The sequence below is a fragment of the Saimiri boliviensis genome, chromosome 12 (assembly GCF_048565385.1).
Source record: "Saimiri boliviensis isolate mSaiBol1 chromosome 12, mSaiBol1.pri, whole genome shotgun sequence".
In the NCBI taxonomy this organism is placed as follows: Eukaryota; Metazoa; Chordata; class Mammalia; order Primates; family Cebidae; genus Saimiri; species Saimiri boliviensis.
Genome location: NC_133460.1, coordinates 92,367,192 through 92,439,280, shown reverse-complemented (window position 1 = coordinate 92,439,280; position 72,089 = coordinate 92,367,192). Strand labels below are relative to the sequence as shown.

General features: G+C 34.8%; 1 non-coding gene across 1 annotated transcript; it reads right to left on the bottom strand.

Annotated features, from left to right (window-relative positions):
- Positions 1-25,916: 25,916 nt before the first annotated feature.
- Positions 25,917-26,080, bottom strand: LOC120362595 (U1 spliceosomal RNA). Its single transcript, XR_005578449.1, has one exon. It is a non-coding gene; the product is annotated as a U1 spliceosomal RNA (small nuclear RNA).
- Between the last annotated feature and the right edge of the window lie 46,009 nt (positions 26,081-72,089).

Sequence of the window (72,089 nt, the reverse complement as noted above, 5' to 3'; positions counted from 1 at the left end):
AACTGCTTAGAGAGGTGGTAGCGGCAGGACTCCAGCCTGTGCTGAGACCACAGGGTTTGATGTGGCAACATATGCAGAGGAATCAGTCCCCAAAGATGCACGACATTCTTCTAGAAGAAAACCAAATCCCCCAAGGCTCACCATGCTCCTCTAGAAGACTTAAGCCTTATGGTAACTGTCAGATCTGGACAGAGCAGGGTGGTCTTGCCTGTGAGAGAGGGCCAGTCCTATGTGAGCCCACCCTCCTCTGACCTCCCTGGAGGACCCAGCCTGGCTGTGCCTGCTTGTAGTGAAGCACTGAATGCCCAACTGAGGTACTTCCTGGGGGTCCTCCTCATAGATCCTTCACTGTCAGACCATGCCTGATCATTGGAGATCACCAGTAGGCTGGTCCCTGCCAATGTGTGCCAACCCACCTGCATCCTCCTCCCATCACAGCCTCCCTCACATCACCTTGCCAGCATGCACATACCCATTGCCACACTTCCCACTGCTTTGCTGCACATGCATGTGGATGGATCTCATCGCTTCTCCCCCACTGGCACACATGTGTGCATACCCTGCCACACAACTACAGCTGGTGTTAGTGCACATCACCCCCACCTCGGCTGCACAGCCATTGTCAGCATGAACACACACATGAACATGACAACCCCATCCTCCACTGTGCTGCTACTGCCACTGCTGTGGAGACAGGCACAACCTTAACCCCTGCAATGCTGCTACAGCTCCCACTGCAAAAGCACCCATGGAGGCTGGCTTCTCTGCACCCACCAGTACCCAGTCCCTGCTGCTGTTACTGCCCCCAATCTGAGCACATTCAGGAAAACTGCAGCTCTACTTCCAGTGGCACCCCACCCCAGCCAATGAGAATGTATGCCATCATGCTGCTGCTGCTGCTAGCATATGCAAACAGGCACAAATCCCACTGTTACCACCCTGACAAAGCACGTTAGCTGGCCCCACCCATCACAGTGCTTTGCCCAGCAATCAGGAAACAACTCAACTTCTCCAAAGTAGCATGTTTCTAACCTCGATGGCCAGAGACAAAAGCTAGGGGACCAATACCAATCTTACAGATTTATCACGCATTACCTAGGAGTGCTGAGCTGAGCTCTGGCCTCCAAAACTTCCAGAAATGAAGCCAGAAGACTGAACCTACCTTATACACAACCAAAACCCCAAGGACATCAAAAGATAAAATCAAAGAACTCATTCAAAGAATAGCAACTTCAAAAGTTGAAGAAACATCAGTCCACATTGATGAGAAAGAACCAACATAAGAACTCAAAAAACCAGAATGTCTTATTTCCTCAATATGATACCACTAGTTTTCCAAGCAATAGTTTTTAACCAGGCTAAAATGGCTGAAATGTTAGACATGGAATTCAGAATATGGATAGAAACACATCTTAACAAGATTCAAAAGAAAGTCAAAACCCAATCCAAGGATTCTAAGGAATACTATAAGATGATACAGAAGCTGAAAGACAAAAATGACTGTTTTAAAAAACAACCAAACTGATCTGTTACAGATCAGTGTCATATGATTTCATAATACAATCACAAGTATTAATAGAATTTGCCAAGCTGAGACAAGAACCTCAGATATCAAAGACGAGTTTCCCATCGTTATTCAGTCCAATAAAATTTTTAAAAAAGAGGAAAGATGACTAAACAAAACATCTAAGAAATATGAGATTATATAAATTGTTCAAATCTATATCACATTGGGATCCCTGAAAGAGAGGAAGAGAAAGTAAGCAACTTGGAAAACATTTTTCAGAATACTGTTCATGAAAATTTCCCCAACTTTACTGGAGAGACCAACATTCATATTCAGGATATCCAGAAAACCCCTCCAAGATAATATGCAAGATGATCATCCCTAAGACATAAAGTCATCAGATTCTCCAAGGTAGAAATGAAGAAAAAAATTTTATAGACATCTAGAGAGAACAGTCAGTGCACCTACAAAAGGAATCCCATCAGTGTACTGGTGAACCTTTGACCAGAAACTATACAAGCCAGAAGACATTTTGGCCTGAAGACATTTCAGCATTCTTAAAGAAAACCCAGAAGACATTTCAGCATTCTTAAATAAAAGAAATTTCAGGCCGGGTGCGGTGGCGCAAGCCTGTAATCCCAGCACTTTGGAAGGCTGAGGTGGGTGGCTCACGAGGTCGAGAGATCGAGACCATCCTGGTCAACATGGTGAAACCCCGTCTCTACTAAAAATACAAAAAATTAGCTGGGCATGGTGGCGCGTGCCTGTAATCCCAGCTACTCAGGAAGCTGAGGCAGGAGAATTGCTTGAACCCAGGAGGCAGAGGTTGCGGTGAGCCGAGATCGCGCCATTGCACTCCAGCCTGGGTAACAAGAGCGAAACTCCGTCTCAAAAAAAAAAAAAAAAAAAAAAAAAGAAAGAAATTTCAAACAAGAATTTCATATCCAGCCACAGTAAACTTCCTAAGTGAAGGAGAAATAAGATCCTCTTCAGACAAACAAATGCTAAGGAAATTTGTTACCACCTGCCTTATAAGAGGTCCTGAAGGGAGTGCTAATTATGTAATTGGAAGACTATTACCAGCCACCACACATACACACACACACACAATACTTAAGTACATAGACCATTGAAACTATAAAGCAATCACACAATCAGTCTGCATGATAACCAGCGAACAACACTATGACAGGATCAAATCCACACATGTCAATATTAACCATGAAGGTAAATGAGCTAAATTCCCCAATTTAAAGGCACAGAGTGGCAAATTGGATAAAGAAGCAAGACTCAATGGTAGGCAGTCATCAAGAGACTCATCTCACATGCAGTGACACTCATAGGCTCAAATAAAGGGATGGAGGAAAATCTGCCAAGCAAAAGGAAAACAGAAAAAAGTGGAGATTCCTAGTCTAATTTCAGACAAAATAGACTTTAAACAAAGAAAGCTGAAAAAAGATCAAGAAGAGCAATACAGAATGATCAATGGTTCAATTCAACAAGAAGACCTAACTATTCTACATATATATGCACCCAACATACGAGCACTCAGATTTATAAAGCAAGTTCTTTTAGACCTAGGAAGAAATTTAGATAACCACAAAATCATAATGAGGGACTTCAACACTCCACTGAGTGTATTAGACAGATCATCATTGCAGAAAATTGACAAAGATATTCAGGACCTGAACACAACACTTGACCAAATGCATCTGACAGATATCAACAGAACTCTTTACCCAGAAACAGCAGAATATGCATTCTTCTCATATGCACATGGCACATAATCTAAAATTGACCACGCTTTAATCCATAAAATAGTCCTCCACAAATTCAAAAAACAAACAAACAAACAAAAACAGAAAAATCATATGAACCACGCTCTTGGACCAAAACACAATAAAAATAAAAATTGATACTAAAATGTTTGCTCAAAATCATACAATTCCATGGAAATTAAACAATCTGCTAATGAATGAAATTAAGATAGAAATCAAAAATTTCTTTGAAATAAGAACAAAGATACAACATTAAATAATCTCTGGCCTACTTGAGGGTAGAGGGTGAAGATAAAAAAAAAAAAAAATCCTATCAGGGACTGTGCATCTTACCTGAGTGATGAAATAATCTGTACACCAAATCCCTGTGATGTGCAATTTGCCTATATAATAAACCTGCATGTGAACCCCTGAACCTAAAAAGAAAGTTACAAAAGAAGTTTTGGCTTAAAAAAAGGAATGTGATACATTCAATTCTATTTTCTCTACAAACAGAAGTATTTTCCCACAAGTAACACGCATGGACGCGTATAGATCCTTGTGATTCCAACGTAATTTAAGGACTGTTCACACAGACCATAATGTCACTTTTGAAATTTCTCAAGTTTCCTTTTCTTTTTTGTCTCAACTCTATTATTAAGTAATGCCCATCCCACCAGGCCACACTGAGTTGAGATAACAAAAACATTTGTGCAACCTCAGGTACAGCTCTGCTATAGCTCAGAACCATGTGCCAATTTTCTGTCATGCCTACTTTCCTAAAATACGGCTTTGTTTTTACTTATTAATGGGACATAAAAGGTTTGGTTGAACAGTCATTACTGCTGCTAGGAACAGCTTTGCATTTTAAAAATAAGGAAGCCATGAAATCTAGGTGTCTTAACTGCCTGGGTAAAACCTGACAGATAATACAGTAGAGAACAATTTCACATTGTCTCAAGGGCTGAATCAGTCTTTTTTTCCTCTTGCACTCACTTCTTAGATCCTATTATAATGGAATGCATTACAAATGAGTTCCAATTGCATCCAGACTTGAAAAACTATTTCCTAACTGCTTTTAATCTGACAATTTAAAAGTATAACACCCCGATAAGATTTCCTATCTCCTATATGGAAATATAAATTATTAATAAGAAAATAGTAGTTATTTCCAAATTCCTTTTTCACATGGAATTATGAAATCATGCTTCTTCTGAGCATTCAAGAAAAAAGAACATATCACTATAATTGAAAGCACACCCCTACTCCTCTTACTCAGACTAAAAAAAAGTCAATTCAGAAATTATTTGATGGCTTACAATCAAATGTCCAATGATATGCTTAGCAAACATTAAATCAGCTGTAACAAGCTGATATTTTATTTCATTTTCTATATATGTATTTTTAACTTCAATAGTAGCTACTTTTAATGTATTCACCATAAAGAATAAAAGTCTATGGTGATATAATTAAACAATAGTACTGCCTTTAAATTTCACTGTAAGGATTAAAAAGAACAAAACCATATAACAGAGGCTTGGGTTGTGCTGTTCCTGAAAGTATTGAGTCTATCATTAGCACTTGTTCAACATTTACTTCTCTTGCAAATAACCTATGTTTTTTTTTTCTCCTCTTATAAATTCAGTAGAAATTATTTCTATAAAACCAATAAAGGTTTGTTTTAGTGCATGTGTTAGTTACCAACCAGATGAAACTATTGACAGGTTTGGGAAACTCAGTTTTGAAGCCAGTTTTTGCTCTTCGATTCTATGAGTCACTTTTTAAAAAAACATTGAACTAGTGATATGTTAAACTAAGTAATGGATTATCTAAGGTCTCCAAATCGATAGAGCTAGTTTTTCTTTCTTTCCTTTTTTTTTTTTTTTTTTTTAAATCACTAGAACATGGTTTTTCAGATTTTACAGTATCCAGAATACCCCAGTACCAAGTAACACAGAGTACTCTTTCTTTGGCAGGGAACATAGAGTAAACATTTCATAGCACAATGAAGGCAGGGCAAATTGGTAAAGATTTATTAGGTAACAAAGAATGTAAGTAAACCTTGTCAAGGTCTACCCTTGAAAATGTAGCTGAAATATCTTTACCTCTGCTCTTTTTCCCCCCTCTACAGGGTCCTACTGCAGTGTTGAATATTGTTAACGAGTTTTTAAATGAAAAATGCTAAATTAGGAAATTATTCCACCTTTCATTTAAAAATCATCAGGGCCCAGGCTCCTGCCCTGATAATTAAAGCCTAATGTGGAATATTCATGATAGTTATAATTTCTTCATTACCTTTCCCTATAAATCTCTGAGTGGCTATTGATATCTAAGGGTTGGCTTTTACTTAATTATAATGATCTTTCTAGTAACACTGAAAATTTTTTTCCTGAAAGCTTGAGGCCTATAACTATTCATGAATCACTTCCCTCGCACATGAGATGCAGCCCAAAATGAATTATCCTGTTTCCTTTCATCAGGCCTTAATTTTAATAATTACTTGCTGCACAAATAAGAGAAGCAATGAAGTGCTTATTATTGATAAAAGTCACACGTGTCTTTCAGTCAAGTTATTTTTGGCTATTCTCCTTGAAGTTTTCTGCAGATTTTGATTGAGATCAGTAGGATGGGATAGAATATAATAGCAAATGTTACCTGGAGAAGTAATTAACTGCACATTGATAAATTTAAATTGCAGCATCATGTTTTAAACTGTTTACAGTGGTTCTGTGACCCTTTTGTCATTGAATCGTCATGTGTCTAGTCCTATAGGCAGATAGTAATATTCTTTTTTGTTTTTTTGAGACAGAGTTTCACTCTCGTTGCCCAGGCTGCAGTGCAATGGCTGCATTTCTGCTCACTGCAATCTCCGCCTCCTGGGTTCAAGTGATTCTCCAGCCTCAGCGTCCCGAGTAGCTTGGACTACAGGCACCAACCACCAGGCCCAGCTAATTTTTGTGTTTTTCATAGAGACAGAGATTCACTATGTTGGCCAGGCTGGTCTCGAACTCCTGACCTGTGGTGATGAGCCTGTCTCAGCCTCCCAAAGTGCTGGGATTACAGGTGTGAGGTACCGTACCTGACCTAGATAGTAATATTCTTGAAGGATGCTTCTAGGAGGAGCTCAAAAACCATCTCATTCCTAAGAAAATGTTTGGGAGAATTGGAAGATAAAGTGAATTAGAATAGGTAGGCTGATACAAAGAAATGTAGCAAGACATAATAATGCTCAGGAGTATTTAAAGGGTTAGGCAGAAATTAAACTTGAGCCCTCTCTGGAACACTACTCTTAAGCATTGTTGTGGACATCTGGATAAGCATAAAAGGGCATATACACTTATGTGCTTTGTAGCCCTGAGTAAATAATGCATCTTAAAGCTAAGTATGTATGCTTTTTTTTTTTTAACCTCACTGGGTTTACTGGTTACCAGAGGTACCAAAATCTACAGAACTGTTGGTAAGCGTAATAAATGATGTTTACTGGTTAAATTGTCAGATGTTTGATTGTAGCAAAAAGAGAAGATTATCCATTGATTTTATCTATAAGTTATGTTGCTTTTCCTTTAGAAAAAAAAAAAGAGGAAACAGTATATCACATTAGATGATATATAATTATTTTAACAATATTAAAATTAAAGTTCTTTTGGAACCAAGCCTATGGAACATGATAAATGGAAGTGATGTTCTAAAGATTTGATTCTTTATCATTTTTTATATCATAAATATTTTAAGACAGCTGAAATTCATGGTAATGAGGATTAAGCATCTTGCTTGAACATCCTGGAAATGGTGACCTGGGAATGCATATGTCTGTCAGACAGTGAGATAAGAATAAAATTAAGGAGAATGTGATATAGACTTTCAGATTCTCCCAGACTGTAGTATCATCTGAAGTTTCTTCCTAAAGATAGAATTAAATTTCCCAGATGATGCAAAAGCTAATGAGATGAAAGAGTTCTGCTGTCTTTGTAGTTCTTTCTAATTGTCTATGTTAACCCTGTGGCAGGCAATTAGTACAAAGAAATTGGAGAACATGAAATGCCCATTACTAAGAAAGTATATAGGTGTGGTTCTAGGACACACAGGGTGTGAGGAGCACCTCTCGCAAGGGCTTCCCACCCCTCCTGAGCACATCATTGCAGGGTTTTATGGCTGAGGGGCACCAAGACTCATTATCTGAATTTCAATCCTCATAAGCAGCTAGGGAAAGGGGGGATGGGTGTTTTAAATATGAAGCAGGAAGAGAATATGTTTCCATCTCTGCAATCATCGCCTTTAAAGTTGCCACGAACACTGAACCAAAATTCCCCAAGAGAGTAGCAGTTAGTTTCTGGTGGCCATGGGCCTGGCCACAGTTGCTCTCTTTGATACCCACCCTGTGCTTAAGTGGCCAATATGCATAACAATATCATTCCATCTTAATTGTGTGCTAGGGTTTGTTTTAGATTTTAGGATTATAGGAGAAAAACACCACCATTTTGTGTTTAAGACTCTGGAGTCAGGCAAACCTCATAAAACACCTCAGTTACCAACTACAGTTGTGAATGTGAACAGATTAATATTTTTCCATAGCTCATTTTTACCTAAAAATGTGTACAAGAATAGTATCTATTTTAAAATGCAAAGAGTGTTAAATAATTCACATAAATCATTTAGTAAAGTATGATTAATGTTTACATATTGGAAAATGTTAGTATTATTGATTCAGTGAGTGCTCACACACTATGTCAGGCATTATACTAAGTGCTGATTTTACAAATGGATGTATCCTGGCCTCTCTGCTTACCTGCAATAGAAACCAGGGTCAAAAATGCTTCACTGGAGAATAAATTTCTTCCTGTTGTGCAGCTGCTTGCAACTGTTAAGTTTTTTCTCTGGTGATGAGTCTGTGGGTCTAAATTGTCTAATTGGTCAGGTCATTACTGAGAGACTCTCCTGGCTACCTAGAAGCCTTAGGTATGTCTGCCCAGGGATAACCTTATCTGTTAGGTGAATAAAGGATGTTGCCATTTACTCAGCAGTTCTATTGACCAGACTGTGAGGAGATATCTACATTTACTGTGACTCCTTCATTCCCTCTAAGATGTGGCATCTAATTTTAGATATACTTAAAACAAGGTATATAGACATTTAAAATACGGTAATACAAGTAAACTAAAAAAAGAAGAAAAAGCTGGATGAGGAATATTGTGGAGTTTGCAATTATTCAGCCTCCTTGTGACTCAACTGTGAATTAGTATTAAGAGATGGGGTTTTACAATTCTCTTGATTCCTTAGCTACTTACTCTGCCATTAATACACTGTCTGAAGTATATAATTTAATGACACTTAACTTCAGCTTCTTCATCAGTGCAATGGAGTTAATCACTACACTTCGGCTTACTGCTACTGCAAGGTGATGTACCATATCTGGTATCTAGCACAGTGCCTCATGTATAACAGGCTCTCAAATGGTGCCGTTACAATAATCCAAGGTGAATGGATTGGGGACTTGCAAGTGTTTTCTTTCCCTCCACATAAGAGAGGCTAAAATGGCTTACAGCATAATTTTCAGGTACTTGAAGGCCAATTTTGATTAAGTATCCAGCTGTCTTCTTATTTTACAGTGTACATAAAGAATCTCTGTTAGAGGTCACCAGGCCTTGATATCCTTTACAAAAGGGAGGAGTTAAGGTTATGAAGTTTAAAAAATTATAAGCTTCAGATTTTAGTCGAAGCAAAGGTAATATGATTTGAAATGAGCAAATTTTTAGCTTTACCCTTAGATTCAGCAAAATAATACACCTTATACGGAAAGGTCCAAATTTATTTTTTAAAACTTTGTCTGGAATTGAGGTGAAATGGTGAAAAATGTGGGTGTTCTCATCCATTTTCATGTTTCTGATAAAGATATATCCAAGACCGGGCAATTTATAAAAGAAAGAAGTTTTTCAGAGTTACAGTTCCACATGGCTGGGGAGGCCTCATAATCATGACACAAGGCAAGGAGGGAGAAGTCATATCTTACACAGACGGCAGGAGGCAAAGAGAAAGAGAGCCCGTGCAGGGAAATTTCCATTTTCAAGGTCATTGGATCTCATGAGACTTATTCACTATCATAAGAGCAGCATGGGAAAGACCCACACCCCATGATTCAAACATCTCTCACTGGGTCCCTCCCACAACACGTGGGAATTGTGGAAGCTACAAGATGAGATTTGGGTGGGGACACAGAGCCAAACTATATCAGTGGGGAAATCATCTGCTGCCAAAATGGCATGGGTGGAGGTAGGTTCCTAATTTATAGCCCTGGCTTTTAAATGTCAAGCAGTTCTAGAATTATTTCCATGGTGAAACATTAGTTTCTTAATATCCTTTGGATTCTCAATTATAAGCTGCTATTTATATTATATTTATTAAATTACATGAAAGTCATCACTGGTGATGAGAACTGATCAGTAGAATCTGATCCAATGAAAATAATTTGTAATATGAAAGTGTCATGTTCTTACTTAGAATGACCACCTTTCCCTCTAATCAATTTGTATTCATATTTTAAGATTTAGCTCTAATGCTTACCTTCTCATTATTTTCATATTCTCACTGTTACTTTCATTAGTGGTAGAGTCTATTCTTATAAACTGAGACTTTTTGTGTTACTTGTAGTTCTTGCTTTGGATACCATGATTAACCATTTGTCCTCTCAACTGAACTGAAAACTGTTCAACATTAGAGAGTGATGTTGCATGACATTCAAAATGCCTTCAAATAAAGACCAGACATCCTTGAACTGTCTGAAGAACACTCCCTTTTCTATAAAACTGCATCTAAATAAGGGATATAATCTAATCTATAGATCATGGTTATATTGGGCTGAAATATTGATAACTGACCTCAAGATGTTTGATTCATTGGTGCCCCTCACAGTTACCAAGTAAACTAGGCTTATATTTAAAATAGCAAAGATAAAGTCTGCAGAATGAAGCAGCAGGAAGGAAAACATAGAACTGGGTGATAAAGTAATGTGAAAGTACTTGTGCTGGAAGTTGCGGAGCCTAGAAAGCACTGAGAATGGAGACCAATAGCTTCAATCTGAATGAGAATTACATGTCTCCTAACTTGTGTCAGGGACTGCTAACATCTGCTTCTATGAGGTTCCAAGAAAGAGAACATGTTCTGTGGCAGATCAGAGATAATTCTATGCACAGCATGGAATCTTTCCTTTAAGTTCCTGGTCTATCCCCTACACAAGCCATCCCTAAATTTAATATTCATATTAGTCCACTTTCACACTGCTATAAAGATACTACCTGAGATTGGGTAATTTATAACTTAAAGAGTTTTAATTGACTTGTAATTCTGCATGGCTGGGGAAGCCTCGGGAAATTTACAATTATGGCGGAAGGTGAAGGAGAAGCAAGCACCTTCTTACAAGGTGGCAGAAGAGAGAGGGAGCAGGGGAAATTCCCATTTTCAAAGCCATCAGAACTCATGAGAACTTCCTCACTATTATGAGAACAGCATGGTGGAAACTGCCTCCATGATCCAGTCACTTCTCACCAAGTCCCTCCCTTGACATGTGGGGATTACAATTCAAGATGAGATTTGAGTGGAGACACAGAGCCAGTCCAAATCAATATGGAATAGAGGTTTTCAAATGAAAAACAAAACCGAACAAAAAACCAAAAGGAATTATTGTACTGAAATCTGTGAAATCCTTTGGGACTTAAACAGCATTTCTTGAGAACCCCAGTCACTGAGACCCAACAAGAGAACAATCTTTCCCTTTCCATAGCAATGTAACAGCTGAGGCACATACAGAGGACAGGACTGCTCCTGGGGGAAATGGCAACACCTGGTGGGCATGTGATTACCCATCAGGGGACTGTAGGTACTTAGGAATTCCGCTAAGTAGTAACAGCTGATCCAGCAGGAAACTGGCTTCTTGTGAGCACATGCTATTCACTTCTGTGAGGATCCCAGATATGTTTGACTAGGACAAGGAATAGACTTTCTAGAGGACTGGTAATCAGAGTCAATGAAAATGCCTTTTTTGTTAATATTGTGACTCAAATGCACCACCATATGTTAAAGGATAAATAGCCTTCGATGTCAGTGTTGATATTTTAGGCAAATCTCTCCAACTAAAGAAAAAGAATCAGAATTAGGGATACAAAACTCTTCTCTAACGTGGACTTATTTATGACTTTTGAGTGTGAAGTCAGTGAAAATTAGGTTGACTCAAAGTTCATATTGTAGAAATAAATAATTCTTCTATATATACCAGAAATCATTCTGGAAATCAGTCCAGAAAACCTTTGGACAGAATTTTAAACATTGACAATACTCAGGTAACCATTATGAACACATTGAGACTTTTTTTTTTTTTTTTTTGAGACGGTGTTTCACTCTTGTTACCCAGGCTGGAGTGCAATGGCACGATCTCGGCTCACCGCAACCGCCGCCTCTTGGGTTCAAGCAATTCTCCTGCCTCAGCTTCCTGAGTTGCTGGGATTACAGGCACGTGCCACCATGCCCAGCTAATTTTTTGTATCTTTAGTAGAGACGGGGTTTCACCATGTTGACCAGGATGGTCTCGATCTCTTGACCTTGTGATCCACCCGCCTCAGCCTCCCAAAGTGCTGGGATTACAGGCTTGAGCCACTGCGCCTGGCCACATTGAGACTTTTAAACAAATTTAATGTGACAAACATCTTCTGAACATGGAAGGGATGTGAAACTAAGGGAGATCATTGCTCTGTGAAACATACTCTTGTTTCTTAAGTGAGACATTTTGTATCAGGCACAGAAGTTTATTAGAAATTTTACCATAAACCCAGAGATTGACATTTTAAGATTTTAGAAGAAACAAAATTCTAGAATTTTGGGCATTCACTGAAAATGGGAGAATTGTAGTTCTTATTGGTGCCATCGGGAATCCTGCATGGTCCTCCCTCCCTTCTCAAAGGCAATTTGTCATTCCAGAAGTACATGTGACTTGAACTATAGATCAAAAGAACTAAAGGTCTGGGTCCCCTTTAGCCAATTATATTCACATCAACATTTTCACCACCGTTCGTGTCATGAAAATTTCATTAAGTAATTAGCATATGTCAGGCACTATCTTAAATGATATATATTTATTTGATTCTCTTTAAACAGCTCAATGAATAAAACTTTAAATCTCATTTCTCGTTTCTTCTAATGAGAAGACTAGAAATAAGTGAAACGTTCAAATTCACAGAGGTAAGTGGCAGAGCTAGGACCTGAACTCAGGTGGTCTGAATAGAGCACTGCCTTATCCATGAGGTCTTTACTCTGCCCCACAACTGCTCCTGGTTATTTAAAGTCAGGTGCCCTTTATCTCTGCCTGAGAGGAAAGATGGAATTCATCCTTCTTGCTCTATGTTATCTAGATAAGGAATCTTCTGTTGTCTCACAGAGAGATTTGTAACCAAGCTGGTTACGGAGTGAACTTAACAGAGAAAAATAGTAGTCAGCCAAAATGTTTGTCTCCATTTGCAAAATGATCAAACATGTGCCTCAATCTAACTGAAAAACTAGGTTGTATGTTATGTGAGGGAGAGCACTGACTCCTTTCATCCTTGGATTGAATATCAGTGTTCTCTCTCTTTATAATGGTCTTTCCCATCTTTGTTGCTATTCACCAATTTGAAAGATGATCTATCTTCTTCAATAACCATCACCTTCTCCACCCACCCTCCCATTCTTAGCTATCATTGTTTTTAAGAACCTAGCAGCCAGGTTGACTTGATGAACTGAACTCAGAATTCTACCTCAGGAACAATTTCGTTAGGTTTTTTCATCACAGTCTCAAACTCAGATTCACCCATATGCACCATCCTTCTCTGTGTCTCACTCCCTATTTCCATCCTTCCTTCTAAATGGAAGGTGTGTGTTAGGCATTGTGATAGAAACTGAGGTTTTGATAAATAGGAATTGATATTCTTTGCATCTGACAATCTAATTTATAAAGACTGACAAGGAAACCTGTTGTTGTAGAGCAGCAAAGAAATCCTGTAATAGGAGCTCAGAAAGTCTAGAAGTGATGGAATCTTAGTAAACCAGATCTTGGGGTTGGGGACCAACTTATATGTAGTGTTTGCCAATTTTAAAGTTGTGAATAATCCTGTCCTAGAATATTTCAAGGTACCTAAATCATGTAGAATCATGTACCTAAAAGATATGCACATGTGCTCTAATAAGCTGGTATGAGTCACCTCCAACTCACTACTGGCTATAAGCGATGAATCTTTCATGGATGTCAGAGGAAACTGTCACATTGGAGTTGACATCTGATTTCATTTTTGAATTATGAGTGGTTATCTGTCAGACAGATAAGGAGGAATAAAGCATTTCAGTCACAGAACAGCAATGCAAAGGAATGAAGTTATTTGAGAACTGATAGTAGATTAATACAACAGCCAACATAAGACATAGAATCAACAAGAATTGGTATACAATACTGTAGGGCTAGAAAACATATAGATAGCAGTTCCTATACATCTATCTGAAGAGAATGGTTGAATGTACCGCTAAATGAGATAGGAACTGAAAAGAGACTTGGGAGTGAAACAGATCTAATATTCAACCTGTAAGTAGCAATTCTGTTGCAGCAAGTCTCTATTAATATATATGCAGTTGAGAAATTGGGCATTTATTATGTTAGTAACTATGTTTTGTAACTTGTCCATGTTTTGTAAACCATCTTGGTTAATAATAATAGACCGAATTTGGATGACCTGTTAAGTTGGAGATTTCTATTGAACATTAAGGCAAATATATTTTGAATGTATTTGGAAATATTTTAAAACTTAGTTGATATATTTTGACAAATTTGGATGGAATCATGTTTGTAGATTGCTTCAAAAAGTATGGATTTCTGCCTTATTGACATTTACCTTTCCAGTTTCCACTGCATGTGCTTCTCATCTTCAGCCTCATTATTTCACCTGGAATCTTTTCACTTTACTCCCCTCAACCTGGATCCTAGGGTCTTCAATTTCAATTATGTTTCTTTTTTACTTTTTTCATTTTGAAATATCATATCATCTCACATTCTTCCATTCTGAACCTACCAATATTTCTGTCCCACTCTAACACATACTTTTTTTTTTTTTTTTCCATTTTGGTCACCCAAAACTGCTATAAAAATTATTACAGACTAAGTGGCTTCAACAACATTTATTCCTCACAGTTTTGGAGACTGAGAAATCCATGATCAAGGTGCCTAAAGATTTGCTTCTAGTGAGTGCCCACCTCCTGGTTTGCAGGTGGCCTTCTCCTTGCAGATGGGTGTTGCTCACATGACAGAGAATGGGGAGAGCAAATGCAAGCTCTCATGCCTCTTTTTATAGGGGTACTAACCCTATTTATAAGGGCTCTAGCCTCATAAACTAATTGATTCCCAAAGGCATCACTCCCTAATATTATCACATTGGGGGTTAAGATTGCAATATAAGGATTCTAATGGGACACAAATATTCAGTCCATAACACATCAAAATATTTATTCACAAAACTACTCTGCCTCATCCTAATTTCCTCCTGTCTCATCCTGCCCCTTCCCAATCAAATATCATTTTTGTTTATTCTGCCTCTTAATTAACCCTCATGCTTACTACCTTCCATTCTCCTTAATAACTGTAGCCAACGTTTTAGTTTCACTCATTATTTCTCACTTTTCCTAGTGTAATATCTTTTAATTAGGACTTTGTGCTAATAATCATACCACCTCTATCCTCCAATTTGTTTTTCACTCTATTCTTTCTTAATTAAAAAAAAGGACAATTTTCTTCACTTGTTTAAAATAGTTCACTTTCATTAGAAAATTTGAAATTCTCAGCATGTACTGTTCCTCATGATCTCACATCCAGCCATGCCACCCACATCATGTATACACACACTATGCGAAATTCTCCTGAATCATCTCAGCCTGGACACATTTCACAACCACTGTAATTTCTTTCCCCATTTTTCTCGCCGTGCTGATTAAACTTCACTCATCCATTAAGTTTGCACGTAGACACCACAGAATACTATGGCACCACAAAAAAGCATGAGTTCATGTCCTTGGCAGAGACACGGACAAAGCTGGAAACCATCATTCTCAGCAAACCGACACAAGAACAGAAAACCAAATGTTCTCTTAAGTGGGTGTTAAACAATGAGAACACGTGGACACAGGGAGGGGAACATCACGGGGTGGGGCCGGGGCAGAGATAGCATTAAGGAGAAATACCTAATGTAGATGAAGGGGTGATGGATGCAGCAAACCACCATGGAACGTGTATGCGTAACAAACCTGTATGTTCTACAAATGTACCCCAGAACTTAAAGTATACTACTACTAATAAAAAGTTGTTTACTAGGGAACAACACCCATGAAGGAACGAGGAAAGAAGCTTGACTGGGCAGAGGAGGAAGTCACATTGCAGGCAAGCCTCCCAGAAAGCCAATTGTCTCAGCGCATTTTCAGCTTCTCTAACAAAATACCTGAAACTGGGTAATTTATAAAAAACAGAAAATTATTGCTCACAGTTCTGGAAGCTGGGAAATCCAAATTAAGGTGCCAGCTAGTGAGGACCTGGTCTCTCTGGTTCGGAAGAGGCGTCCCGGGTCTGCAATCTCTCGCGGGGAGAACGCTGCATCTCGATGAGGGGAAGGTGAAAGAGCAGGAAAGCCAGACGCGCTCTGAAGCCTCTTTTATAAAGGGTCTTAATCCCGTTCACATGGGGGGAGCTCGTGGCCTCATCACCTCTTAAAGGCCCAGCCTCGGGCCGGGCGCGGTGGCTCAAGCCTGTAATCCCAGCACTTTGGGAGGCCGAGGCGGGTGGATCACGAGGTCAAGAGATCGAGACCATCCTGTTCAACATTGTGAAACCCCGTCTCTACGAAAAATACAAAAAATTAGCTGGGCATGGTGGCGTGTGCCTGTAATCCCAGCTACTCAGGAGGCTGAGGCAGGAGAATTGCTTGAACCCAGGAGGCGGAGGTTGCGGTGAGCCGAGATCGCGCCATTGCACTCCAGCCTGGGTAACAAGAGTGAAACTCCGTCTCAAAAAAAAAAAAAAAAAAAAAAAAAAAAAAAAAAAAAGGCCCAGCCTGGCTGTGAACTTTTAACGCATGACTTTTGGAATGAACACACTCACACCAAAGCACCAATCCAGCAGGGCGATCCCGAATGAATGTTGACCATCGGAGCTGTCCCATATCAGGTTAAAATGGACAGTCTTTATATCCCTGCCTCAATCCCCAGGTGTGGGCTATCCAAGAAAAGGGATTGCCTTGAAGAAAGAGGCTCTCTGTAGCTAAAGGAAACCCTAAGGGAGCTGACAGCTGAAGGCTGTCTGCTGACCACACCCCTCGCAGCTGGGTAGGAAGTCTATCCTTGAAGGGAGAGCCATCCTTGAAGGTCATCTCCATGTGTCCGCAGACATGTGTGAGCAATGTCATCCAGGGTCTCCTGTGGCAAGTTAAGGAGCTTGGATTTGATACAATAGGCAATAAAGAGGCCGTGAAAAGCTTCAGGCATGGAAATGACACACCCAGCTTTGTGTTAAGTGGGAAAAAAAAAAAAGTTTCTAGGCTTAAGTATTACTTTGCCATAAAACAGAATGTATCTCTTTTTCATAAATTTATACGTAATATTCTGATGGTCAATTTACTTTTCATCCATGTCTCCTAAACCCTTAGACATCTGTATCTGCATGTCCTTTTAGTTCCTTTTTACTCATGTTTCTTATAAATACATGATAAATTCACTAATTCAATATGGATAGATTAATAAATATATATTTACTGAACAGACCTAGGAAACGCACACATCTACGTATATATTAATATAAAGTACCCATAAATACATACAGAATATATATATATATATATATATATATATATGAGTTTTTAAATTTTTTTCCAAGGGTCAAATAATTTCAAACATGGCTAAGCTACTACACTGCTACATGAATCTACAGAATTATTTTTCATTATCTGATATCTACTTATAAGTTCATATCATTTCTCTTTGGTCTCTCAATGCTGTCCAGCCATCCTTTTATTTCTTTCTTCTTAATTTCCTTCTTTTATTATAACGGTTGTTACAAATGTCCTCCACTATCCTGCAGTCATCAGTTCCACTTTGGAATCCTTCATTCTCAAAAAATAACCTCAATTCCTTCTTTTCTGTAACTGAGTTCAAACAGTATGATTCTTCATGGTTGCTGCCTCAAACTGCTTATTCCACCTCTTCATCCACCTGCAAAACTTTTTTATGTGTGTTCCTCATCTTGTTTACTTTCTGACCTCCCTAAAGCCTGGCTTCCACATTTGTCAACATCCTCTCTTCTGTCTTCCTAACTCCATTTTTATTAGCTATTTCTACACACCTGTGAACAAACTTGACTTCGTTCTCCTAGTAGAGATATTTTCCAATTGGATATATCCCTAAATGATTCTTTCAGCTTTTTTTTTCCTGCAATGTATACTGTTTAAAAGAGTTTTCTAAACTATATTCCCTTCTTTGTTCCTTTGACATTAATTTTCTCAGTTATTTTGATGCTAGCTTTTGTCCCCACTCTTCTGTGATAATTTATGTCTTGAGGGTCACACTGTGTGCCTAAAGACAAACTGAAAACTTTTATCAGCTGGAATGTTGATAAAAGTTAAACTCTGTGCACCTGGTTCTCTTCAGACTTGCTCTATGCGAACATTTTACTGCCTCCCTACTTCCTGACTGCTTCAGCGTCTCATTCTACAACTTCTTTTTGAATCCTAACTCTGTAAGCACTTCCCAAAATGCTTCTGTTGGCCCCTTTTTATGGTAATTCAGCTAAGATTTTTGGATGCTCTATGTGTTTTTGAATATTTGGTGTTAGACATTTAACTTTAGCTAATCTAGTGAAGATGCAGTAAAAATATGTTGTGGTATTGATTTGCATTTCACTGATGACTAATAATGCTGAGTACATTTTCATGCACTTAGTTTTATGGAGGAATATGTAAATCGTCTTCTTTGAAATGTCTTTTCAAGTATTTTGTTTCTGTCTTATTGATTTTCTTTATTGATATATCTGAGTACACTATATATGTTCTTAATGGCAGCTTTTGACCAATGAGTGTCTTTCTATCTAGAGCTTTGTCTATTCACGTTTAATGCTGTCTTTTGAAAAGCTGAAGTTTTAATTTTGAGGAAATCCAATTTGTCAGTTTTATTTAATCTCTGATAGTCCTTTTAGTGTCCTGTTAAATAAATATTTTCTTATTTCAGTGTTGTAAAGTTAGTTTTATATATTATCTTCTGGAAGTTGAAAATGTTAGTAGTTATATTTATGTATATGATCCATCTAATATTAGTTTTGTAGTTAATGTGAAGTAGTGATTGAGATTTATTTTTATCTATGTATATATTCATTTATTCCACTACCATATGGTAAAAGATATTATCCTTTTTAAATCATTTGGCATCTTTGTAAATCAAAACACAGTTTTTATATGCATGGTTTTATACCTGAATTCCTTATGGTGTTCAACTGATCTGTTTTTATTCTTATATTACTACCAAAACCTATTTTGATTACTGTCACATTACAGGAATCTTGAAATCAGATGGTTTGAATCCTCCAAATTTGTGACTTTTTTTTTTTAGTTTAATTTGGTAGTTCTACGTTCTTTACCTCTCCATATAGATTTTAGAGCAAACTTGTCCATTTTTTCCAAAAGAAAAGCCTGCAAGGATTTTGAATAAGATTGAGTTGAATTTTGAAATCAGATAGAAGAAAAAAAAAACTGACTTCTTAAAAATACAGGCTCCTTCATTGCATTTACTGAATTATCTCTCAACTTATTTCTATCTACTTTGTTTTATCAGCAATATTTTTTTCTCCAGTGTATAGCTCCTCTTTTATTACAATTATTTCTATATATTCATGTTTTAATGACAGCATGCATTTCAATTGATTATTCCAATTCTAATTAGTACTCTACAGAGATAAATTTATATTGATTGGTGACTTTGTTTTCTGTGACTTTACTGAATTTACTTAAGTTATAATATGTTTTATAGGGTTTTTCACACATGCAATTGTATCAGAAAAAATACATTTTTACTTGTTTTGTTCATATCTATATGCTTTTTGTCTTCCTAAAGATAAACCCTTCAAATAATGTTAGCAAGATATGATAAAAGTAGACATCCTTGCTTTGTCTGCAATCATAAAAAAATTCTATATTTTACCATTAAATATTTGTTAGATCTAAGAACTTTTATCTTTCTGCTTTATAAGTTAGAGGAAATTTTTTTATTTCTAATTTGCAGAGAATCTTTATTATTTATGTGTTGACATTGTGAAATGCCTTTTCTACATTATTAGTTGATTATATTTTTATGTAGCCTATATTTTGTTAATGTGGTGAATTATACTCATTTAATTATGAATATAAACACAATCTTTCATTCTTGAGATAAACTTTGTGATTTCTTTTCCATTTTTGTATGTTCCTTTTGATTTCTTTTTTTTTGAGACAGAGTTTCGCTCTTGTTACCCAGGCTGGAGTGCAATGGCGCGATCTCTGCTCACGGCAACCTCCGCCTCCTGGGTTCAGGCAATTCTCCTGCCTCGGCCTCCTGAGTAGCTGGGATTACAGGCATGCGCCACCATGCCCAGCTAATTTTTTGTATTTTTAGTAGAGACAGGGTTTCACCATGTTGACCAGGTTGGTCTCGATCTCTCGACCTTGTTATCCACCCACCTCGGCCTCCCAAAGTGCTGGGATTACAGGCTTGAGCCACCGTGCCTGGCCTTCCTTTTGATTTCTTACTTTTTTGTTAAGATTTCTACACTATATTTATGATGAATATTATATTATTTGAGTATTATATAATTTGTGCTTTTATTTTCTTGTGATCTTGTCTAGTTTTGGTATTAGAATTATTCAATTATTTTATCCTTATAAAATGTGTAAGAAATTTTCCCTCTTACTCTAGTTTCTGGTTGGAAAATGCTATTGACATTGTTTCTTATTTAAATGGTTACTACATAATTCTGATGAAGTAACCTGTGCCCAGAAATGTAATTATGGGAAACTTTTTGAATACAAAGTCATTTTCTTTAATAAGTATTACGCTATTCAGATTGTGTATTTTGTGTATCAATTTTGAAATTAAGAGTTAGAGAGTATACCTAGTTTCCCAAATCATTGGAGCTAACAAGACACAATTAAATTTTAAGATGAGCAAAAATTGGACATTTTGCAAATGAAGATAATATTAAGATGTTTTTATTTAGCAGTGCTTTATTATGCTAGATAGAAGTGAATACAGATAATGCCAAATTCCCCAAGAGTAGAAAAATGTGTGAAATGTAAAACTCCCCAGGGGTATTACAGGTAGTCAATCACTGATGGGCTGCCTGCTTTAAAGTGACCTTAATGTAGATGTCAAGAAGCATCCAAGCTGCCTGTTGAGGCTTCAACTGAGGCTGACATTCCCACCAGGCTAACATACAAGTGAGCACATGCATACCGTTGACACCCAGTCAAGTATCAGACAGTGAAAAGAGAAGTGAAAAGAGAGGTCTAATGCACATGATTCTTTCAATAATGAAAGTGCTTGATGAAATGATGTCACCTTCTTTGTGTTTGTGAACACCTCTTTTAGCAAGAAGTCACTCTCCAACTGCTAATATCACTTGACAGCAGCCCCTAATTATTTTTCTAAGTTTATTTATACTTTAAAAATAATCAAATGTAATGCAGACATGACTATTGGAAATAATTTGGAAGATACAGCAAAGAAAAAAATAAAATGAAACTTCAAAAGTGCACTTTTGGAGTTATATCTAGAATGTTTACTTAATAAAATAATGTGTACATAACTTATAATTACTATTATGCTATATTTATATTGTTTATATTTACTGTTATGAACTTTTAAAATTCAATAAATACTTTCCTTTAAATATGTAAATAATACAATTTTATGCCATCTTAAAGCTATACTTGAATTTGTTTAACCATTACTGGCTTTGATTTTGAGTTGCATAAAATATTTGTATATGATTCTCTGGTAGTTTTTTTTAGTCTTTGAATAGATTCCAATAAACTGAAACGATAAATCAAATGATACAGATTTTGTTTAGACTATTGACAAAATATTTCTAATTTATTTTTATAGAGCAATACAAACATTTAAATTCCCACCATGAGTACAGGAAAGTGCCAATTTTGTTGCACAATCGCAATCAATTTTTTTAATCCTTGAATATTTGCTAGATAAAATATTTCTTTTTTTATTCATTTTAATATCTTTAACACAAAACTTAGCATTTTGAAATACATTTTCCAGTCATATATACTCTTTTCTGTAAATTTCATTATTCTTTATTTCTACTTACCTATCAGGGTTTTGGTATAAATCTTTTTGAAATATAAGTCCTGCACAGAGTAACATTAAATTTTGTCAGTAATATTTTGGCAAAGATTCTGCTTGGCTTTATTAGCCTTTTAATTTAGTCTATGTGTTTTTAAATGGATGATATTTTATTACTTTATGCAGTTAATTTTTTAAAAAGTTTTCTTCTTGCTTCTTTAATTGCATGCAATTTTAGAAATCTCATATATTTACAAAAATATTCATTTACATGTCGGCGAGTGTTTTGTAGTTTTTAATGTATAAAATTTAATTCAGCTGGAATTAAGTTTTGTGTCTTAAGCCTTGCCATGGAGAGATGCACCTTTTCATCTCTGCTCCCTGTTTTAATAAAGTCAAGCTTGCGGAAGGTAATGTGGTTGTTCAGTGTATCTTGCATTCTTTATTACACCAAAAATACTAGTTGTGTTAGTTGCACTGTGTTAAGCCCAGTTATTGGGCACACATTTCCAGCTCTTAAACAGAGAACTCCAATTAGTTACTATGCATACTTCTATAGTACAAGATAAATAATGTAAGCATGTTATGAGGTGTGAAAGATGAGGGAAGAAAAGAAAAAGACTAGTGAGGGTATCATAGAAAATTTATATTCATATTACTAGAAACAAAAAAATGATTAAAATAAACATTACTTTAGGCATCAAAAGATGCTTTTTCAGCTTTGAGCTTCTTTTGTGAAATGTTTAGGGCATTTCCCAAAGATGCACTATATGCAATCTAAATATCATCATTATAAAGTTGTCATCAAATGAAGAAAATGGGCTGTTTTGTAGAATAATTGACCCAGAGTCATCAAAAGATTCAATATCATGAGAAATATGGTCTAGTCTACATTGATTGGGTGGGAAGACTAATGAGACATAACAGCCAAAGTAATGTTATGAATTTTTACTGAAGCCTGCATTTAAAAAGAAACAATGAGAATGCTTTTTCAGATAATTAGAAATGAAAAATGGATATGCTATTTTAAAAAATAGTTCAATGAATACTAATCTTTTCATGTATATCAGTGATGGTGTGGTTTATTAGGCAAGTATCCCCTGATATTGGGAGATGGATTCTCTAATATTCTTATAATTAAGATGCACATTTGGAAGTGTTACTATGGATGCACTCTACCTTCAAATGGTTCAGTAAATGGATTGTGTGTGTGTGTGTGTGTGTGTGTATGTATGTAGGGTATGCATGTGTGTGTGTGTGTGTGTGTGTAGTGTATTTCTTTCCTTATATGTGTGTAAGGAAAGAAACAGCAGTTAGTGAATATAAGTGTTTATTTTAGTCATTTTTTGTTTCTGAATTCATTAAACGCATACATACACACATACATAAAGATAATAGCAGTTCCTACTTCATAGACTTATTATGAGTACTAAATGTGCTATTTCAAGTAAAGAGCTGACTACTACTATGTTTGATAAATTATTACTATTTAATGCATGTTAGGTAATAGTCACAGAGAATCTTGGGATAGAATATTGAGAATAAATTTTTCAGTGTTGAAAATAATAATAATAAATGTGCAATTATTGAGGTACTTACATTCTTTCATCACTCCAAGTATATTAGTTGTGCTTTTCCTATATTCCTGCCTATATTTTTTCAAGCAGTCCTGCCATCTGGTGTTGCAGCATATGCTTCAATGCTTCAAATAGAAGTCACTTGCTACCTTTTATTTTCACCTTGTTTGAACAAACCTATGTTTCATGCCATTTTAAGTCCCCTTTATTTCATGAAGTTTCTCTAGAGCATTCTGATTTCAATTGAGATTTTTTTTTCCTGAATTCCTACAAATTGACTCATCGATTGTATTACTGCTCTGGGAATTCAGATGTACACGTGCAACTCTTGTTTTCTTTGCCTCTTACTATTCTAAAACACTTTAGAGCATACACTGTCCATTTCTAGTATGAGGTCAAATACAGTTCTGGAGAATAAAGAAAATAACAGCTTAAGCAAAGAAGAATATTCTATAGTATGGCTGGAGCGAATCTTTAAGATGGTGCCTAATTGTGAAAGTTTGTTCCTAAAAGTCTGAAACTTAAAGTGAGAAAAATCATATACCTTTGAAGCTTTCTTCAATTCTACTATACGATCCAAGTACAAAGAAGTACTGGATTTCTCTGTGCATTTGAATTCTGACATTTGTTCCCTACTCCCTAAATGTAAAGAATTTTCTGTAATAAAAATTGGACGCATATTAGGATTTATGCAGGTGAGATTTTCTCCAATACAATACTAATCATAATCCCTACGATTTAACTTTCTACTTTCATGAGATTTTCAAGCAAAACAATTAATTTTTCTTGAAGTCAAATGTATTAATAGTTAATAAAAACAAAGTCCAATGACAGTGTTAGTAAAAAACAAGAAATGTATGTAAAGCCCTTCTATATTTGAATTAAATGCCTGAATTGGGCAGCATTAACTCCTAGGCATTAGATATGATGTGGGTGAGAAGAAATATTTTAGGCAGAAGAAAATATTTGCTTATTGAGCTAAAATAATGAATGGATCTTTGTTATGAAAATAGACCACAGGCTTATTATAAGAAAGATTGTCCTTCCAGTTATTGGTAGAATGCAGATGTACATTAACAGTGATCTAAATAAAGCCAGATATGTTTAGTATGTGTTACCTACTATAAGAAAAATCACGGCTTTGAGATATGTAATGAATGTATTTTTTAAAAATCTTTGCTTCTATGCATTCTGAATCTTCCAATATTCTATTTGGTTTATTTTTATTTGTTTCCAAGTTGGGCCCTCTCCAATCAGATTATTCCAAATTTTTGGCTATAGTGTTTAATTGAGAGTTTAACATAGAAGACAAGTCAGTCCATTGAGAGTTGTCTCTGAGACCTTATTAATCAGATGGTTGAATTAACTAGGATAGGTAGGATATACATACCACAGCAACAATAAAACACTGGCATTTTACTAGCTTAAAAAGTATAGACATATTTATAGGTCATGGGAAGTCCAATTTGGGTTGGATCATACCCTCCCTGATTATAAGTTGATCACATGATGGAATATTTGGCTTCTAACGTCACTGCACCTGAGGATGAAAGAATTGGAAGACTTAGAAATAAATATTTTTAAGAGCCAGGACTATTGAGACTTAGACCCTTTCATCCTACAACTCCTTGACTAGTAGTCAGTCATTTGACTTCAACAATGTGAAAATAAGGCTAAACAAATGAGTCTTCCTATATGTCTGAGAGGAAGAATAGGGTGGTGAAAATGTCTCTGTGTTAGTCTTCTTTTATGGAAGTTAATAGTCCCATAAACTACTAACCTCGAGTAATTGATATCCATTTCTTTTATAGTCAATATTTTAAAAATATCTTTATTAGAATGAAATCAGAGAGAGGCATTTTACTAATTATTTCTCTGAGGCATCTGGATGGAGACTTGCATATGATCTCTTAAAAGCTTTTCTCCTTTTCTTAAGTACTGTTTAAGTTGAATTTCTGCATTTTAAAACCAAGAGTCATCACTAATTTAGACCTTTCAGACTACACAGCCCAGTGCATTATAAAATTAACACCATTAATCAATTAATCAATTGGTGCATCAATTGGAAATAATTTATTTTTCATGTTCTTAATATTATAGTGCACCTGGTAAACTTCTACTCATCTGTCAAACTTTGTTCCAGTGTCACTGCTCAATGAAGTGTCTTCATCCCATTCTGTACACAGCTCCATTAATTCACTTCATTATCATAGGCAGCATGGCATAAAAGATAACACCCTAAACACTGAAATTAGAATCACTAGATTTAAATCCTGGCCTTGTCAATTACCAGCTTTGTAGCATTGGGAATTACGTATAATCTCTTTTTTCCTCAGTTTCCCCAACTGCAAAATGGGGATAAAACTATCTTAAGAAAATAAGAGTTAATAAACAGAAAAATGTAGAACAGTGACAGTCACTAGGCAAGACCAGATATTTTATTGCAATTGTTATTTTATTTTTACTAGGCTGTGAACTCAAGAACAAATGTAGTGATTATTTACTAATTTTTTTCTTCAATACCCAGGGCATTGTACACATAGTACACAGTGAGCCCTCAGTAAATATTAGTTGAATGTATTGCACTAGCAATAATAATAGTAGCAGTCATAAAATTAGAATAACATCTACATTATTAAGCACCTAAGATGTGCTATGCATGGTTCTTTTTTTTTTTTTTTTTTTTTTTTTTTTTTTTTCAATAAAGAACTGGGGAAAGCGTGAATGCAGTCCCCCACTACCACAAATTATGAAGTCAGGTTTCCCACATTTGGGGAAATCGCAGGGATCAGCACATCTGGAGTGCAATGGATAAGCCTTGCCCTGGGAAAACCACCTTCATGATCATGGTATGTCCCCTGCCAGGTAAGTATGTTATGCATGGTTCTAAGTGGTTTTCATGCATTCACTTGTAAGTAAATTGAGAAAATAGTCTATCACTGAGGATAGACTTCCTATTATTAACAGTATTAAATTCTTTAGTATTTAAATAATATTATTTAAAATTATTTAGTATTTCAAATAATAATGGCAAGCACTAATTTTTAATACTTGCTATTATTATTTGAAATACTAAAGAATTTCAATGGTTTAAAAAAGGAGAGTTTATATCTCATTGGCACAAGATTTAACTTTGATGTTGCTAGTTTCGGAGATCTCCTGGGTAGAACTTCCAAAACTACTCACTCAGGGTTCCAGATTTTCTTCTTCATACTGCGCATCCTTCTGAAGTTACCTTGAAAGGAAAAGAGAAATGAATCATAAAATAAATTTTGCTTTATTGTTTAATTAGAAGCAGAGGTAGAAATATATCTGTTCCTTCCACACCTGTTCTATTGGCCAAAACTTGACACAAGACTGTGCAAAATAAAAAGAGAAGACCTCCTTTGTGATCATGAGTAAAATTAAATCACCTGATTAAAAGGAAATTTTAAAGATCTATTGAGGGGAGTTAAGATTAAAATCCAAAACAAATGAAAACTAAAGACTGCTGTCATTGGAAAACTCCACTGAGGAAACAATTAAAAGTGGCCTTGCAGGATGCAAACTAAGAAAAAGTAGGATTGGTGGAATGAAAAAAGAAAGAATTCCAGGTGAGAAGACTGGCACAGCTAAAGGTGTGGAGGGACGATTGTACAGGAACAACTCCTGTTAGATAGCTGAACACTATGAAGAACTCAGACTCAGCATGTATAATGCCAGCAACAAACACAGGTCATTAAAACCATGTAGCAATGAATGCATACATCTTTCTTTCTGGAAAACCTTCTTGACATGGAAATAAGCCTATTGCTGATTAAGATTGGAATTTACCCCACTGCACCTGGTTATCAGACAAACAGATTCTTTATACTTGAATTCAGTCCTTTTTCACACTCCTACATCTGTACAAGATGGTTGACTGATCTGGTTTAGAATGATGTTGCTGGCAACATTTTCTGACAGTTTCAACCTGTAGCATTGTACTCTGAATCCTGGTTATTTTTGCACAGTTTAGTCTTGTCTCCTTACCTAGACTATATACCATTAAAATTGAGACTTGAATAAATCCAAAGTCCTAAGCACAGTCCAGCAGACACCATAGTTGTTCACATAACATTGATTTACCTCTCAATTCACGGGATGTTGTGTAGATACCTGGCACTGCAATTTTGTGCTCTGCATACAGGCTTCTAAACAGGAGCACCGCAAAATCCTCACATCCTACCTGTATCTTTTTATCTTTTCATCTTTTCTGCTAGCATGTGAAGGAAAAATAAAGCTAAATTATGATCTTTTGAGTCATGGAGCTCTCCTGATCTCTGTAGCCATTTTGTAAGGGATGAGGCAGAACTGACCATTAATTAGTAAATGACTGATATCCACCCTGCCCTGTTTGTGCAACCACCAGTGACCTATATTTTGACGAATATGTAATATTCTGATACATTAAGACACATTATTCTTTCACTCCTTCTGACACATTTTCAGGTTGGATGCCATGTTGTCTTGTGTGGGTGCTTAAGCTTGGCTTAAAATTCTAGTGCTTTCTCTCTTCCAAGGGCTAAGGCATTTGGAAGATGTGTAACTGCTTCCTGGGAATGCATCTGCCAAGTGCTGGAAGTTAAATAAGTAGAGAAATTTAAATGACATGCCATGTAAAACCCAATTCAAATCCAACTGGGATGTCTCCAAGAAGCATCTTCAAATATAAATTTCTAATCTATGTTAAATTTACATCTTAAGTTAAATGCTTATGGAGATGAATGGATTACTCTATGAGTCAAAATCATTTACATGGATTGTTTCATGCTTAATCTGAAACATGTTATCTCTAAGGTTCAAATGGATAGGTTGAGATACACTTCAGGCAATTCCATCTTTAGGTTTCTAAATATTTTTTAAATCAAAATATATATTGCCTCAACTGGGAAAATAAAGTGTCCAGCTGAAGACATCTGAATTGAGTTTGGGGTTCTGGTGATAAAAATATGAGGTGCAGACGGTGGGAGTTATTTGTCTTCACTAATGCAGAGTAAAAATGTAATGGCTAAATAAGGTAACTTTTGGGTTCCAAGAAAAAGAATTTGACTATTAGCTTAAGTAGGTGGGATTGATGAGAAGCCTATAAATATAGAGGCTATTGTAGCAGTTAAGAAACTTTATTGTATTTACTATCCTCTTTTCATTAAAGTAGATGACTGAAGTATTAGGCTAATGGAAACATTGAGCAATGGATAAGGAGAAATGGCAGGAAAAGTTCAGGATTGGAATAAACACTGTTCAAAGGAAAAGAGAAACCAGTTACGGGGTTACCACAGCTGGCCTCTCTCAAGCTCTCTCTTTCTTTTCCACTCCTTTTTTTTTTTTAATCTCTCCCTTTGATTAAAACCAAATAAGCTGAAAACCATTAGCCTGGGGTTGTTTCTGTACCCAGAACCCTTACACAAACAAACTGAGTTTAACAAAGTTTGATGCATTAATTTTGAAAAAACGAAGAAACAAGTTAAACTGAGCTTCAACCAGTCACAAACATATAGCTATTAGTTATATTACTAGAGACTTTCCACCGGATGATACACAAATAAAGCAAATCCTTCCCTTTAGTCAATCAAAAGATATTCATACTTTGATTCTGCATTCAGTCTATGAACGCCTGCTGCTGGAGCTGCTAAAGTGGAGCTCTCTGAACCTCTTCTGGTTTTGAGTGTTGCCCAATTCATGAATATGTTAATGCTCAAGTGAATCCTGTTAAAACGTTTATTTTGTCTACAGGTTGTCTTTTCACACGTATATATATTTTCAGTATATATGGCTTCGTTTAGCTCATGACCATTACATAGTCCAAACATTTGTGAACAGAGTAGCAGTCAGTTTCATTCACTCACTACATGCAAAGAGAATAAAGCCTTTGCCACCTAGTCAGAAAGACACATCAAGATGGCTTGGCCGAGGCAACACGTTCTCCCTTGTTGTTATTCAACTATACTCAAGGCTGAGTATCACTGATGAAGTTGGACATAGATGTACAGATGAATAGAGATTTAATATATAATAGATAGAGAAATAGAGATAGATAAATGATAACTAGTGCTGCTGAAGATGACTATGATTATAATCAGCTTGATAATGATAATGACAGTGATCATTCACTCTCATATTTTACTTTCTTTCAGCCTCTGTTTTAACTTAATGACATGCTTTCACTCATTTAACTTTCACAATGCTATGAAACTGATACTATTATCATCTTGTATTTTACAGAGAGAAAATTAAGTCAAAAATAGGTTGAATAATTTATTTTAATTTGCAGTTAGTAGGTATCAAGAAAGATACAGTAATATTAAAAACAACAAGCAGGAACAGCAATAGCAACAATGGAAACAGCTCCAAACATGCAATAAATAAGCATCTATCTACAAGCTGTATTAATATACGTAGGGTTTCCCCCCAAAATAGTACAGATCTTCTCAGTGAATTTTTTTTAGAAGACTGAGTATTTCTTTTTTTTTTTAATATATATATATATATATATATATATATATATATTGCATTTTAGGTTTTTGGGTACATGTGAAGAACATGCAAGATTGTTGCATAGGTACACATATGGCAGTGTGGTTTTCTGCCTTCTGTCCCCTCACCTGTATCTGTCATTTCTCCCCATGCTATCTCTTCCCACCTCTCCACCCCCCTGTCCCTCCTCCATTTCCCCTCAATGGACCCCAGTGTGTAGTGCTCCCCTCCCTGTGTCCATGTGTTCTCATTGTTCAACACCCACCTATGAGTGAGAATATGTGGTGTTTGATTTTCTGCTCTTGTGTCAGTTTGCTGAGAATGATGGTTTCCAGGTTCATCCATGTCCCTACAAATGACGTGAACTTATTGTTTTTGATGACTGCGTAATATTCCACGGTGTATATGTACCACATTTTCCCTATCCAGTCTCTCATCGTTGGGCATTTGGGTTGGTTCCAGGTCTTTGCTATTGTAAACAGTGCTAAGACTGAGTATTTCTAATGCACAACTAGCAGAGGGATTAAGTTCTCAGGCATTCCAGTACCTATGATGGTGACAATGCCAGAATGTGACTACTCTGAGTTTTCCTCAGTGATATTTACCTATCAATATAGAATATAAGTTTTGCTAAATTCAAAATTCAGGATATTGTGAGTTGAAGGATTCTGTTCACTGATAAATGTGCCATTGAAATCTTAGTTATCATGCATAGATGGCTTAGACCCTCATCACTAATATCTTTTCAATTGTTAACCTATTCATTTGATAATCTGCAGTAAAGACTACATTCAGGCATTTAGAGAAGTTATGCTTTTTCTAATTTATATCTGGTTTCTACTCCAAGACCACAAGAGACAGACTCCCAAGAAGCAACACTCTTCAGGTTCCTGATTCCTCCTACATATAATTCACATATTTATATGTATATATATATATGCACACACACACATATGTATTTATATACAAATTTATATATAGTAAGGTGTAAATTTATATATAGTAAGTATACCATATATAAAAATGTATATGTAGTGTATATACTATAATTCATATATAGTATATATATTGGGTATATGTAAGTTTATATATATAGTATATATACTATTAATAATACAAAATTTATATAGTATACTTACTATATGTATAAATTTATATATAGTACACTTACTACAAATGTAGTGTATATATTGTATATAGTATATAGTGTATATACCATAAATATAAATTTATATATAACTATATATAGTTAAGTATACTATATATAAATTTATATAGATACTATATATAGTAAGTATACTATATATAAATGTATATATATATACAAATTTTATTATCAACATGTCGATTTTTATGCAATTTTCTTGTTCCTGTAGATTGTTCCTGTTCCTGTTTCTTGTTCCTGTAGATTGAAATATTAGAAATAAGGCTTGATCTTGCAACTATAAATCTATCACCTTGACATTAATATAGATTACATGTCAATAAGAGATTTGGCAAGAATGGTGCCATCCAATAAATCTAATGAGGAGCATTAAATTTTTCTCAATATACCAGCATTGTTAATTAGGTTTGATTGAAAAATGAGTTGTTCTTACTGGCATTAGAAGCAGTAGATCCCAAGTATTCATACATCAATAAATAGCTAATAACAGGCATTGTGTATATCATTAAATAATCATAACAGTTATTCTTCCTTAATAGGGCTGGAGTGCCTTGTATCCAGCAGCTGAGTGCCTTGTATCCAGAACACCTGATGGTGTTCTGTTTTACTCTAAAAGGCAAAGACGGTAAATAATGTGAGCTGTTAGCTGTCATACTACTCATATCATTAGTAGACGGAATATTTATAGAACCCTAAGCAAACCTAATATAACAGAAAAAAAGATGAAGAGAAGACAGCAAAGACAAGCGTAGTGGAGAAACACTAATAAAGAATAGCAACTAATATGCTAGGTGAAATATAATAAAAAGCAACCTGTTTTGTATAAGCATATTTATAAACAAATAATGTGTTAAGGCCAGGCCATTCACTTATACTTGGTTGGATGTTTTGGCAGAAAAATATGTCCTGAGTTCTGGTATTGTAAATTGAAATTCGGTTGCTTTGCTGATGTAAAAAAAAAGTCTGTTTATCCCAGAATAAGAATAACATAGTTAGTTCAGTATGAATAGTTTTATGAAATTGTATTCAGGTATAAATGTTACTCAGCTGCTCATAACAAAGTATGGAAATATCATTAGCTTTAAAAAGATGGAAGTTAAGTGCCAGTAGCACAGACTCACATTTATTGGAAATTCAGTCTTCTAGTATTTTTCTTTTCTGCCATTCAAATCACATATCTTGCATTTCAAATGTGCCTCATGATTCAAGATATTTTTAAAATGAAGGAAATCATGCTTATATTCTAGACAGCATTAAAAAGTAGGACAAAAGGTGCTGATTCAACTCTTGTAAAAAGCTTCTCTGTAAATTGTACAAATATCTTCTATTTACATTTTGTTCTTCAAAACCTTAAAGGTGGGAAATACAGCAGTAATATAGGCACATTCCTATATTCAGTAAAATTAAAAACAAGATCTTCTTTTTTAGCAATTGTTTAATTCGTTAGCTTGTGACTAATGTGCCCTCTTATGACTAATAAATAATTTGAAGACAATTATAAATAGATGAGACAGAGAGAAACGGGTGGGGGAAACATTTGAATGTATTGAAGACCTACTAAATGAGGAGTACGTGGTTAAGATCTACCAAGGGAGAAAATCCAATGATGTCATAGATTTGGAACCGCTAAATTCCAGTTCCTAAATCAGTGGCTGAGAAGCTGAATAAAACTTCTGACGCCTTTATAGGGATGATGTGATACCAAAAGGTAAAGCCCTGTTAAATACCTCAGGTTTTGATTGTGACTACAATAATGATACATCCAAGGAGAAGGAAACAGAGGAAATAGGCAAGTTCTCAAATAAAGTAAAGTCCACCTTTAAATCATCTCAGTAAAGGTGACCTGGAATTTCTAGTTCTGCTAGCATAGCTGCTTTTTAAAAACATAAGTAAACTCTTTATGGAGGGAGATGGTTGCAATAAATGCCTCGTATTATCCCTATAGATTTTCACACTTAATTTCTGGATATCAACAAACAAAACAACCAGCATGTGAGAACACAAAGTATGAAGAAAAGTATGAGAGAAAAAACTGACAGATAAAACAGGTAGATCAACAGAGAATCCAACAATGGGATAATTAGACATATGATGTTTTAAAAAGAAAACAAACCTTAATGTGGTTATGATATAAATAGTACTGTAAATTTCAGCTGACAAAAACTACAAGTAAAATGAAATATAATAGAAATGAAATAACATCATCAAAGTCAAAGTCAATAAATAGATGTACTAACATGTTAGACACAGACCAAGAGAGACCTGGTGTCCTGGAAGATAGAAAAGCAGAAAGCATACAGGTATATGCACATAAAGACAAAAATTATAAAAATTGCCAAAAAGGAGCACAGTGCACCTGTGGGATATCTTGTAATGTTCTAGTGTGCATGCAATTGAAATCCAGAGAGGTGACGGGAGAGGGAAGGGAGCAGAGGTAGTGGCAGGACATTTTCCCCAAAGATATCTAAGTCATAAAGATTCATAGTCAATAATAATATACTGAAGTAGGAAAAGTACCCCAAAAATCTCCATAAGAGCACCACGACTAAAGTCCAAAAGAAAGAAAACTTTACAAAAGGACATACAAAAGTCTGGGTTACCTTCAAATGAGCCACAGTGAGAGCTGCAGAAGAGAGGGAACAGGTGAATGATGTCTTTAATAAGTGAAAGGGATATGAATACTAATCTTAAATTGTCTATCCAAAAGAAGTAAAAGAAAAAAATTCATATTCCTTTAAAAAGCCAAAAATATTTTTAGTCAAACTCAGAGAAATGTTATTAGCAGCAGATTTAAACTAAAATCAAACCAAACAGCACAAACGATGACAACATCAAAGAATCACCAGGTAAGTATTCTTTCAGCAGAATATAAAAGAGCCTAGGAGAAAGGTGAAATATGCACGAAGTAAAGGACAGTCAGATTAAAGTTATATAAATGAATCTAAATAAATATTGACAGTAACCACAAAAAGAGGAATATGTTGTGAGCTTTACAAAATATAAAAAAAAGTATATAAAAACAGTAATACTAAAGTCAGGGGAGAAATAGTGTTAAGGTGTTTGAAACATTTTGAGCTGTCTGCAAGCCAATAGAGTATAAATTTATATTCATCAGATACATTATATAATCTCTAGCATACCAGGAAAACCATAAAATAATCTATAATAAGTTAATATAGGGCAATATTAATAATAAATATGTACTAACTCAATCTATGAGAATTCAAGGAAGCAGAAAAAAAGGGAACATGGACAAGCAGATCAAATAAGTAAGAAAAGACAAGCTATTTTGATATTAATATATAGATAATCATATTAATAACAATAGTCTAAATATTTCTAAATAAAGAGAAAAAAGTGCTTTATTAGTTTTTTAAGGATGCCCTAACAAATTACCACAAACCCCTTGGATTAAAACAATAGAAATGTATTATTCTGTTACAGTTCCAGAGGCCCAAAGTCCAAAATGAAATTATCAACAGAGCTCCAAGGATTTCATGGTAGAACATATTCTTCATCTTATAGGTTCTGACAGCTCTAGAAGCAGTTCCTTGACTTGTGGTAACATTACTCCAATCTCAGTCTTCAACTTCACATGGCCTCCTTTTCTCCCTGTTTTCTACTCTTCTTTCTCTAATAAAGACACTTGTTATTAGATTTAAGATCCACTTGGTTATTTGAAGATATTGTCTTATAGGACTCTTTTTTCAAATAAAGTAACGTTCATAAGTACTTGGAGTTAGAGTTGAACATGTCTTTGGGAGAACCATTATTGCCTATCGTATTTGTGGGATGAACTCACATATTTGTTGCTTATAATAGACTCTTAAATACAAAGTTGAAAGAAAAAGAATCAGATAAGATGTCCTATACAAACACTAACCAAAAGAAATGCAGATATTAAGACAAGGATCATTATTCTTGTCAGAGGAGTAATAATTTCATAATGATGGAAGAGTTAATTCACCAGAAAATATAAAATTCTAAATGCATATGCACCTAATAATGTAGTCTCAAAATATACAAAACACAACTGTACAGAAATAAATAGGAAATGATACCACGATTATAGTACAAGGCTTTAATACATCTCTCTCAGTATATGAGAGAGTAAAACTTAAATCAGTAAAATACAAAAAATTTGAAACACAAAATCACAAACTTGACATACCTGGACAAGCTTAACAAGAACTGAACCCAAAAATTTCCAAATACAAATTACTTTCAAGGATTTTTAACCAAATGAAATATCTGTTAAGTCATTACCCAATTCATGACAAACATTCCATAATTGAAATACTAAAGAGGTGGCTTTCTATTTTGAAATTAATCAAGAATATACTAACAGAAACTGGCAGAAGTTTGGAAATCAAGCAGTATGTGTCTAAACAATCCATAGATTAAAATAGATATTACAACATAATTAAAAATCACTTTTAATTAAATGACAATGAATATAATCATTACAACCAAAAATACAACATTCAATAATTAAGAAATTCAGATAAAGCTGTGAATAGAGAAAATTTATATTTTTAAACATATATATTAAAAAGTAAGCCTGAGAAGTTAATCATTTAATAATTTAAGTGAAATAAGCACAGAAGGACAAATGCCACAAGTGTGCTTATATGTAGAATCTAAGAAAGTCAAACTCATAAAAGCAGAGAATAGGATGTTGGCTACAAGAGTTTTAGTGGGGTTGGTGGGGACGATTGGGGAGATTGGCTTACGAAAAAGGAATAAATTCAAGAAATCTTTTGCATATTATGGTGACTATAGCTAATGATCTATACTTGAAAATTGCAAAGAAAGTTCATGTTGTGTTCTCATCACAAAAGAAAATGACGTCTATGAGGTAATATATATATGCTAATTAGCTTCATATGTTCATTTTACAATCTATACATATATTAAAGCATCATTTTGTACATAAAAAATACAAGTGGCCCTCTGTATTTTTAGGGTGTGCATCTGCAATCTAACCAATCACAATTCAAAATATTCAAAAAATCAATCATATATAACCATACTACAATAAAAACTAATACCAATAAAGAACAATATAGCACAAAGAGTATTTCCATATATTTACATCATATGTATTATAAGTAAACTAGAGATTATTTAAAGTATACAGGAGGATGTGCATAGATTACATAAAAATACTATGCCCTTTACATATGGGAATTGACTTTCTACAGATTTCTGTATCTGAAGGGAATCCTGTAATCAGTTTCTCAAAGATATAAAGTGGTGACTTTATACACAATTTTTATTAATCAATGAAAATTAGAATAGAATTTAAAGGAGGAAAAACATTTAAAAAATAATACGTATCAGGAATATAAAAAATATAAAGAATTTCAGAAATAACACCAAACTCATGCTCCCAGAAAAGTAGAAAGAAGAAAATAATAGTGATAGAAGTTGACAAATAAAGGAAATCAAATATGTAATGGGGAGAATCAAAAAATCCCGAGGGTATTTTCTTAAGACTAACAACATAGATTTAGTATTATAGATTAATACATGCCAAGCCCTAGAGGCTGACAAAGAGAGAGGCTATGAGAGGAGCCTCTATGAGAGGTGGGTGGCAAGGCTGGAATTAGCCCCGTGGGACGTCTCTGAAGCTTTCTTTGCATGCCTCGTTGATCGCTTGCACCCACAAACAAAAAGCTTTGTTAGTTTTCTGATGATCCTCTAACAAATTGCCACAAACTTCTTGGCTTAAAACAATAGAAATGTTTTATTCTCTTGCAGTACTGTGGACCCAAAGTCCAAAATAAAGACATCAGCAGAATTCCAAAAATTTCACAGGAGAACCTATTATTCATCTTACAGCTTCCGGTAGCCCTAGAAGCAGTTCCTTGGCTTGTGCTTTTCGTTGATACATCTCTAAGGGTCAGACTGATTTTGTTCTACAGATCCCTGTGTCTGGCAGGTAATGGAATGGGGATCCACTATCTTGTTTTGCCGCTGCCCAAGACATAGACATAATTTCCATTTGTAGGTCATTACTAAATGCTTCTTCCTATGAACTAAAACAAAAGAATGTGGAAATCCACTCTCAGTTTTCAATACTAAGATAAAACACAAATGATTCCCATGCAAATATAACCTGAATAAAAATTATACTCTTTCAGATTGTCCAGATCTGAATTTCTTCTTTAGGAATAAAGTCTTTGCTCCTGTTGCAAGACCCTGGGGCAATTCCAGCTAGAAAGAAAATGCAAATATAATTTATCAGAGACTTATAATATGAGATATTCTATTTACAGAGACAAGGTGAAAAATAAGCAGAAAGGGAAGTTGTAAGAAGAGTTGCTGCTGGGAATCCTGCTAGGCATGTTTCCTGGTCAAACTTGTTGAACTATGGCTATAGACAGATCCAAAGCTCATACCGTCTCTCTTGAAAGTTTCTTAAGTTTTCCTGACCAAAGGACTTTTAGCTGTATTGTGGGGAGCATGTAGAACATGAGAAGAAATTTCAATTTTGTTCTAACTATTAGGAGAAGTTCCTGAGATTTCATTTTAGGGATCACAGGCTGTTGGGTAGAGGAGGGATTTAATGAACATGAGTGAAAGCAGGATGATCAGTCAGGCACCTGCAGCAGTGGTCTAAGAGACAACACCCATCCACTCCTAGGGAATCATTTTGGATATAACGAGTGGGTTTAAGTGACTCTGACTTCATAGCTGCATTAGATATACTCTCACCTTCCACCTCACCCACAACTCAAACTTTATTAATCAACCATCCCCTCTTCTAGTTAGCTTGGGGCAATTATTTTCCCTGTGAAAGTAGGTTTTGGGAAAATATTCCTTCTTTCCTCTTAAGAAGAGAGGAAGCTGAAAATCAAAAGTTATTATGTTATTGCCAAAAGTAATATGAAAGACAGTGAAGATCTTTCCACAATAAAAATAATTACCTAAAATCAAACACATTAAAATGATGGCTGGCTCTCATAAGTGTGTTTTAGGTCATGTAAATCATGTTACTAGTTGCAATTAGAAATAGATTCTCATCCCCTGGGAGAACTACAGGCAATTTTCAACTGCAGAAATTTACTTCTCTTGGACTCTAGGCAACCATCCCTCCAAACTCTAATCTATTCTTCCATATTGCACATGAGAATCGTTGCCGAGGTCAATATGTTGGTCAATGTGATGCCTGATATGTGTCTTCTGTTAGGAACATTAGGCTGAAGTAGTTTAATAGCAGATATTGTGGAACAAATTCTGCACCTTCTTTCTGATTGCTGGAAAATTGGTGACTCTCATCCATCAAAAATTATTTTCGAAACTAATTTTTTCTTCAACTCTACTGTAAGACTTTTAAGATTATTTTAAGAAGGATCTTTGCTGCTACATTTATCATGGGATGTGAAAGGACAAAGTTTTAACATCTTTTGCCTAGAGTCCTTCTTTGTTTTTTATTGTAAGCCTTTGGGTTATATTTTATTAGAACTCAAGTAAACTCCAGAGCAACTTTGAACATCTAAGAATGACTCAGTGTTAAGATGGAGGAAGCCATTTGCCATAGTCTTATTTTATGGCTTCTTATGTGTCCACTGACAAGGCTCAGTAAAGTACTTTGTGACTATAATATGCCTTCATCCAGTTTTTAATTTATTAATAACTGTATTTACAGACCAGCATCTATGTCCAGGCACTGTGTTAGGTTCCAGACATACAATAATACACAAAACAGACAGGATTCTTGCTCACAAGGAGCCTTCAGTTGAATGTGAGCAACATGCTATTCTTTCTAGCTCCCATAATCTAGTGCCCCCCTGATAAGACATAGAGGAAGTGCCAGGGTGTGCACTGAAAATTTAATTTTATGTTGAACATGAGAGTCTGATGGCTCCTTGAACTTGCACACGTGTTGCCTGTGGGTCTGGTGTCAAAATTTTGTCCGTAATACATTGGAATCTACATGGTCTTTAATGTTTTCGAAAACTGTGGTCTGTGGATTTTTATTCTGAGCTCTTACTCCCCATCAGACATTTTCGTGAGTGTGTGCAGGCACACAGGTATGTCACCTGTGCTTTTGTGTCTTTGCAGAGTCTCCTCAAAGCAGATTTTGTGACCAGTTTGCAAATGAGGAAACAAGGAGTGAAAACTCACTTACCCTTGGCCAAACAACTGACAAGTGGTAGACCCAGGATTCAGGCTCAAGACTGTCTGCTTAACAGCCTGCACCTGGCGCCTGCGCCTGCTCCAGCACACCCTCATCTGTTTGGTTTGTACTCCTTTCAGCCCCTTCCACTTAATCTTGTAGAACAGGGCTGTTCTTACAAGTTTCTCATTTCCATACTAAACATTACTGGTGCTCTAACTTGGTGCCTCAAGTGACTTTCTGGGTTGTGTCTTTCCCCTTAAGAAAAAAATAATGAAGGAGAAGTTAAACTAAGGGAAGATACTCAACTTAAATTGTATATGTGGTGACTTGTGTGTATAATACTTGAAACTGTTCAAACTACACGATGAAAATGTGCAAGCCCAAAAATTGAAAAAATTCAAACATCGTGCTATGAACTACGTGCTTTCAAAATTCGTAGTTGAAGCCCTAATCCCTAATATGATTGTTTTAGAAGATAAGACTTTTAAAGAGATAACTAAGATTAAATGAGGTCATAAGTATGAGACACTGATGAGATTGATGTACCTACAAGAAAAGGAAGAAACACTAGGGAACTCACACATATGCAAAAGGTCATCTGAGGCACAGTGAAAAGTGAGTATCTCCAAGTCAAAGAGAGAGCTCTCATGAGAAATCAGACTTAACAGTCTCTTTCATCTTGGGCTTTTAGTTTTCACAACTCTTGGAAAACATATTTTTGCTGTTTACTCAGTCTGTGGCATTTTCTTGCACCAGTCCTATCAGATTAATACACATGGTAACATTAAAAGAAGAAGGAAAAAGGGAGGAGGACATGGAAGAGGGAGAAGAAAAGGGGAAAGAGAAAGGAAGGAAGAAAGGAAGAGAGGGAGGAAGATTGAGAAACAAAATAAAGCAAGAAGGGAAGGGAAAGGAGAAGGAAGGAAGGCTGGCAGAAGGAAAAGAAAGAAAGAAGAAAAGGGAACAAGGGAGGAAAGAAAAGAAAGGAAAGATGAAGGAAGGAAGGAAGGAGGAAAGAAAGAAGAAAAGGAAAGACCAGGAAAGAAAAAAAGTAAAGAAAAATAAAAGAAAAACTAACTGCCCATTAGAAAGATCTTAGAAGGAAGGAAGAAAAGACTGTTTTAAAGTTCAAAAGTGAGGAAATAAAGTGGACAAAATAAAGATAAAATATCTTGAAAAGTGGCCCAGTGGCTTTACAATTGTGATAAAATTCCCTTTTTCACAACAATAATTAATGTCCTATTCTATGGGTTATTCAGAGAGTAAGAGTCTTCCTTCAGTTCGGGCACTCTACAAGGGCTTCAGAACCACCCACTTCCCTCCCAATGCAACTGCCAAGAGATTGTCATATACTAGATAGCTAACTTGTGCTTCCTCCCCGGTCATGCAAGGAAACACACATCTGGCTCTCAAAAGTGGAAATGGCAGAAAAGCTTCCTTCTCTGTGTTGAGCAGAAGGGCCTTGAGGGTCTGACTATTCACTGTCTAGTTATCTGATAGTCACTCTACCACACAGAGGAGAAATCTGTCTTTCATTTGAACCGCTAACATAAGAATTTCCTTATAATCTCTGTGAGGCCCTGGGGTGCTTCTCTGATTGGTCTAGTCTCCACTAGCCACCATGGAGTCAATGGCTGAACATCTAAATGCTTGTCTAATGAAGTGAGTAGAGGGGAGGTCTGATATTTTCTGGCTCAATGGAAATCAGTTTTAGTACCTGTGGCCTGTCTCACAGTAAGTCCTCACCTACCAGTCATTGTAGACCCTGTTTCATCCACTGACAATATTTCTATTGATGTATTTCTGGTACCTTCCACCATATGTCCAAGCAAATTAATTATATCATCTTATTTTACAGGCAAAGTTGCATGTGCTGAAACACTTGTGGGCAAATCCATAAAAATCTCACAACTTTATCTTCCCTAAGTGCCAATTTCTTCACCTGTAAAACGGAGATAATAACAGCTACCTCTAAAGCTTAGTGTGAGGAGTGTATGAGCCAATGTACTAAATCACTTAGAAAAGTATCTGGTATATATATAAGTTACTTAATAAATAGAAACTAACAATATTATAATTATTCAAAATAGGCATCCAGGTTATTGCTTTTTAGAATGATAATAGTAGCAAGCTCTGAAACTACGGGAAAGGGCACCACCCCTTCCACTATTCCTGGGGTGGTATTTCCAGGAGGGCTGACTGCTGACTTCCTCCCTGTCCACTAGACAAAACCAACTGGTATCCTGGTGAAGAAAGATCCTGATTCTTGCTCCCACTCTCCTCTTCTATCTGTAAATAAGGAGCAGAGCCACAACGTGGGTGAATTCACTTCTGTTTTGCAATTTCAGGTGTGTGCTGGCTTCCTAACACAATATCCTTTCAGGTGGACTTTTCACCAGAACATGCTGTTCTCTTTTCCAGGGAATGCTCTCTCTCTATATATAAACATCCAGAGGAGATGTTATGAGTATACAAAAACATAACCTCAGGAAGAATTTTATTTCTTCTTACAGCAGAACTCTCTCCTTGTTTCCCTTCTCTGGGGACACTTGGTGAATAATGTGTGAGAGCTCAGGAGTAATTGAGAATAATGACAGTGTCAACCTTAGGACAAGTGATAAATCTTAGTTTGTTTATGACTTGGAACTTTTATTAATGTTTGATCAAAAGAACACACCTTAGTTGTAATTAAAATATGTAGGGCAATTCTTTAGCTTCACAAACGAAGAAAGAGGCTTGCAAAGCAACTTCAGAAATTTCCTCCCAGGAGGCACAAAGTAAACTTTGATGAGAAGCAGCCAAACCACAGATTATTCTAGAGCATGTGTAATTTCAAGGATCTGCTATACTATTTCATTTATTTTTAAATATTCATATGTCCTGGCTGCCTACTATCTACAGTGATGACACTGTCTCACTCATAGGGAATTTGGGTGTAGATAGATATAAATACATAAGTGATTACAAAAATATGTGATAAGTACAAAAATAGCATTCTATACTAAGTGCTATGGGAGCACAAGAGCTGTGATGCTTGAATGGGATCTTTTTAGAAAGGAAATAATGTGGCCTCAATCCTAGAGATTTTGATTTAACTATCTTGCAGTAGCATCCAACTTAGGTATTTGTTTTTAAAGTTTCACTGATATCTATGTGCAGCCAAGATTGAGAGGCACTGCCCTTACAGATATCACAGATATCAGTCCTGCTGAGCCTCTTGATTCTTGGCAGTAGCAGCTTTATGATCTCTCTCAGGGAAAGGAGGCAATGAAAGTTTTTTACACTCTAGTTTTAGAATCTCATCATGGGAGAACACGAGACTCAGCATCCTCTGCACCCTACAATGTGAACAGAGATGCCCATTTGTCACAGGACTGAGAGGCAACTAAAACTAACTAGATTTACTCAGAGATCAGGCCTTTGTTTCTCTGAATCTTAATTTCCCATTCAAAGAAGGAAGAATTAGACGCTACTGACCTTCTATAAAATTAAGTACAGAAAATGCTTGAGAGAAATGGACTGGGATAGTATTTCTCAAATTTAGGTGGCTATAAGAAACCTCAGAGGGAACTTCTTATAATGTATATTCCTGGGCCTCATCCACAGGGAACTTGTTCAAGTATGCTTAGAGACAGGGATTAGGTGCATAAATTGTATATTTTTCACAATCTGATTAGGTTATTGTGTTTTTTTTCCTGTATATAACTTGATATACTACACACACACACACACACACACACACACACACACACACACACACACAATGGGGCTTGAGAAATCCCAGTTGGTGCCAATAAGATTTTATAATTTTTTAAGAAAATAAAAGGAGATGAACAGAAGAGAAGTCTTAGGTAAGACAGAAGAGAAATTGTCATATGCCAAGGTATATTTTGGTTTCAAAACAATGCTTTAGTGTTGGAAAGGATCACCAAGCTGATTTGGTCCAATTACATGCAGCAATATCAGTTAAGTTACCATAAATGAATAGCCATGTAGCCTTGGCTGAATTCTCTCAAGGGATTCCCTATATCCCTTTTCCATTTCTGGTTCATTCTGGATTGTCTTTTCTCTGACCACATCCATCAATCTATACTTTTTGTCTTTTGTCTTTTTTCAGCAACCTTGAACAAGCCAGCTTGTTCCTGCTCACAGCCCTTTGTAAATATTTGGTAATGGCTCTCTTGTCATTTGTCAAAAAAGTCTTCCTTTCTCTCTAAAGAGGCCTCATCCCCCAATTATTCTTCTTTCAATTGTTTTCAAACCATTGACCATCCTGCTCACAGTACTCTGGAAACTGTAAGTCTTGGAAAGGGTCTTCCTAAATGTTCCCCAAAAAGCAGTATTACCAACATCTGCTGTCCTCTGCTCCAAAGACAACGAGAGCATTGCTTCCTGAAGTCATTTTCTATTACTTTTTTCAGTGTATTTACTGAATATTAGCAAATCAGCTTGAAATAGATCTAGAAGAAATTGGAGGTTCCTTCCAATCACTGACCCACTTGGCAAGGAGTAAACGCAATGAAACAGAAAAGAAACTGAATGCCTTAGAATCAGTTAACCAACTCTAATCTACCTGAAATCGCTCTTAGAATTGGTGCCTGAGAGTACCTGAAATAAGTGTGTCAGGATTCTGTAGATTCTTGGAGGCAGAAGGAGCAGAGAAATTATACAGATTAAATGCAGTGATCAGGGCTTTAATCCTACTCCACATCCAAAACCAAGTGTTTGATTCCCTAAAGCTTGACTCATCGCCATAGTAGTAAATGGTCATTTTATGGAAGATATTGCCTACTGGGTTGGCGAAACCAAAAATATAATCTTCTTCATCAATCTTTGATTTGCAAAGTTGTTTTTCTAATGCCAATTATAGCATAGAATTTATATATTATCACAAACAAGGCTGAAGGCTCTGGTCTTTAAGAGACCAGTAGGAAGCTTGGCACCGTGGCTCATGCCTGTAATCCCAACACTTTGGGAGGCCGAGGTGGGTGGATCACTTGAGGTGGGGAATCCAAGACCAGCCTGACCAATATGGTGAAACCCCATTTCTATTAAAAAATACAAAAATTAGCTGGCAAGGAGGCATGGGGCCTGTAGTCCCAGCTACTCAGGAGGCTGAGACAGGAGAATTGCTTGAACCTAGGAAGCAGAGGTTGCAGTGAGCCAAGATCACACCACTGTATTGCAACCTGGGTGACAGAGCAAGACTCTGTGTCAAAAAAAAAAAAAAAAAAAAAGGCCTGTAGGAATGGAGGAGGGAAAGACAGAGCATCTGTTTCTACCCAAGCTTTATGCAATACAAAAAGGTTTGTGGAAGAAAAACTGGGAAATGAAATGGTCTAAAAATCTTCTAAGGGAAAACAAACAAAACATCAAAACATTTTATTCTTGTAGACATTTTTATACTGTTCAATCAACTAAAGTGCCTGGCAGTGGAGTGGGAGGTGAGTTATGGGCAGAGGATCAAAGAACTAGAAGACTGGGCTGCTCCCTCTTTCTATAGTATACATTCTCTTGTCTTTCTATGATGTACATTCTCTTAGACACGTAGAATTCACTCTGTAAGACATGGTCAAGTGTATACTCTTGCTCAGTGTCTGTAATGACGATTAATCCCCTTAGCACACACTCTTCTGGGCTTTCTGTCTCATGAATTACCACCTCTCCAGAGCACCCAAATTCTCAATAATGAAGCTCCAAGGGATCGTCCTCCAAAGTCACGGCTCCAGAGATGCAGGGGAGTTAGTTGTCTGCTGTGCCCTGAACATGGTAGTCTCTTTCATAACCCAAGTCATTATTCTTGCTGGCTCTTCAACAGCCAAATTTCTTCTGATGTCTTTCCAGTGAAAATCTAATTATATTTTAGCATCAACCACAATGGCGTGTCCATCAAACATTTCTTGATTTCTTAATGACAGCTATAATTTATAAAGCTTCAATTATATAACAGGCATCACATTAAGTGATAAATATATTATTGTTTATCTAATTCCCATAACCACCTCATGATATAAAACATTATTTTTTTCTTATTTTGGGACTAAGACCAGAAACTTAGACAAGTTTTGTTTTCCCCTTAATGCCACAAAGATTATAAATAGGTGACTTGGACTTTGGACCCAGACCCACACATACCAAAATCAACACTCGTTGTCCTCTGCCACCTTTCATTACTCTTGCCCTCTACTTAGACCTCCCTAGAGGTAAATGTGCCTCTACTTAGTACCTATTCCAAGGTTGAACATAATTTACCATTTGCAAATCTACTTTCATTGCTCTGCTGTAAACAGTACTTTGTTATCTCCCCATCCTTCCTATCACTTGGAGAAAGAGCTTATTGAACTCAAAGTGAATGAAAAGTGAGTAAGACTTTGCTTCTGGCTATGATGTACCTTGCATCAGAGTAACTCACATTAAAAGAAATACGAAAGGAAGTCATTTAGTCAGAAGGAATATAACCCCTGGTAAAAGATGAGGCAAGCATATATTTAAAAAGTATGGTTTAAATAATCAGATATAAGTAAATACAGACTATTTAAAATAACAGCAATAATGGTTTGGGGGGTTTCAATATACATTGTAGGTAAGGTTTGAAAAATCCTTATCCTTTTTTGTGGAAGTGATAAAGTACTAATGTATTATATATTCCAAAAAAGAGGAATAAATGCAATACTGAACTAAAAAAATAACATGCAAGCTATTAGAGGGCAAATGGATGATTTTTTAAATTTATAATTATTTCCAAGGAAGGCAAGATTATGAAAAAATAACACATATGAACATATATAGAACAAAAAATAAGATGTTAGATTTAAGTACAAATATATTTGTACTTTAATTAAATAGACTATGACTTCTCTCTAAAATAAGAATTGATAGGCTGGATTATAAAAAACAAGAAACTAAACTAGCTAACCCATGATTATAAGAGACACCATTAAATATGAGGAAACCTAAAAGATAAAAATAAAAGGTACGTAAAGATTAAAAATGTCCCAAGCAAACACTAACCAAGAAGAAAGTCAATGTTGCCCTACCACTATTGAAAAGGGAGTTAATTACGGTTAGAAATATTTCCAGAGGTAAAGAAACATTTAATGATAACAAAAGAGTCTACTCAACAGAAATATGCCTCTATCCTAAACTTGTTTTTGTTTTCAAAACAACATGTGACGTTTAGTGTATTTTACTGATGCATACAGTTTGCTTAGATAGGAAAATAGAAAATTGATGGAAAAGGATAAAACCTGTGCCTACTGGGAATCACAGAAGCATATCTCAAAACAAAAGGGAATCACACATGAGTAATCTACATTTATCCGGAAGAATTTGGGCTGGATTGGGTAAAGAATGCATAATCAAGGAAGCCAAGGAAAAAATCATTTATGTAATGTATCCCCCTATTAATAAGTCCCGAAATAATATATAAAATGAATGTTGGTGATTAGGTCAGCCATAGTATCTGAGTTCCCATTCTTTTGACTTTTTCAATAATATGGTTATTCTTTTTGTCACGTATATATATATAAAAAGCCTAATCATGAATGTTTGATATTCGAAATAGCTTATGTGATATTATTTCTATTGACACGAATATGTCATTAAGTATTCATACATATGCAATATTTATGTGTAGTTACATCTATGCAAATGTGTGTATAGTGCAACCAAATAAGGTATTAATGCTGAAGTATATACATCAATAAAATGATCCCTGTTTGGAAGAGACCTAAACAATTTACCCAACCTTATATGAACCTTAAATAACCTATCTGTGACTTCAGGATTAGCATAATATGTAGATCTATGCAATCTTCAGCTTTATAAAAGTTCTTTTGGAATGATGATGCTATATTAATATCATCTCTTAATAATTTATACTTTATCTTGATATTATTTTGTTTATTAATTATTAAATAGAAAATGCACATTGATCAAAATTCAACAATATGTAAGTAAATACAGTGAATGGTATGCTTCCCTTCCTTTCTATTTTGATCCCAGATAAAACAGCTATTCTCATTGAAAGTAATGACTAATGTCTATTTAATTTCCAAAGGTATTCCTACATTTAATAATAACATTTAGTAATTATATATCATATACATATAACAATGGATATGTGTGTGTATATGTATATGTATGTGTGTTTATATGTCTTTTCTTTAGTCACATTGTTTTATAGCTGAATTTTTCACTTAAAACCACCACTGGGAGATATATAAAGTTGTCTTTTTACATGACTATAGAATATTTCATTTTATGAGGGTATCATTAATTTATTGTACTAGTCTTCTTATATAGGAATTCATTTAATTACTGTATTTTACAATTATAATTATGCAATGAATGTCCAAGCACATATATTATATTGCTTCCACCCTCACCCCAACAAAAATGAAAGTAGTTCTGTAGGATAAATACCATATTCAGAATGCTGGACTAAAAAGACTTTTCAATTTTAACTTTAAAAACTACAGCCAAATTGTCGTGCATGAAGACAATTCAGGTTGACAGTTCCACTAATAGTGACTTATCCTTATCAATGTTCTCAGCATACTGTTATGGAAGAACTCCAGGAGAGTGGGAGAGAGACACAAAAAAGGCAGCTGGAAGTTTTTGAGAAGGCAAAGTTGCAACAACCACTACGATGAGCGGTGACTGAACCACGTTCTTGAGCTCACCTGATTTAGAAGGAATTCTCAACATTAAAAACTCTATCAGAGTCCTCTTTCCTTGCAGTCAAATGATATGCAGCAGCCATTCTTTGAAGCTACAAGACTTCAATAATATAAATTTTAGTGTTTGCCCCTACTTCATATAAAATCAGTGAAATAAGCATTAACAAAAAATCAACTTAAATAATTTAAAAAGCATTTTAAAATAATGCTATTGAAAGCCCATGGTGCATTGTATTGCAGTGAAAAATGGGTGTGTATGGAAGGGGAGGCAGAAGAAAAGGGTCAAGGATTATGTTAAACTTTTACAAATAAGTCATATTTTATTCCTCTGTATATAGATGTCCCATTTCTCAGCGCCATTTATTAAAATGACTGTTTCTTCCTCAATGTTCTTGGAATCTTTGTTATAAATAAATTGGCTGTAATTATGTGGATTTATTTCTGGGTTCTCTATTCTGTTCCACCTATGTGCCTATTTTTATGCTAGTACCATGCTGTTTCGGTTACTATAGTTTTACAAAATATTTTGAAGTGGCTTAATGCGATGCCTCCAGCTTTGTTACTTTTGCTCAGGATTGCTTCACTGTTCAGGGTCTTTTGTAATTCCATATCAATTTTAGAATTGTTTTATCTGTTTCTATGAAGACTGTCATTGGTATTTTGATAGAGACTTCATTGATTATACAGATCACTTCCGTTGGCATGATCATTTTCACGATATTATTTCTTCCAATCCATAAATGTGGGAAGTCTTTCCGTTTTTTTCATGTCCTCTTCAATTTCTTTCATTAGTGTTTTGTATTTTTTCCTTGCAGAGATATTTCACTTTCTTTGTTAAATTTATTCCAAAAAAAAATTATTTTTGTTGTAGCTATTGTAAATGGGATTGCTTTCTTGATTTTTTTACACTAGAGTGTAGTTGGTATACAGAAACCCCACTGATTTTTGCATATTGATTTTGTATCCTTCAACACTATCAAATTTATCAGTTCTAAAATGTTTTGGTGAATATTTTAGGGTTTTTAATACATAAGATTATGTCATCTGCAAAGACAATTCAACTTCCTGTTTTCCAATATGGATACTCCTTGGTACGTAACTTTTGTTAATTCAAAAGTTAGCAGATTGTTTCTAGAAATAACAAGAATCATTTTGATATATGAAATACAAGTCAGATTTTCTTCATAATTAGAAAAGCTTTGAAACCTCTCTTCCCACCTTCTGTTTCCTGTTCTATGAACTTTATTAAAAATATTTGAGAAAGATGACTTCAATTGCTGCTAACTTGACATAATTTTCACCTAGTTCTCCATATACAGGGTATTCAGGAAGGTTGAGAAACCTGCCTGTAAGAACTAGCCCACACACTTCCAAAACTGTCCATGTAATAAATATAATAAATAAAATAATGAAGTTCTGTAGCCTTTTCCCATGTGGTTCTGGCCAATATATATTCTCTCATCATTGCATCCTTTCATGTAAGGCAGTAATCCTGGGTATATTTATGAAATTGCTCTCATATCTGTTCAACAACTTGGCTTTCAGACCTCTGCAGCTGGTGACTGATTAAGCTGTCTGGGGAGTTCTCAGGGGCAATTTGTACACATTTACCACATACGATATGGTCAGAGTTGTGAAGCAGGTGGAGCCGAAAGCACCCTGAATTAATGAGTAGGAGGAAGGAGCAGAATATTTTTAGGGAACTGTGTTCATAGTTTATTTTATGTTTTAAAAATTTTCTTAAAAATCTTACATAGTTATTCATTTAAATAATTGGGGTAGAAGGATGGAGTAGGATATTTTTAGAGAAGAACTGTGTTCATAGTTTATTTTACTGTTTAAAATTTTTCTTAAAAAACCCTACATAATTATTCATTTAAATCATTGGGGTAGAGAAAAGAAAAGGAGAAAAATTACATTTAGATTAACCATGTTAAACCATTCCGTTACACTTCATTTTTTTTAAACACTGTTTATTTAGCATATATTTATTGAGTATCTGGCATTATTCTTGATGTAGCTATCATCATGTTATGTGTTCGATTTTGGAGCCCGAAAATTTTCATTTGACTTTACAATCAAATTATTTCTTGATATTACACATACTTTGCTATAAATATTAACTACATTTTGACATGAAAATTATTGGACTTAGAATGCTAATAGTTTCTTTTTTGAGTGTTAAAATACCGCCAATAATAAAAGATAACCTTCTTTAGAACAAGATAAACACAAATCCAGATTCACCTAGTTACCAGCCGGGTAAATGAGGCAAAATATTGACTTAATCTGTTCCTCAATTTTTTTCTTTAAAGGTGGAATTGCTGGATCATATGGTAGTTCTGTTTTTGAAGACCCTCCATACTGTTTTCAATAATGACTGCACCATTTTGCATTTCTGCGAACAGTTATAGAACTGTTTCAATTTCTCTGAGTCCTCACCAACATTGGTTATCTTGTATAGCATTTTTTATTAGAGCCATCTCTTATCTCCTCTCTCGTCCATGTCGTCAATTTTTGCCTTTCTCTTCTACATATTTCATTAATAATCAAGCATGCAGAAGTCTTTTCCAGTTTTAAAGACAAAGAAACAAAAGCAAAAACAAACCATAACCACTTCTTCAAGCCCGAGTTACCCTCGGCTACTTCCATTTAATTTCTTATTTACAACGAAACCTCTCAAAGGAATCGTTTTCACTCTTACTCCTTTTTTTTTTTTTTGCCTCCCATTCTCTACTCAACCCACTTAAATAAGGCTTTATGTTTTCCACTGCAGTAAAACTGCTCTCACCTAAGGTCAATAATGGCCTTCCTTTTTATAAAGCCAATTTATACTTCTGGGTCTTCACGGTAATTGGACTAGGAAGAGCATCTGAAACATTTGAATGCCTCCTCTTTTTAAAAACACTTTTCCCTTAGATACTCTGGTAGCGCAAACTCTTGCTTTTCCACAAAACTTTCGAGCTGCTTCCATTCAGTCTTTATTTTGACTTTATTTTCTTACCTGTCCCATTAGTTTAATGTACGTATTTTTCCTACTTGCTAATTTATAAATTCCATACCATTACGGGCTGCACTGTGGCCTGTTGAAACTTATATCACGAAGCCCTAACTCCCTGTATCTTAGAGTATGAGTGTATTTGGAGATGGGGCTTTATAATTCTCTTTCTCCCTATTTAGAAAGGTAATTAAATGAAATTGAGGCTGTTCCGGTGAGTCCTAATCCAATGTGACTGCTGTGTGTATGAGAAAGAGGAAATCTGGACACAGGCTGTGGGGCCTGGACGGGGCAAAGTGCTATTGGGCAGGTGTTGGCGGGGCTGCTTTTAAATTTTGGCGGGGTTTTTCAACGGCGAGCTTGGTGCCAAGCGCAGAGTGATGACGCAGTTTTCAGGCGCAGCGAGGGACGGGCGTGTCCGAGTTCCCGGCGAGGCGACCGGCCGTACGCTAACGTGGTAAGAATGCAATTGACTTTCCGATACAGATCTTTTATTCAGAGACCACGACAAGTCCCTCAGACATTTTAGATTTCCAGGTGAGGGGACTTACGAGGTGGCAGGGAATGTTTTCTGTATACCCAAATATGCCTCCTGTAAATAATGAGTTTTACTTCCTTGGAATCTTTACTTCCTTTCTAATCCTTGTACATTTTGTTTTTCTTTGCCCTACTCTAGGAGCTATGCCTCCAGGACAATGTTAAATTGAAATAAATATTGAAAACACCCTTAATTTGTTCCTGAGCTCAGGTTGGAAAATGTCAATACTTTACCACTGAGTATGTTTGCTTTAGGCTTTTTGTACATACCATATATTTTTTTAATTATAAAGATTTCTTCTTTTTTTTCCTAGAGATTTACGTGTGTATGTGTTAAATTTTCATTAAATGCTCTCTCCATATTTAACATGGTCAGTATGTATCTTCATTCTATTAATGTGTTAAATTGTATATGATGATTTTTAAATCCTGTTATAAAAGCTACTTGGTCTGGTGATGCTCAGTGGCTCACACCTGCAATCCCAGCACTTTGGGAGGCCTAGGTGGGAAGAAAACTTGAGGCCAAAGGATCAAGAGGAGCCTGGCCAACATGGTGAAACTTCATCTCTACTAAAAATACAAAAATTAGCCAGGAGTGGTGGCACGTGTCTGTAATCCCAGCTACTTGAAAGGCTGAGGCAGGAGAATTGCTTGAACCTGGGAAGAGGAGGTTGTAGTGAGCCGAGATTGTGCCACTGCTCCCCAGCCTGTATCTCAAAAAAAAAAAAAAAATCTACTTGGTTTAATTCATTATTCTTTTTACATATTACTGGGTTTGATTTATTATGATCATGTTATGATTTTTTTCAAGTTTTTACACAGATAAAATTCTGTTATTATAAACAAGTTGGGAACATTTGTTTATCTTTTTCCATTATCTGAAAAATGAGTGTAAAATTGGTATTAATATTTCCTTAAGTGTTAGACTTTATTAATGAATTCATCTGGAACTATAATTTCCTGGGTGAGGAAGATCTCTTTTTAATTGCTAAATTTATTGATCAGATGTGAGTTCAGATTTCCTATTTCTTGTTTCAGTTTTGACAAACTGTTTTTTAAAAAAATTGGTAACTTTATGTTCTTGTAAATGATTTGTCATAAAGCATTTTAAAGTAACACTGGATATTTTCAAGGTCTGTAAATCACTGCATGGTGATTTATCTTCTTTAGTTACATATTCTGCATGTCTCTCACACTATGTCTTGATTTAATCTTTCATTTTCTTTCTATGCTTCCACTGGATTTTTTTCTATTGACTTCTCAAAATTATTAATCCTGTCTTGTTTGTCATGTTTTCTAAAGTCTTACCAGTGAGTTTTATATTTCAGGTATTTTGATTTCCAGGATTCTATATGGTTGAGAGGTAGATACCTTCAACCAATATGGGATTGAGTTGAGCCAGAGTCAGGCTGATGTTTTTAGTAAGGGTGTATTCAATTCTAGTTTGTGCCTCTTTCTTATGCATGGACTTTCTTGGAAAAGAAAAACCTAGTGTGTTTGTATTTCCTAATCTTCCAAAATAATGAAGAATATTCAGTTCTGCCTTTTCTGATGTTTGGACATACTCTTTAGCTCATTCTTTGAAGCTTCAGAAGGGCACATATCTTAATGGAGGGGCCAGATGTGTGCTCAAGGCAGGCCCCTCCTTATAGCAATTATTTGCCTATAAAGTGTTGATAATTGTAAGAGCTCTCCGTCTGCCTTTCAAGAGTTTTCCTCATCCTCCAGCGTACTGAGCACAACTTCAGAACCCAACAAATACTTGATGGAGAAAACTGACTGCTCATCCAAATCTCCACAAGTATGCTTTCTGTTACCTCAAGCTCACTTGTCTGCCAAAGCTTTACTACTATTTTTCTTCTCTTCCATTTTTTTAAATCTGTGTGAGCCAAATTTGCTACTCAGTTTACGACCAAACTTGGTCAATATCTTGGCCAGTGATGGCCAACTTACTTTGGATGAATTTCTTTGTCTGAAACTTCAATTTGTTTGCTCCTCATTGCTTACATAGTGCTCTTATTTCTTTAAAATATGGTTTACAAAATTGATACAGCTTCTTCTGGATGTGACAGTAGGTACGCTGAGTGGTTACCACAACCTATTACATCCTATGTGGAAGCAGAAGGCATCTCTTTGGTTCCTAAAGTTTGGGACTTCTTTGCGTAGGTTCTCTTTCGGTTCTGTATTTTTCCTAGGTAATCTCATCTTTGTGAGACTTCTACATTTATCTTGCTAGTCGAGACCCATCTTCTGAATGCCCTATTGTTATATAAATGACTTCTGTGTAGGCTTATGTATATTGTACAAAGCAACTCAAAGTCTACAAGTCTAGAAATAAACACATTTATTTCCCCAACCTATCCTCTTGTATGTTTTGGTGAACGGCAGCATCATCCAGTGTTAATGTTTTCATTCACTGCTTAAAAGCCTAGAAGTCTTTTTTTTTTTTTTTTTTTTTTTCACTTTTCTCTTTCTTCCTTACATCCCCAATCTAGGACACCATCAAGTTATTATTTGATCATTCACATACTTCTCAAACTAATCCACTTTTTTATATACATACTACCTCATTCTTGTCCCTGCCAGAACCATTGTTAGGTTCAACATTTTTTTAGTGGCCACATATTCCTTCTTGCTTTTGGTTTTTCTCCACTTCATTCTTCAAGGACAATAAAGTGTTATTTTAATAATTCATATTTAATTATATTTTCCCTGCTAAAACTTATTTATGGCTTCCCCTTTTCTCATAAGAATGTTTACAACATTTAATAAAGGCACTAAAACCCTGTGCGATGCAGCCCTATCTATATATTAACACTCATTACTGGGTCTTTCTACAACACAGTGCTTCCATTTAAGTGGTCTTTTAGTTTTGTTTTGTTGGATTTTTTAAAAGCTACCTAACTTCTATCCACTTCAAGGTTTTCCACATATTGTGTTACCTTGACTTAAACAGTTTTGTCCACCATAATCACCTGGATAACTCCTATTCATCTACTTATCTTTTAGTTCTAAATATATATGTCACCTTAGAAGAGTATTTCATGAGTCTCTAGTCTAAGGTTGATTCTTCTCATACACAGGGTAGAAACTTGGTTTCCCCATTGCAATATCAAGAAAGCATGCTATTGCTTTTGTTTTTTGGTTGGTTGTAGAAAATTTCCAATGCGTACAAAGGATAGAATAGTGTAATAAATTCCCATACACTCTTCATCTACCTTCAAAAAGTTGCCAGCTCATGGCCAATTTTATTTCGTCTATATCTTTTTCCACTCTTCCTTTACCCTGATGATTCTGAAACAAATCTTACAAGCATTTCAATATGTGTGGTCTGTAATTAAAATCATGAACTATAAAACTGGTGCATATTACAATTAGTATATCTTTTATATGTTTTTATACATTTTTGTCTTACCATTTGTTTGTTGAAGAATACTGTTATTTGCCCTGTTAATTCTGCTACACTCTGGATATTTTTTTAAATTATACTATCATAATGATATTTAACATATTCTTCTTTTCTCTATACTCTATGAGTTTTGGGGTGTTGCAGTGACAGACCCTTTTTGTTTGTTTGTTTGAGACGGAGTTTTGCTCTTGTTGCCCATGCTGAAGTGCAATGGCATGATCTTAGCGCACTGCAACCTCTGCCTCTCGGGTTCAAGTGATTCTCCTGCCTCAGCCTCTCAAGTGGCTGGGATTACAGGCACCTGCCACCACACCTGCTAATATTTTGTATTTTTAGTAGTAGTGGTGACGGCGTTTCACCACATTTGTCAGGCTAGTCTTGAACTCCTGACCTCAGGTGATCCACCAGCCTCAGCCTCCCAAAGTGTGGGATTACAGGAGTGAGCCACTGCACCCGGCTACAGACCATTTTATGTCACTTCCCGGACTGGACAGTAAATTGTGTCATAATACGTGTTAATGAAGTTAGTTTTTAGTAGATGCTTTTAATCACATAATTTCATGTACTGTAGTGAACTATCAACTGATGAAATATTTCAAATTATATAAATGCTTGCAATTTGATTACTGTTGAACATGAAAGTGGTATTCATGAAAATAACTCCATACACTTTCCAGCTATATCATTTCAACCAAACCACTCCTAGGATCTGATTAACCCACAGTAGTAATGTTGTGGCCTCTAAATCTAAGCTGATTGCCACCCCTTGGAACTAAGTTTATGAGAGGAGAAGTCACCTTGTGGTTTATAGTTTAATAGGCTCAGTTAACTCTAATGGTGCTTTTTTCTTTCTTCAGCAGACACAAATAATTTCCATGATTGAAGATAAAAGTAAACTTTGTATGTCTTTATTGCTTTTTCTTTATTTTCTGTTGTTTGATCCATATGCTGTCAACTTAGCACGAATATCATATTTTTCCAACCACTTCTTTGATATGAGTTATGTTTTCTGCCTTTCTCCTCTCGGCATGTAAAGACAGAACCAAGTGTAAAAGAGGCCGACTACTCCGCTGCTGTGGGTCCATTCCACATTAGGTTGATAAATCATGTAAGCAGAAACCATTTATCAAAAGTACATTTATTGGAATCAGAATTACTTTATGTGCAGGGGTTGCAGGACTGGTTTGCCAGCTTACACTAAATAATTCATCAAATCCTGATTTGCTTGCAATATAATACAGAAGAAACACATAATAAAATTAAATAAAGTTCTTCTATCTTGTGATAGGACTTTGAGAGAAATGTAATTACACGTCATTGTCATATCACAAATACAATTATGCTGAATTCAGTAGTCAAATGTGTGCTCATATATTTCAAAATACATACAATAAATAGTGGTTATATTTTGTTACCAAACTTAATTTGAAAGTAGTGAATATTTTTCAATCATAGCTATAACTCTTTTGCAGGCCTTTCTACGGCTGCTGATGAGAAAATAATAACAGTCCTGTTTGATAAAGATGAAACCTTTGGCTGTCTCTTGAGCTTCTGACTGAACTCCAGGTACCAAAGAATCACCTTTTGCTTATCTATAAAATGCCTCTTTATCAACATTTTTACGATATATTTTGGTAAAAACATCTGGGATCTCTCTCTGATCAAGCTTTGAAATTAAAACTCATTAGTCTATCTGAAAATTAAAGAAAAAAATGTAAATCCCTTTCAAAAATGATTATAATGTCTGCTGCTGACGAACGCGACAACCAGCCTCCTATTAGTAAATTTGTAACAGTATTCACTATTTGGGTAATGGGTACCTAGACACCCAGTCCCCACTATTATGCAATAGACCCAAGTAGCAAACAAGCACATGCACCCCACTGAATCTAAAATACAGATAGATAGGTAGGTAGGTCGGTAGATAGATAGATAGATAGATAGATAGATAGATAGATAGATCTTACACTAATTGAAGGAATGATGAGCATGTCATCTTTGAAAAAACTCAGTGGAAAATTTTCTCTCAGCTTTGCTTAAGATAACTGCTTCTTAGATCACCTGAGGTCAGGACCAGCCTGGCCAACCAGGTGAAACCTCGTCTCTTCAAAACTACAAAAATTAGCCTGGCAGAAACCTCGTCTCTTCAAAACTACAAAAATTAGCCTGGCAGAAACCTTGTCTCTTCAAAACTACAAAAATTAGCCTGGCATGGTGGTTCACACCTGTAAACCCAGCTACCTGGAAGGCTGAGGCAGGAGGATCACTTGAACCCGGCGGTCAGATGTTGCAGTGAGCCGAGATGGCACCATTGCACTCCAGCCTGGGTGACAGAGCGAGACTTATCTCAGGGAGAAAAAACAAAAACAAAAAACTGCTTCTGCCTCTCTTTTTTTTGTTATTTTACATTTTTGTGGGTACATTGCTTCTGCATCTTCTAAGCATTGTTTAATTTTTTATCTTGTGAGCTCTGCAATTTATGTAAGTAATCATGTTTTCTCTCTTCCTTGGCTCTTCAGCAACTAACCAGTACACCCTAATATCCAACCAGAATTTTCCACATGTGTTTGGAATAGCTTTCACTCTTCCACTGACACTGCATGTTTTTCTATCATTTTGTGTGTGTGTGTGTGTGTGTGTGTGTGTGTGCGTGTAATGACCTTGTGTATTATTTATGACAAGAAGAAATGTAAATTCTAAGGTATCTTATCATAGACAATGACTGACTTCCAATTTGTTGTGAGAGTATTATATTTTTATTCTCTATTCCATTTCAATTTATTCTATCAAGTATGCTTCTTTAAAAACTTCTCTTTCTGTTTATTGAATTTAGCTCTTCTGCTTCAGAATGCATGGTTTCTTCATGGCTTATAACTTCTAGTGTATTTTTTGTTTGCTGATTTGTTTCTTAGTTGCTTTCTAAGTACTTTTCTGCATATTTTCTCTAGTTATTTTTCTATACACCTGATTTTTTTCTGGTGTTTATCTTTCAGAATTGCTTCAATTCCTTCTTTTCTCCCATATTATTGAGGTATTATTGGCAAATAAAAATTGCATATATTTAGGATGTACAATGTGATGTTTTGATATATTGGTAATTATTTCACAATGTATGCATATATCAAAAGAGAATTGCCTTAATGTCTTCTGTGCTGATGGCAGTTACTATATTTTGTTGTATTTCCCTGCTTTCTGTAATTTTCTAATTTTCTGTCATTCTGTGAGAGGAACACAGAGACTCAGTCAGCCATCTTGATTTAATCTCTCCAAATCATTTTCTGTCTGTTGGAAGAAGTCATTTGGTCATTTACCATTGACAGATGTGTGTAGTCTGCTTCTGGGCCCTCACTTAATATTCATCGAAGTTTCTGTTCTTTTACTAATACCACAGTGTCTTGATCACTTTGGTTTATTAGCCTTAAAGTTGGAAAATATCCATCGTCTAGCTTTGTTCTTCTTCTTTAACATTGTGTTGGCTGTTTTGGCTTTATTTGGTTTGAATTTTTCCTTTTCATATTAATTTAGTATCAATTTATAGACATCTACAAAATAAACGGTTGAAATCTTGAGTGGAATTGTATTCAGTTAATAGATCCAGTTGGAAGTAACAGCCGTCTTCACAATATTGGGTCTTGCAATCAATGAACATGAAATGTTTCTCCATTTATTTAGTGCCTCTTTGGTTTCTTTCATCAGAGCTTTGTGAGTTTCCACATCCATTTATGGTGATCTTATATATATTTTGTTAGATTTATACCTAGGGATTCACTATTTATGTTAGTGTAAATTATGTTGTGTTTTATATTTTAAGTTCTAATTGTTTGTTTCTCTAACAAAGAAAAGCAATCAACTTTTTATGTTAGATTTTTATCTTTGTAGCCCTGCCATATTTTTTTAATTAATTTCAGGAATTCTTTCCTTGATTCTAATTTTCTTTACTCACTCATTAGTTAGGACTTTCAGTACAATCTTCAGCAGGAGTGGCAAGAGAGGACATCTTTATCTTGTCACCAACTTAAGGTGAAAATATCCAGTTTCTTACCATACAGTATGATATTAGCTGGGAGGTTTTATAGATGTTCTTTATCGAGATGAGAAAATTCCCTCCTATTCCTAGTTTGTTTGGAGTTCTTAGAGATGTTATTTTCCTCATCTTGAATGAGTACTGGGCTTTTTCAAATAATTTTTTTGTGCCAAGTGATATTATCATTTTTTTTTTTTACCATGTTGATGTGATGGATTAAAATAATTGATTTTTTTATTGTCGAGCCAGACTTGCACATCTGGAATAAATAACACTTGGTTGTGGCATGTAATTACTTTTATACATTATTGGATGGCGTTTGATAACAATTTGTTGAGATTTTTATATCTATGTCTATAAGATATATTGGACGTCATTTTTCTTTCTTGTAATGTCTTTATTTTTGACATCAGGGTAATGCTGGCATCATAAAATTAATTAGGAAACGTTTTCTCTTATATTTTCTAGAAGTGACTATAGAAACATGGTTTAATTTCTACCTAAATATTTTTTAGAATTAACTAGTGAAAGTATCTGAGCCTGGTGCTTTATTTAATGGAAGATTATTAATTATTGATTAAATATATTTAATAGTTTTAAGCCTATTTAGATTACTCTTCCTTTTGTGAATTGTGTTATTTTTTGTTTTTCAAAAAACTGGTCTATTTCATCCATTATTAAATTTGTGGGCACAGAATTACTCACAATGTTTTATTAATATCCTTTTAATGTACATAGGATCAATAGTGATGATCCCTCTTGCATATCTAATAATAGTAATTTGTGTCTTCTTTTTTTAATGGATAATTTCTGCTTGGTTTTAAAACTGTCATTAGACTAGCTATTTTGCATTAGAAATGTACCACTACCCCTCCTACAAGCACAGCTGGGAGGTGTTTAGTTCTGTTGGTTTGTATAGGCTTTTTGCTTGTTTCTTTATTTCCCTTCTGAGATTTATTTGCTGATTTCTTTTATACACAATGTTATTCTTATTAGATTTTTTATGTCATGCCACAGAAATCCACATACATAATCAGAATCTAGCCTCTTAAAGAGTATAAGCTGCCCAAATAGAAAGGTGTGCTGTGAGATTTATTCCTTGGAAGAGCCATTGGAAGACACCAAGCCAATTATCAAGAAATGTGTCTACACAACTTTTCAAGTCTCATAGTAGTTTGAGACCTTAAATTTCACAAAGCATTCAAGATATCAATTCATCATACAATGCATCAAATCTCCTGATAAATAAATGTAACCCTGATGTTTTAGAAAGAGGCAAAAGTGAAAATGAAAAGAAATTGGTTATCAGACCAAATGCCACGTATGTTTCCTCTTGACGAAAATTCCTGGTGAGCTACTTTCTGATATCTTTCTGTTGTAAGAAGGAATTCCCAGATATGAATTAGGCATCTTTTCTCACTTTCCTGGCTTTAATAGAAATATCACCAATAGAATTTGCCCCGTATATTGACTATTACACTAGAGGCATCCTTACAGGTTCACTTACTTCTGCTTTTGACTGTAACAGAATTAATAGTGCTGGACTTTTCCCACTCTCAAAAAGCAACTATAAAACAAGACATATGTGAAGTAAACTAGAAGTGGGAGATGGACACAAAGAGAGAGAGGAAAAAATTCTAGTTCCAATATCAGGGGTGACTGACCAGGTATCACTATAAATGATCAATAAATTAAATATTGAAATAAAAATAAAATATGATTGACAATGTTTTGCCAAAATATTTAACAACTTGAAAACAAAACTTAACATAACTGGAAGAAATATATAAAGAATATTTTGCTATTCCTGTATCTCTTACATAAAATGAATTTATAGTTAAATACATGTCCACAAAGAAAACTCTGGACAATGATGGGTTTATTTGAGAATGCTGTCAATCACTGCATAAAAAAATAGCACCAATTCTACACAAACTGTTTAGGATAAGAGAAAAGGAAAGATTTTCTAGCTGTTTATGTGAATCCAGCATTACTTTTTTTTTTTTAACAAAACCAAATAGAGCAAATGTGAAGAAAAAATAGAAATTAGTCATGAACATAAATGCAAAATCCTTAAAATATCAGCAATTCAAATCCAGTCAAATAGAAAATAATACTTATTTACTAAAGAATAAAACACTGATTCAACACTCAAACAACTTATTTTAGTATATCAATACACAATAATGAAGAAACATTTGATCATCACAATGAATGCAAAAAAAGCACTTGTCAAAATTCAACATGTATGTGTGATTCAACAAAATTCTCAACAAACTAAGAATCCAAGGGAATTTCATCAAACTAGCAAAGTAATATGCAAATTACCTTGCAATTAATATCAACTAATACATTTAATGGTGAAAGACTGAATGTTTTCCACTTAAATGGAAAAGAATTAAGAATGCCTTATTTCACCAATCTATTTTACATTTTACTCGAAGCCCCACCCAATGCAATAAAGTAAGAATAAATAAATAAATAAAAGGTATAATTATTGTTTCTAGCTAAATATTGCATTATAGTCTATGTAAAAAATCTACAAGAAGCTACTAGAGTAGCTTAATGTATTAAAAGATCAAAGCAGGCCGGGCGCGGTGGCTCAAGCCTGTAATCCCAGCACTTTAGGAGGCCGAGGCGGGTGGATCACGAGGTCGAGAGATCGAGACCAACCTGGTCAACATGGTGAAACCCCGTCTCTACTAAAAATAAAAAAAAAATTAGCTGGGCATGGTGGTGCGTGCCTATAATCACAGCTACTCAGGAGGCTGAGGCAGGAGAATTGCCTGAACCCAGGAGGCGGAGGTTGCGGTGAGCTGAGATCGCGCCATTGCACTCCAGCCTGGGTAACAAGAGCGAAACTCTGTCTCAAAAAAAAAAAAAAAAAAAAAAAAGATCAAAGCTATAAGTTCAGTCTACAAAAGTGAAATGTAGTTTCAGCAGTGAAATGGGATGATAATTTTAAAAATTGAGATAGTATCAAAAATATAAGATATTTAGGAATAAATTAAGTAGAATGGGTGGGTAAGTCCATTAACCTAACAACTACAAAAAACAAATAAAAATGAAAAAAAAAAAGATAAAATGTCATAGGTTGGGCTTAAATTGTGATAAGATGTTTACTTTCTCAAATAGTTCTTTTGGTTCAATGTTATTCTAATAGTTTGAGACAATTTTCAAAAATAACGTTTTATGTTTTCATTTTAATTTTATGTTGATGAGTATACAATCTAGAAATATACATCATTAAAGTTAACAAATTCTTCTCTTCAAGATGAACTGCTAAGATTTTGTATGAAAAGCACTGACTGGAAGAAACTATTTGAAAATATGTAAAATACTTCTATACAAAATATATAACAATTCCTACAACTTAACAGTAATAAAGAATAACAACCCAATAAAAGTGTACATGAGCGGTATCAATAATATCTTTATGTCTCTTTTTATTCCCAATCTAGAATCTAATTCATTATCAAAATCTGCATAATTTAGTTATTATGTCTACTTATTCCTCTATAATCTGCAGCTTTTTTGACCTTGATATTTTTGAGATGCACATGGACCAGGTACTTTATAGAATATCCCTCAATTTGAGTTTATATGATGTTTATCTTGCTTAAGTCACAATCAGGCGTTGTTTGCGAGAAGTGTTCTTGTATTCTTCTCAGTGGATCATCAGGAAAGATATGTTGTTAGTTTGTGCCAATATTAATGATGATTAATTTGATAATTTCTTGAAATTGGTCTCTGCCAAGCTTTTCCTTTATAGAGTTACTATGTTTTTGTCTTGGTAATTAACAATTTGTAAGGATGTATTTAAGACAGTATAAACATTATTTTCCCAGTAAAGCTGTTTTATTAGTGTTTTGTTGATAATTTTCTAACTCCAACATCATTAATATTTAGTTGTCATTCTACTATAAGAATACACCATCCTTTCTCATTATTTATTTGTGAAAATTATTTTTCTCTCTTGAACTTCTAGAAGCTGGTTTTCTTCCTAGAGACAAAGTTATCACTTTCTATTGTTTTTTTTTTAGATACATTTCATAAATAAACCCAGTTAAAGTCTTATTATTTTCTTTTTTTCCCAAATAGACATTGATTTGTACCTTGATTGTTATCACTTAAAAATAATTTTTGGAGATTATTTCAATCAGTTCATGAAGAGATCCTTCATTCTATTTTACACATCTGCTCTACTGTTGAATCAGTAGCTGATGAATCAGATGAATCAATGTACTAATGATCGACATTTCTTTTGGTCAAACCTTTGTTTTTACAAGTAGCAATGCAATAAATACCCTTACATTTATATCATTTTATACTTACTGGAAAATATTGTGAGTTTAAATTCTCAGAAGCAAATTTACTCCTTAAAACGTTGTGTGCATTTAATTTTAATATGTTTTCCATTGTGCTTAATACAAATTGTATGGATACAGACTTCTAGCAATGTAATTAATTGCCTCTTTCTCCAGAGCCTTGACATGTAGCATAGTTTTTAAAATTTGATAACCTTATAAGTAGAAAATAGTCTTAGTATAATTTTATTTTGAATGTATTTTGTTTTTTGTGACAGGATTTTTTTCAGTTTAATGTCATTTTAATTCTATTTCTGATAAATTCAATAATAACCTTAATCACTTTTCATTGAATATTTGTTATTTATATTTCTTATGGGCTTATAGGGGTTCTTTCCATACTAGAGAAAGTAGCCCTTTGCTTGTAATAAGAGTTTTAATTTTATTTCCATTTTGCCGCCCATATTTTTACTTCACTTATGGTAGTTTTTGATATTCAAACATTATTATTATTATTTTGAAATTGAATACAGTCTTCGAAATGTAATAAAAACCTCAGAAGTCAAAAAAGTTTAATAAATCTAAAATTAAAATATAATTCAAAATATTATCCTGTAATTTCTATAGCTAATTTGATTTCATTGCTTTCATTTAAGTTTGGGGCCATTTTGGGATTTATTCTGGTATGAGTCATAAGTTGAAATTCATTTGATTTTAAATAAGTACCCAGTTATAGCAACATCAATCAACTCAACATTTTTTTAAAGTACAAACCAAAACAAAACAATGTCTATATTATAGACTGCTGTTTGCTAAAACATTATGATTGATTTAGATTTTTACAAAATCATTCTTTCTGAAATTCTGACCAGTATACATTCCTGATTTAAAAATCTCCCAGGAATCAAGGAGAACTTAGAGCAAATGATGTATTTAGCATCTTTATGAATCTTTTCTTTTTAGAGACGTCATATTGATTTTGATCTATTTTTCATGAAATTTAGCATTTCTATGGTCACTAAGACATACTAAATTTTGTAGTAGGTTTAAATTTTTTGTATTACATTAAACTCTGTTTAGACTGTAGTTATTTATTGTTTTAAATTCAGTCTAATTGTAGAAATCATATGTATTTAATATTTTCTATGAACAAGGCATTCTGTCTGACTCTTTAAGCAATACAGAGTTTTTAAGATCAACCCCTGTAAGGAACTTATATACTAGTATAGAGATAAAATAGTTTGTCAAAAAGTACAATTAAAATCAGGGAAACAATATACGTCTCAAGAACATGCAAGGCAATAATGTTACAGAATGCAAAAGGGGGAAATTTTCATAAGTTCTTGAGGGAGTTAGATTGGAAAAGATTCATGAAGCAGAAAACATTTTAGATGGTTCCTAATAAGATGGATTAAAATAAGTTCATTCTTGGAAATGCTGTAAAAATAAACAAAATATAGTCAGAGTAGTCAGAAAACTGTTCCCATGTAGAGAGTAATCTAGTTTCACTGGGATGTAGAATTCCTATTGAAGAGCAAGGACAAGTAAATTTGGAGTCAAAAAGTAAATTTGCCAAAAGGTAAATTGGGGCCAGATTCAGAAAGGCATTTGTTCATGATGTCCAGGTAATAGAGAACCATTAAAAGTTTGAAGAGGTGAACGGTAATATCATCTCTACCTTGGAAAAAAAAAAATCAAGTAGTCAAATTAAAGATATTCAGAGCAGTTTTAATTTATGATATATTTAGAAAGCAGTCATTATTTCTGGAAGTCCATCTCCCCTGTCCATAAGGAGCTTCACTTCTTGTACATATGTATTTTATGTATGTGGTAGGTGGTAGAGGGCCTGACATTGAATAAAGGGATCCTTCCCAGAATCTGGCAAATTAATTGATTAATTAATGTAATTAAACAAAAACATTTAAAATGCCTCATAAATATTTCATATTTGGTTCCAGATTACTGCCATAAAGTGAATATTGTAATAAAGTAAGTCACAGCATTGTTTGATTTTCCAGTGCATATAAAAGTTATATTTATGATACTATAGATGATATTATAGTCTATTTTATTTATGATACTATAGATGATACCATAGTCTATTTAATGTGAAATATTATTATACATATATATATATACATACATATATATATATATATATATATATATATATAAAGTACACACCTTAATTTAAAAATATGTGGCTCACAGCTGTAATCTCAGCACTTTGGAAAACCAAAGTGAGTGGATCGTGGATCACTGAAAGTCAGGAGTTCAAGACCAGCCTGGTCAACATGGTAAAAACCAGTCTCTGCTAAAAATTCTTATATTAGCAGACGTGGTGTCAAATGCCGATAATCTTAGCTGTTCGGGAGGCTGAAACAACAAAATGGCTTGAACCTGGGAGATGGAAGTTGCAGTGAGCTGAGATAGCACCAGTGCACTCCAGCCTGGGTGACAAAATGAGACTCTGTCTCAAAAAAAAAAAAAAAAATTAAATTAAAATTAAAATACTTATTACTAAAATAAAAAAATGCTAGCAATCATCTGAGCCTTCAGTGATTCACAACTGTTAGTAAAACAGTAGGTGGAGGGTCAAGGCTCAGTGTGCATGACTGCTGAACAATCAAGATGGTAATTGCTGAAGCCTGGAGTGGCTGTAGCAATTTCTTAATGTAAGACAACAATGAAGTTTATGTCAACAATTGATTCTTCATTTCATAAAAGATTTAGCTGTAGTATGTGAAGCTGTTTGAGAACATTTTATTTACAGTAGAACTTCTTTCAAAACTGGAATTAATACTCTCAGACAATGCAACTGCTTCATCAACTAAGGTTCTCTAATATTCTAAATTTTTTCTTGTCATTGCAACAATGTTCATAACATCTTAATCGAGTAGATTTCATCTCTAGAAACCACTTTCTTTGCTCATCCATAGAAGCAACTGCAACACTTCATTCATTAAAGCTTTAGCATGAGAGTGCAGCAACTCAGTCACATCTTTAGACTTTACTTCTATACTTAACCTCTTTAAATTATCTATAACAGTTGGAATCTACTTCTTCCAAGCTCCTGTGAACATTGATATGTTGGCTTCTTCCCATGAGTGGTGAATATTCTTAATAGCATTCTGAATGGTGAATTTATTCCAGAAGGTTTTCAATTTACTTTGCCCAGATTGCTCAGAGAACTTATTATCTATGGCAGCTGTAGCCTTTTAAAATGTATATCTTAAATAATAAGACTTGACAGTAAAATTTACTTTTTGATCATGGGCCAAAAAATGGATGTCATGTCAGAAGACAGGAAGACATTAATCTCCTGTACTTCTCCATCAAAGCTCTTGGGTATCCAGGTGATCATCAATAAGCAGTGATATTTTGAAGGGAATCATTTTTTTTTCTGAGCAGTAGGTCTCAACAGTGGGCATAAAATTAAAAGTAAACCGTGCTATAAACAGATGTGCTGTGATCCAGACTTTGTTGGTGTTTATAGGGAATACACAAAGTAGATTTAACATAATCCTTAAGAGCCTTAGAATTTTTATAATGAAAATGAGCATTATCTTCAACTTAAAGTCACCAGCTACATTAGCCCCTGAAAAAAAGTTACACTGTGTTTTGATTCTTTGAAGCCAGGCATTGACTTCTCCTCTCTAGCCATGAAAATCCTTGATGATATCTTCTTCCTATATAAGTCTGTTTTGTCTGCATTGAAAATCTATTGCTTAATGTGGACACCTTCTTCAGTTACCTTAGCAAAATAGCTAGATCTTCTGTCTACCTTTCTATAACTTCTATATAGCACTTGCTCCTTCATCTTGCACTTTTATGTTATGGAGATGGCTTCTTTCCTTAAATGTATGAACTAATGTCTGCTGGCTTCAAAGTATTTTTCTGTAGTTTCCTCACCTCTCTCTGCCAGGATTGAAAAGAGTTAAGGCCTTGCTCTAAATTACAATTTGGCTTAAAAGAATGTTGTGACTGATTTGATCATGTATCCAGTCCACTACAACTTTCTCCATATCAGCATTGAGACTGTTTTTCTTTCTCATGATTCATGCACTCACTGGAGTAGCACTTTTAATTTCCTTCAAGAACTTTTCCTTTGCATTCTTGGCTAACAGTAGGGTACAGGAAGCCTAGCTTTGAACTTATCTCAGCTTTTGACATGCCTTCCTTAGTAAAGTGAGATACATGCAACTGTTTGTTTTTTGTTTGTTTGTTTTGTTTTTCCCTGGTAGACCATTCCACCGTTGCAGACCATAGCAGGGTTATGAATTGGTGTAATCTTTATATTGTTGTATCTTCCAGAATGTGGAGCTCGAAGTCAGGGACAGAGACAGGGAAAAAGTGGTCAGTAAAGGAATCATAACACACAAAACATTTATCAATTTAGTTTGCTAACTTGTATGGGTGTGATTTGTGGCACAAAAAACAATTACAATACTAGCAACAAGATCACTAATGGTAGATCATCATGAAAAAATATAATAACAAAAAACTTTGAAATATTGTGAGAATTACCAGTATGTGACACATAGACACAAAGCAAGCTCATGCTATTGGGAAAAAAATTTGGCACCAACAGACTTGCTCAATGCAGGGTTTCTACAAAGTTTCAATTTGTTAAAAATGCAATACCTGGGAGGCACAATAAAGCAATCACAATAAAATGAAGTATGGATGTAACCAGCAAGTGGTGGCTATGTATCATCTTGATTTTGTGTTCTACATAACAAGAAAATAAAGACCATGAAGCTTTGATTATTCTATACAGGGAAGTATGAGGGAGCAAAAGTCTCCATAGGTATTGGCCCCTTGAACCTGCTTTGGGAACTGGTGAGATATAATAGAAATAATGTCTCCTGATAGGCACAAAAAGATGAAGTTGATATCTGGTATGTTTTCTGAACTTTTTTCTAAACTTTCCTGGCAGACATCTAGCCAACAAAGCATTAAAAATAAATCTATCATCTAAATTTAATTTGCTAAGAAGCTTATGAATAAATAACGAAAACCACCTTCTCATCAGTATTATAAGCTGGCGTAATTATGTAATGCTAGCCTCGAGAACAAAACAAAGAGTTAGCTCTAAATGTCTTTGACATTCTGCCTTGCACCTGCCCACACACCTTCATCCCTTTCTTCTGGGGCTGCAATTTATTTTTAAAAAATGTTTCCTTTACTGGTGAGGGCTGAATGACAATTTATCATCACTTCCCTTGAAGCCTCTGTCTTCCAAAGTTCAGGGTTGACATTTTAATTTAGTACTTGGACATCCATATTCATTTCTTTTCATTTGATATTACTCAAACGGTCTTCCTGGGAAAACAAGGTTTCCAATAGCTAAGCCCTCTGCTTAACAGATGACATCTGGAGTTCTTCGAGAATAATGAAGCTGGAGATCCCATCTCCATCTCAGCCAGTGAGGGAGAAAGTCACATTTCATGTGCTGTCATGCTGGAGATAATAAAAGACAAATAAATAAGACCAAGAGAGAGGGAGAAATGAAGGTTTACATCTATAGGATAGAGAAAGTCAAGAATGAATGTATGTGATTTCAAAGTGATCTGGCAAAAAAAAGACTCTTGGAAGATGGCAGAGTAGGAAGCACCAGAAATCCATCTCCACACCAAGGCAAGAATCACATGAGAAGAAGAGATCTGATGTAACTACTTCGGAATAGTGGAATCTACTGAAGGCTTACAAGTTCCAGAAAAATGCTTGCACAGTAAAACATAGTTAGGTTTAATTAATTCAGCTTTTATATTAGCAATGTCTACTCATCCCCCACATCATCGTTCCTTGGAAGTCATACAGGTGTTCCTGGAGCAGCTTGCTTTAGATTATAAGAAACAGAATGAACAATAGAAATCCTATATTTCCAAATATTGGAAATCCATGCTATAATGACTAATTGCTGCTTGTTAATACAAAGGTTCTAACAGATACTGTAAGTGTTGGTCCAGTCCTCCTCCTCCATCATTGTTGCAAGGTCCTCCCTCTCTGACTGAAGTAACTTACATGTTGACACCACCCCCTTTTTTCACACCTTCCTTCATTTTCCCCTGTTTTCCTTTTTGGGAGCCAGATATTACTGACTAGTACATTCAAAAACAACTACATCCATGTGAATCAGGAATTAAAATCAAAAAGACAAAAATAGAAGCTTGAAAGCAGGAAGAAAGAAGATGTGTCACACACAAGGAATTCTCAACAAAGTTATTAAAATTTCTCATCAGAAACTCTGGAGGCCTGAAGGTAGTAGCCAAATATATTTAAAGTGCTAAAAGAAAAAATATATATCAACCACATATCTTATACCCAGATAAAATGTCCTTCAGTAGTCAGAGAGAAATTAAGATATGCCCAGATTAAAAAAAAAAAAAAAAAAAATCTAAGGGAGCTTATTACCACTAGACATGCCCTGCAAGAAATCTGAAAGATAGTCCTGTAGATAGACATAAAAGGAAAACAGATAGTTACTCAAAGATGTATGAATAAATAAATATTTCATAAAGATAAATATATGGGCAATTATAAAAGCTAATATTATTGTAAGAGTAATTTGCAACTCCACATTTTTATTTTCTACATGATTTAAGAGACCAGTGCATTTAAAAAATATTAGTTTATAATTTTAGGCAAAAATGTACAAAGACATAATTTTATGACATCAATAATTGAAAAGAAGGATGAAATTGTAAAAGATCAGATATTTTGGATGCAATTAGACTTATGTTGTTGTAAGTTAAAATTAAAGAATTACAGCTTTAAGATGTTAAATGTAATCTCCATGCTAACCACAAAGAAAAACAGTTATTAATTATACACAAAATGAAGTGAAAAAGGAATAAAATATGCCCTACAAAAATGAACCAATCACAAAAGGACAGTAATGCATGAAACAAGGGGTAAAAAAGCAACAAGGGAAACAGAATACAAATATCAAAATAAGAGGTCTCTACTAACCAGTGTGAATTTAAATACAAATTGATCAAGATCTCCAATAATATACCTGAGACTGGCAGAATTGATTTTAAAATATTTTTAAACATAATTTACTATATTCTGTCTACAAGAAATTCACTTTACATTCAAAGACACAAATGGGTTGAAAGTGGAAGAATGAAAAAGAATATTTCATGCCAATAATAACCAACGCAGAACAGAAAGAGTTACACTAGTATCAGACAAAATAGACTTTAAATTTTAAGAAAGGTTATTGGAGACAAAAACATCATATATTAATAAACTGTTCAATATAGCAAGAAGGTATAATAATAATAAACATCTGTGCACCTAGTAACAGATCAAACTACATTAAGCCAAAGGTAATGGAATTAAAGGGAGAAATAATTCTTCAATAATAGATACTTGAGTACTTCGTCCTCAATAATGGATAGAAAAACCAGACAGACAATAAGGAGATAGAACAATACAATAAACCAACCAGATCTCACATTTATTGGACACTAGTGAGCAACAACATCATACATGTTGTTCTCATGCACACGTGAAACATGCTTTAGAGTAGACTATATGTTAGGTTAAAATTAAGTGTTAATGGAGTAAAAGATAGATAGTATATAAAATATTTTCTCCACTCACAGTGGAAAAAGTTAGAAATGAGTAACAGAAGAAATAAAAAAATTCCAAAATTTGTGGAAATTTAAAAGCACAGCGTTAAGCCACCAGTAGATCAAACAAGAAGTCACAAGTGTTATTAGAACATACATATTTTAAAAAATACCAGTGAAATATCATACCAAAACCTGTGCTATATAATGAAAGCAGTGCCCAGAAGGAAATTTATAGCTATTAATGCTTACATTGAGAAACAACAGAGCAATCAAATCAGCAACCTAGTGTTAAAATATATGGATAAAGAACAAAGTAAACTTAAAGCCACCATAAGAGAATATAGTAGCTTAGAGCTAAGATTTTAAAAATGAAGAAAATAAAAAATACTTATTTATTATAAGTTTACTATGATAAATAGAGAAAAGTTTGAAATTACTGAAACCACAAATAAAGATGAGAACATTACTACCAATTCTACAGAAATAAAAAGGATTATAAAAGAGTACTATGAAGAAATTGTAAACCAAGTTTGATAACCTAGGTAAAATGAAAAATTACTAGAAACACAAAGTCTACCAAAACTGAATTATGAAGAAATAAAAAATCTGATTAGACTACAAATAATAAAGAGATTGAATCAGGAATCAAAAGTCTCCTGGCCAAAAGGGGGCAAAAGAAAAAGCCTAATGTCTTCACTGGTGGAATGCCGATGAGGTCTACAAATCTATTAAAGAAGAAATAACACCAACCATACTCCAATTTTTCCTAAAAATGGAAAGATGAAGAAACACTTTTCTTTTTTGAAACAGACTTCCGCTCTTGTTGCCCAGGCTGGAGTGCAATGGCACAGTCTCGGGTCACTGCAACCTCTGCCTCTCGGGTTCAATCGATTCTCCTACCTCAGCCTCCCAAGCAGCTGGGATTACAGGTGCCCACCACCATGCTCTGCTAATTTTTGTATTTTTAGTAGAGACAGGATTTCACCTTGTTGACCAGGCTGATCTTGAACTCCTGGCCTGAGGTGGTCCAGTTGCCTCTGTCTTCCAAAGTGCTAGGATTACAAGTGTGAGCCACTGCATCTGGCTGGAAGGAACACTTCATACATCAATATGTCTTATGAATATTAAAGCAAAATATCCTTAACAAAATGCCAGCAAACAAAATTAAATGGTATATTAAACAAATCACACATCATGACCAAGTAAGATTTATTCCTGGAACACAAAGCATAGTTCAACATACAAAAACTAACCAACATAGTACATTGCATTAATAGAATAAAGAGAATAAAACAATGTGTTATGATAATTGATAGATACAAAGCATTTTTAATACAGTATTTTTCATGACAAAAATAATGAACAAGGAAGAAAGGAAAACGTCTCTAACATAATGAAAGTCGCGCGTAAAAACTCACAGCAAACATTGTATATAATAGTGAAAAACTGAAAACTTTTCCTCCAAGATTAAGAACAAGACAAGATTGCCTACTTTTGCCATTTCTATTTAACATAGTACTGGAAATCCTAGCAGAGTAATAGGGTAAGAAAA